The 72,089-nt window shown below is 35.2% G+C and overlaps 2 protein-coding genes across 2 annotated transcripts; one reads left to right on the plus strand and one right to left on the minus strand.

Moving 5' to 3' along the window:
• Window positions 1-11,678: 11,678 nt before the first annotated feature.
• Window positions 11,679-35,917, minus strand: LOC131044968 (protein MHF2 homolog). Its single transcript, XM_057978465.2, has 6 exons — window positions 35,664-35,917; window positions 35,515-35,563; window positions 35,338-35,375; window positions 12,771-12,810; window positions 12,224-12,277; window positions 11,679-12,025 (listed from the first exon to the last, which is right to left on the minus strand). The coding sequence occupies exons 1-6, from the start codon at window positions 35,691-35,693 to the stop codon at window positions 11,922-11,924; spliced, it is 315 nt and encodes a 104-aa protein (XP_057834448.1). The 5' UTR covers window positions 35,694-35,917; the 3' UTR covers window positions 11,679-11,921.
• Window positions 35,918-54,085: 18,168 nt separating this feature from the next.
• LOC131044904 (uncharacterized) lies at window positions 54,086-54,715 on the plus strand. Its single transcript, XM_057978386.1, has 2 exons — window positions 54,086-54,269; window positions 54,351-54,715. The coding sequence occupies exons 1-2, from the start codon at window positions 54,086-54,088 to the stop codon at window positions 54,713-54,715; spliced, it is 549 nt and encodes a 182-aa protein (XP_057834369.1).
• The last annotated feature ends 17,374 nt before the right edge of the window (window positions 54,716-72,089 follow it).

Below are 72,089 nucleotides of genomic sequence, written 5' to 3' on the forward strand. Positions count from 1 at the left end.
CATCAACAAAGACTTCAACAATGAAGATGTTATCATTCTCAACTTTGAAATACAAATTACTATCAGCAATACCTTGACAAAATCCTAACTTCAACAAATACTTATCCAATCTTGCATGCTAGGCTCTAGGGGCTTGCTTCAGTCCATATAGAGTTTTCTTCAATTTGCAAACCATATCTCTGTCATTTGATACAGAAAATCCATCTGGTTGATCAATGTAGACTTTATCTTCAAGGTCACCATTCAAAAAGATTGACTTGACATCCATCTAATACACCTTAAAATTCTTGCAAGAAGCATATGCATGCAACAATCTAACAACTTCAATTCTAGCTACAGGAGAAAAAGATTCTTCATAGTCAATACCTTACATCTGAGAACACCCTTTGCATACCAATCTTGTTTTGTTTCTGATAACTTCACCGGCTCCATTCAGTTTATTCTAGAACACCCATTTAGTATCAATCACATTCTTGTAAACTCCCAAGTGTCGTTCTTCTCAATCTGATTCAGCACTTCTTCCATTGCTTTTAATCAATTTTCATCCTTACATGCTTCTGCAACATCCTTAGGCTCAATCTTTGAAATCAAACATATCTCTTCAATAGCAATCCTTCTCTTAGTCATCACACCTTTATTCTTATCACGAATGATCTGATTTTATGAATGATTCAACCTCACATACCTTGGAGTATTCTGATTATTTTGATTTTTAGGCTCTTGCACTTCTTCACTAGCAGCAGCAATATCCGGATTACCTGTCTCCACCGCATCAATCTACTTCAAGATCTTTCTCTACACAATCTTAGGAACAACTCTTCATCATCAATATCATAACTACATGCTCTAATCTGTTTTTCAAGACATTCATCCACCTTTACATTTGCACTCTCAACTATCTTCTTCACTCTCTTATTGTAGCACCGACAGGCCTTGCTCTTAGTAGAATATGCCAAGAAGATTTCTTCATCACATCTTACATCAAACTTACCTATATCCTCATCTCTCTTGATAAAACATTTACTTCCAAAAAAATTTGAAATATCTAACTGTAGGAACATGACCAAACCATAGCTCATAAGGAGTCTTACCGGAATCACCTTTAATATGCACCCGGTTGAATGTGTAAATAGCAGTGCTAACAGCTTCTCTCCAAAAGGTTTGTGCAACATTTCCTTTAATCAGCACAGTCCTTGCAACATCTAAGATAGTTTTGTTATTCTTTTCAACAACTCTATTATGTTGAAGGGTTCTAGGAGCAGATAATTGTCTTCTAATTCCATTCCTCTCATAGAATGTATCAAACTCTCTTGATGTAAATTCTCCTCCTCTGTCATATCTTAGGCATTTCAATTTCAATCTTGTCTCAGTCTCCACTCTGACTTTGAATATCTTGAATTTCTCCAACGCTTATGATTTCTCCCTTAAGAAGGTAACCCACATCATCCTTGAATAATCATCAATCAACAACATAAATATTTGTCTCCCTCCATGCTTCTCACTCTAGTAGGACCACATAAGTCAGTATGAACAAGATCTAGCAATCCATTTGATGAATACAGCTTACTCTTGAATGAAATTTTTGTTTGTTTTCCCATCTAACATTCCTTACATACTGGATTAGCAGGCTTCAGAATCTTAGGCATATCTCTAGCAGCTTGAGTAGAACATATCCTTACCATGTAGTCAAAATTATCATGACACATCCTCCTATGCCACAACCAACTTTTACCAATCTAAGCAATCAAACAACTTTTCTCACCAACATTCAAGTGGAAGATATTACCTTTAGTTTTAGTACCTGATGCAATCTCTATACCAGAGGCATTTAGGATCTTACATTTACCATTCTTGAATTGCAAATCATATCCCTTGTCAGCCATCTGTCCACCACTCAAAAGATTATGCTTCAATCCTTCAACATACAAGACATCATCAGTGTTATGCTTACCATTGAAAGATATAGAACCTCTACCACAAATCACACAAGCTTTGTCATCACCAAATCTCACTATACCACCATTGTACGTTTCCATATTCACAAATTTACTTTTATCACCTGTCATATGATGTGAACAACCACTGTCAATCACCCATTCATCTTTCTCTTCAATTTTAGCAGCTAAAGCTTTCTCTTCAACAATGCAGCTTGTAAGATTCACTGATACTGGATCATCTTCCTTGATAGCAATGAATATAAATTCATCTTTTGAATTCCCATTCTCTGATTCCTCATCTATTACACCTTCATCAGCAACATAGTAGCATCTCTTCTTATTTTTGTACTTCTGGTAGGGCTTATAGGGCTTATCATACTTATCATGCTTCTCATATCTATCATTCTTATCATATATATCATGTCTTTCAAATGTTTCATGCTTATCATATCTAGACATCCTCTCAGGGCACCTAGAAGCAAAATGCCATATCTTATTGCAAGAGAAACGTTTCAAAGGTAACTTTCCATCATACTTACCGGCTCCTTTAGGCAATCTCCGAGCAATAAGGGCTTCAAACTCATCCAGTTCTCTTTCTTGCTCTTCCATTTCTCTCTTTTCTCTTTCAAATCTGGATACCTAACAAGGAATTTCTCCCGGATTATACTTTTGCTTCCCAGATAAAAAGGCTCTGAATGCAGTCTCTAATTTCCCATGTGATTCTCCAAATTCGCTCAACTCAAATGCGGTAAGCTTCCCAACCAACATGTCTCTAGTCACTGTCTCTAGTCACTGTAATCACACTCTGGATCTCATCAATAGCAGCTACGTTATGTTTATAAGCAGGAGGCAATGATCTCAACACCTTAGGAACAATCTCATCTTCTTCAAGGGTTCCACTGCCACATCTGATATTCATGACAAGATCATTCACCTTAGCCATGAAGGTTGACATATTTTCATCTTCTCCCATCTTCAAGGCTTCATACTTTCCCTTCGGACTCTGCAAATTAGCAACCTTAACTTGCACATCTCCTTCATACAAGGTCTCTAGTTTCTTCCAAATCTCATGTGCAATTTGCAAACCCATCACATTTGTCATCTCCGAATCAATCAAGGCACTCAACAAAGCTTCATTTGCTCTTATATTATCTTGAACATCCTTGATCTCAACAGTAGTAACCGGTCCATTCTGAGGGACATTATAAATATTCTTTCTAATCTTCCAATACTCATCTCCAAGACATTTCAAGTGAACTTCCATCCAGTCCTTCCAAACAGTATAATTGCTTCCATCAAATCTAGGACACTCCTTGAACACATAAGATGCCATCTCGGATCTCCTCAAGTGATCAAGCTTCTTACGGAGGATCTAGCTCTAATACCAATTGTACCAAGAAGGAAAACTAAGAGGGGGCATGAATCAGTTTTCACCGGCTTAAACAATTTAAGCACAATCTCATATCTAAACAACTGCAGCAAGAATAAAGATAAACACAATAGCACCAACACACATGACACCAAGATTTTGACATGGAAAACCTGGTTAAGGGAAAAACAATGGTGGGAACCTACCCGCAATAAGATTATACTCTGCAATAGTATATGTAAATATTACAATGAGAATGCACATGCATTGAGGCACACTGCCTAGAGCTCACTGCTCAAAATAAGATACCTAGAAAGCTACAACCCTCAAGGAAATCTCACTACTTAACAATAAGATTTGAACTACAATTCGGATTACATGAACTACAAATATAGCATCTTCTTATGCCTGATGACAGTTCCGGTTAAGCACATTTGTCTGCCCTACAACAATCTTTGTTCAATACACCACACCGAATGATAAATTTGCTTAAGCACCACATCTACCACTCTCTGATAATGCAGACACAACAAAGATACCCAAATTACATGACTATAACACCTATTTATACAATTCATCAACCTTGACTACATGGTTGGCCAAACCATCAACTCTTAATTACAAAATTACATCACAATACATAAATGAACCATCGAACCAATACAATGATATGCATGGCATAGCATGGACCTAAATCAAATCTCCAAACACACATCACCATTGGAAATCTCACCAAGGTCAACCGCAACACACTACACCACCAAGAATATCGCATAACACGAAGAATATCACCAGATCAGCAAAATCACCAAGAACGTGCACAAGAATCAATGCGGACCACCAAAACAAATAGAACACGATCAAGAAACACCAACAAGCACATTAAAACCATCTGCAATAGCTACACCAACACCACTTAACAGCAACAAATCGGACTAACTCAAATCTTCATTGATCAACACGCTAACTCATAGGAACACTCAACAACAACAATTCGGACTAGAAAGATAACTTGGGGAGCACCAAATCATGAACCATCTGAACTAAAGATACACATGAACATCCAAAACACTCTCCCAAATCCGCAACCAAAGATATGATCATACCAAAGCTCGTCGGATCAAACACCAAACTCTGCCAACCACTGCACAAAAAGATTGAACTACAAACCGGATCAAATAATATGATCAAGCAATCTTTCGGATCACTGAAACCAATAGGGAATGAAGTATTCCAACATTTCAAACAAATAAACCATCTATATCAGCTCAATGCAGTCATCAGAACACCAAACAACTCACAACAACACAGGAATATGTTGACATCAATGATAACAACATATCCTAGCAGCAACAATAGCCAACAAATATGACATATGCAAATGAAGAGATAGATGGAGGATGCATTTGGAGTGATATGGAAGTAGGAGGCATCATACATGATGAATTGTAAGTGTGGTCTTGAGTTTTGGAATTGGCCAACAAGTGGGTCACTTCATACCAAATCAAAATTGTTGAGTAGTCTTGCATGCCTTTCATATGTAGTTGGAGATGTTGCTTCTTCATGGAATGAATTGATTCATAGAGACTTCTACACTTTATATTTTGAAGGGTTTCCAAACATTGTTCTTAAGCTTTTTGGAATTTTCAAAACAACAATAAGGAAAGGTAGTTTCCAGCTTGTTTCTTATGTAGCTTTGGAGAAAGGATATAAATCTGAAATCTATATACTTGACAATTCGTCCCTCGGATTAAGTAATGTTTTAGCATATACTAGTCCTTCTTTGGGATTGGTTTTGAAGTCAACAATTACTCCTTGTACCTTAGTCCTTAATGCTTTCATGGATGACTTATATGAGGTTACACAAGAAGTCACATATTTCATTAATGTGCACATTGATTTGGATGGCATTTAGAGTTCTAGTGTGCACCTTTCTAGGTATGCAAGAGATTATTCTTGGTTGGATATCCTCGCTTGGGATTTTCAACAAGAATTGATATAGATTACAAGGAGTAATAGGAGTGACCTTTGGAGTGATAAGGATCAAGATTTCAGACTTAAAGGTGATATTCCTTTCTTTACCAGTCACTATGTGTTTCCATTGTTCCACCTACAGGTGGATTGGAAAGAGATCTTAAGTAAGGGTTGGAACATTGATCAAATGCATACTCTTGGGCATCTTTTTTGGGAAAGAATGGATCGGATTTTCAAAATTGGGCTTGCTGACTGGTTGCAGATTAGTCACTTCACCTTAAGGTTTTCTCTCATTCAGGGGAGTTGGTGCAATTTCTTTGGTCATGTAAGTAATGGTTATCAATTAGAGATTGCTTGGAGGTGTTTTCCAGCCACTTTTGATTTATTTTTTAGCATTGGAATACTCAACTTCATGATTATACTTGGAAATTTCATTGGTACTACTATTGTCCTCTATGTAGAGCACTTCAATCAGATTGCACTTCATTGATTTCAATCATTTACAGCAGTAGTTATTGTTTATTTCAGACCTTCCAAACTCAAGGAGTTCTCTTTATGAAGGTTTGTGTTGTAAACTTTAACAGTTTACCTCCAAAGTGGGTCCAGGACAATGAACTTCTTTATGTTATGGCTCATATTTCAAAGAGCCTTAAAGTTGTGACAATGAGCGTTAGCACTACTGTCCACAATCTGATCAAGTCAGATTCTGATAAGCAGATGTGTTGGATGGTTCCTTCAGGGCAGCAGATGAGTTGTTCATGGTTGAGGATTGATGGTAAAGATGAATTGATTAGAGGAGTTGTCTTTTCAACTACTCCCACACTCATGTCTCCTATGCATTTAGTGAGATTTCATATTGTTTATAACTATCCGAGTTGTTCCACACTGTTTATGGTGACCTTTGACTTTGGGAAGTTTGATTTTGAGCACTTGCAGACGATTATGCAACTAGTTGCAGGAGATCCTCTAGGTTCCTCTAGGTATGGTTCTGTTATTCTCCACTTCCACATGGGAAAGTTTGGTCACTGCAGTCACTTCATAATGATAGTATGCATACTTCTCAATGATGGTTGGTTGACTACACTGAGTTTGGCTTGTTGGGGTATTCTAGTTTCTTCCCTTGATACATGAAGATTAAGGGTTGGTGATATGATTTTGATTGGTGACAGTAGAGGCATTCCTTGGTTGGTAGATTTTAGAGTTGTCACAATGATTGATCTTCTTCATTTTGAGGACATCATGAGAAGTGATGCTTGGGTTTATGTTTTATGGTAGAGTGGATTATTCTTTCTTTTACCCAAGATCGTGATTGTCAATGAGTTTGTTGTTGTGGATTTTATAGAGTTGCCTTGGCATGATATGTTACATGGCATTGATTCCAGTTGTCTCAAAATTTTTAGTATGGTTGTTGATGTTTGTTGCTTAGTTGGGCAAATGAAGATGGTGAATAAATGGTTGGAGGGCTATTTCACAAAATATGTTTCAGAGCAGCAAAAGGCACTTGGACATAATGTAGTTTTCTCTTCTGATTTGCCTCCTTTGGATGAGGAAGGGCAGTTGGTGTTGGTTCCAGAGGAGATCATCGATTTAAGAGTGCGCTCTTTGACGAGAAGGACAATCAAGGAGTATTTGGTGAAGTGGAAGAATTTACCTATGGAGGATGCTACTTGAGAGAGTGAGGAGACTTTGCAACATCCAGGCTTGCAATTGCTTGAGGACAAGCAATCTTGGGGAGGGCAGACTGTAATGTCTCCTTCTCAGCAGTAATCCTAGCTTAGTTGACCGTTACCCTATTCCGAAGACCCATAGGCTAATCAGAAGCAGAAATTAGGGTTTTGATACAGGAGCATCCTCAGTCTATGAGCAATCTTGCATCAACCAAAAATATTTGTTTTTAGCTTTGTTGCAGTTTCTGTGTTACTTTCAGCATTTTCCGATAGTTGTTTCTTTTTCATTGCAGATCAAATTTTCGGCTTCTGGGCTTGTTCTTGTTCATCATTCCAGATTTCCAATTCATTTGGATTCATTTCCGGCAAGTTATTCCTTCCGAAGTGTCTGTTTCTTGGTTCCGGAGCAATTTTGAGCTTACCGTCTATGTTGGAGATTTCTTCTCGTGCGTAGCGATTCCTTGGATTGCAGAACAATTTGGCACCACACACGATGTTCTTAGTCCCTTATTCGACCCTCCATTGTGGTCCACACTTCATGTTTGTTCTTGGCGAATGAGATGTTCACGTTTTGGGGTTGACCTATTTTACACATTTCATTTTCCTTCCTCGATAAATGTAATTTTTTGTGGCCGACCCGGATGTGTTCCGAATGATATATATATTGTTGCATGTGATCCTTTGAGATATAGCCAAGTACCATGATCTAGATTCATAAATTGTAATTCAGACACTTCTTGGAGATCCGGATGAATTGTATTCTGGGATGTAGTCTGAAACAGACATGTTAGCCTGTGTGTAACCCAGATATTACCGGATGTCCTATGATGAATATATGATGATGCAGATATCTGATTTTCCATTTTCTATGTTTTGTGTTGTTGCTTCTATTGTGTTACTCTTGCTACATGATCTAGACTGTTCTCTTTGAAGATCCTTTGGGTCATGGTTGCATCAAGTTTCCTACCTCTGGGAGGATGTTTTGGCATTTTTGGTGGCTTGAATGTTGAAGTTTGTCATTTTTTGTTCTAGATTCCTTCTGGGTTTTCAGAAAGCTTTGCAATGATGGTACATGCATAGCAAGCAATGGAGTTTGGTAGACTTGCTATTTTTAGTAAATGGAGGTGAAGGCAGCTTATTTGTCTGGGTTTTTCTGGGTTTTCTGAGAGCTTCACGATGGTATAACATGCAAATCAATCTGAAGATTTTTTCGGGCTTACTATTTTTAGTAAGTTGCGATGGCCGCTCAGAATGTGGTTAACATCACTTTGGAAACACTTACTGTTTTTAGCAATATGTTGTTTATAGTAGTACTATTTTTGGGAGTACTATTTTTGGCAGTACTATTTTTGGCAAGTTCCTGTGTTCCATCTCAAAGGGCTATTTTTCACAATGCAGTTTAGTACTTTGGCCTCAGCTCAACATTGTCAGTTGTCAGTAATTGAAGAAGGTATATTTTAATGGTTAAGCCTTATATTTATTCTATTTAGACTTGGACGACTTGGAGAGGAGAAATATTATGTTTATCCTATCTATTTGGCGAAATATTTTACCTTCATAATGGGGTGCCAAAATGTAATTAAATTTTATACCTTATGGTTGGATGCCTTTGGAGAAAATTCTCATTAAAAAGGTTTATACTTAGTATTATTTTAGCATTGGCTAAAGTTGGCGTCCACTTGAGGGAATAATGTATTTGTTGCCAAATAAAATAATATTATTATTCCTTGAGTGATTTGATGAGGGAATGAAATGAAGTGAAATGAAACACAAATTAAAAGAAATTTGAATGTTGTTTAATCCCATATTGGAGGGAAAGGAAGTTCGATTTGTAGAAGAAGTTATAATTAAGTGCCTTGGCCTTCATTTGAGACTATCCATGAATATTATAACGAAGTGCTGCCAAAATGTCATTTGAATGCTTCAAGGAATGCTTACCTCCTAGATTGAATGCTTAGCTTCTCACTTGAAAGATAGCAACTAGTTGAGACTATGGAAGTGTTCTTCACTTAGGAGAATAGATGGAATTCATTGTGAAGTTTGTGTTCGAGGTTTTCTGATTTTGGAGTGTTGGGTGTGAGTTCCAAGTTGTTGGTTTTCAGTGTGTTGTAGGTGTGTTTTGCTCATAAGTCTCTACATGGTCATCTACCGGTTCTAGGTATTGGCTCATTATTTTTCTATGCTCTAGGCGATCATTCCTGTAAGTTTTTAGTGATTATCTTGGAGTCATTAATTTTATAATGCAAATCAAATTTCTGCCCTAGTCGTGCCATGTTGAAGCTATCTTGGGATGTGTGCAAAACAGTTTTGGGTCTGTTTGTTGTGTTTAGTCATTTCTAGCTTAATCGCCTATCTCCTAGCTTTCATTTGCATCTGATTTGGAGTCATTCCGTTGAGCATGGCCAAAGTTGCGAACGTTTTTGTGAGTTTTGCAGTTGATGGTCTGCGTATTTTCAACTTGTTTGCATATCAGATTCTGAAGATTGACAATGAGAAGTGTTTTTTGGAGTGGTTAGTCTTTGGTGGTTTTGGAGTGCATATCTTATCATTTGCAGCGATGGACAGTGATGTTCTTATTCTAAAATCTCATGCTATATATTGTAAAGTTGATTAGTAGTACTAACATCCAATTTATTTTTGGATTGTAACACTTGACCCACTAAATAAGTGGAAGAGGTTGGCTTTGCCACCTATCTTATCTTATTGTAATATTGTCCTCTCGTTGAATAAGCAATTGAGTAGATTGTAATTTTCATTTTCAGTCCTCCCACTGAACAAGTGGTCTAGTGTTGTTGCTTATTTCAGTTTCTTGGATTTTGTAATTGGTTAGTCATATCGCCATACTGTTGTTGAAATCTCTATCACCCACTAGATAAACGAAAGAGGTTGGCTTGCCGCCCAACATTGTAATTTCCAATTGATTATTGAAGCTAACGATCATCTTGTCACCGTATGCTTTCACCTTCCCACACTACAATGAACCAATCTTCCCTCTATGCCTTTCATCATATATATTTTACTTTTAAAGAGTAAAGGCATCTAAAACCATCCAATCCAATCTCCATATTTAGACTTGCCAACCACATCCCACTCACCTAGGATAAATCATTACTAATAAAAGGTAGTGCAAGAACAATTACACTTTGCCAGCCAAATTTCAAAACTAATAGATGATTGTGTTGGCATAACAATCATCTATTCAAGGTCACTAAATATTCTTCAAGTGCCCAATAGTTATGACTGCCCAAAATAGCATTAGAAATGTCCCAATCTTTTAATCATAACGACAACTTTAGATGGTGGAATAACACAAGTTGCACCACCAAAATAGATCCAAAAGAAAGCTAAAAATAAAAGGTAACAACCAAGCATTGAGGTTAAAGGAATTACATGCAACCCAAGACTAGCAATAATAAAAGAAAACAAGAGAAAAAGAAAGCAAACGAGAGGAAATCACCATCAAAACTGAGCAAACAAAACAATCAACGTCTTAGTAAGGAAGGTTTGTATGCTCTTACATCAATTTTCTTCCTGGGATCCTAATTGATATCACAAGGTAGTAAAAAGCAAACTATTGTTGCTCACTCTTCCACAACAAAATTGTGCCATATGTGGAGTTGTTTGCAAAGCAATATGTTTAATGGGTATGCCTAAAAAAACAACCTATCATTCTATTTTGCAACAATCCAAGAGTGTTGAATCATGTTCATTATTTAATTTTATTGAGCACACTAAACAGATTCATAGGCATGTGCAACAGCAAAATATTGAACTTCAATATTGTTCAACTCAAGAGTAAAGTGCTGAAATCTTTATTAAGTCACTTGTTACAGTAAAGTTGTGAGCTTTTTGACGCTTCTTGACTTGTAATCTTGTAAATATTTTATATTGCATCATGTAATAATTAATAATTATTAACAGTAATAATCCTTATTATTATCGTTGGTAACCTTCATTGGAAGTTTTGAGTGGTTAGTCGATTGTGTTTCTTAGCCAACATTCTCATGTATTTATTTCACCTTTCATCAATGATAAATCCCTCAAATTTTGCTTAATTCATTAGAAAAGAGAGTTTCATTACACATCAATAACAACCAATGTCATTTTTGTACTTTCCAACTCCTAGCAACTTTTCTTCTTCTATTCTGAATTCCATAAGCATATATATATATATGTGTGTGTGTGTGTGTGTGTGTGGTAAATGTGGTTTAAACAAGGGATGAATGAAAATTAAAGTGAAGTCCAAGAGAATTCAAGTGTCCAAGTGCACAAGTAGACTATATTTAACATAAAATATTCTTTGTCTTCAACTGGTTTGGTACGTGCAATATTTCTCCATGTTTTTGAGACAGAGACATGGGAAAAGGTTTCAAAGACCGCAAGAAAATTCCCAAATTTTGGCGACAGAACAGCCTGGCTATTAAAATAACTAAAATCAAAAAACAATTGAAATTTTGAAAGTAAATACAATGTGCTACATTTGTAACACCAATCCTCCCCCCTTAAGGTCTTTTGGAGATTTTCTCAAAAAAATTTATGCATCAAATGGAGTAGATTTGTCCAGTCCTAAAAAGGGGACATCCCTCCAAATCCCTAGGACGTCTGAGATGTTGGGGACATCACTCAGCTCCCAAGGGACATGTTACCATAGAACACTAGTCGTTTGCTCTCATTTTCCTTTCAAATTCAGTCTATTTAATTGCCTAAAAGTGCAGACCTTAATTCCTTCAGTTTGAATCCAAATGTTGATGAATATTGTATAGCATAACCATCGTAGCTTACAGATCATTTAAAGTCCCATTAAGGAGAGTATCTCATGGCTTTACTACCATGATTATGCCACTATAGAGGAATAACTACCACCCAGTGTTGATGTTTTCACAGAAAAAAGTGTTTGGAGTGTAATTTAACAAGCATTAAAAATTTGGAACAAATTCAAGTACAAGTCTGAGTGTAAACCATTGAGTGCCCAATTTAGAAATCAAGAAGCAGCTGGGGTAATATTCTCTCAAGGTGTGTACCCTCGATTTGAGTGATCCCTTCTGCTTCAGCAACTATAGCAGTACGTTGAACAGTCTCTAATAAGCAGAAAAGCATCAAGTTATGAAACTAGCAATGTAGAAAACTAAGAATCATTTCCTTAAAAAAATTATTTTGATAGAACTGCAAAGCTTAATAAGAACAGATGCATCTCTCAATACAATGAAAATCAAATATTTCAAAGCCAGTTAATTTTTCTCAGATTACTGGTAGAGAGTTCCTACAACCACATATACCTGTAACAAAAAGCCTCAGAAGTTCACAGCTCAGCTTCAAAGCATTGGCATTCACTGCATCCAAATATTGATTTGATCCTCAATACAATAATCAATATGTTACACTTCATTTGCCAAAACTGTACATTTCTCCTTCAAGCTAAATGGATTCTGCCTTTCTTGTAGATCCTTTTAAAAATGGTAGATGCTTGGACTAAAACTACTTTCCACTAGCATGAGATGCTAAATTTTGCATATTTTGTGTATGCCTGTACTCAAATTTATGCATCAGAAATAAACTATTATGTTTATGCTGACATAAAACAGAAACCATAGGTTAGCCCATTTTGTAATTCCATTTTGGATATCCGTCAAGGGAAAATATGATGATGGGTTAATAATATAATATGAAAGGAAAGAAACTATTTCCCTTCTCTCTAATAAGGATACTATCTACCAAATCTTTGACCTCATTAGAAAAGTTCATTTTCTCTGAATTGAATAATTTATCCTGATATTCTAATCAAAAGTAGGGAATTGTCATGGACAATCATTAAAAAAACAATACCTGTAGTAGTTCGACTCTTTTTCAATGCTACAGCACCAACCTGTTACAGAAAATGATAACTAGACTACATTATTGGCTGCCCATTAATAAACCATTACACCGAATCATTTCTAAATATAGCCAAAGTACATATGATGTTTAAAATTAGATCATAAGCAATCCTGTTTAATTGTGCATGTATACCTATCCAGCATCTGAAATGAAGAACGTAGATTTATAACAATCTACATGTTATCATCATAGGAATGACAAGGGCAGAACATTAGATGTAATGCTCCCTTATATGGTTTTCATGCACCCATATATGGTCCTTGTAAAGTTTCAGCTCATAGCCAAGAACTTGCATACTAACCTAGTAAAGCAATTTCAAATTGTGCCATCCTCTGCTAAATAAGTTATTTCAACAATTACCGTAATGTCCTTTTTACCCTTGCTAAGTTGAATCTCTGATCCAAAAACTTGGTATAAGTTGGTCAGATTTGGAAGGTATCAAGACAGGGCACTAGAGAAACTGTGAAAATTTGCCTGCAGCAGTGTTGCAGGTTCTCCTTCAGCAATGCTGCAGGTGTTCACTAAGCTGCTTCAGGTTTTGGTGAAATGCTGCAGGTGCTCTTTTCCTACTCCAAACAGTACAGGGTCTTCTGTGGAGTGATTCCTGATCTTTTGCAGGTCGTTTGCACATACTTGGGTTGTTAGAATTGCTTCTTTCAGAAAGTTTATATTGCTTTCAGCAATGCTGTGTGGCCCACACAGCCAATGGACAAATCGGTGCCAGAAAGATACAGTGTTTTATTTGGAAAATGGTTCTCTTGACATTTTGATGGTGGTCTGGAATATAATCATTGTGTTTGCAGTCATTTGACCAACATAACAACTTGCTGGAGGTCAGAATTGGCACACAAAAGAAGTTGAAAGTGTGAGCACTAGTCGAGTGTTTTAGGATAGAAAAATGCAAAGGGCCAGATATTTTTTGCCCATGCTGGCAGCTGTTATTATTTGGTAGGTTTTTTTTTGTTTCCCATATGGGCTGCTCTTCCCAAGGCCGTGTTCTAGAGGAGCATCCAAGCTTAGGACCCAATGTATGCTTTTCTCACCTTGCCCTCTCAGGATCTTGGTGATCAAAAAGTGGCTACAAAAGTACTGGCACCAAGAGTCCTTTCTGAAATCTGCCAATTTATTTTCCTTGCAAGTAGCCTTTTTGGTTTCAAGCTAGAAACCTTGTGCCACAGGTTTTCAAATATCCACTAAAGCATTGTCATTCTTGGCTAAGCTAGATTCCCCATAAAGGATCTAGTCGAATGGGGATGGTTTAAACTTCAATACACAAGCCTCAAAAAACCTCTGTACATGGCCTTTAACTTTCACATCCCTCAGAAATTAGATTTTTCCAAAACCTAACCCTAAGCAGCTTTTGACCATATGTAATCTATGATGCACCGATAAGCAATTAGCCTCAAAAAATCATTTACATCATACCTCAGAAATAGGATAGTGAGCTAAGGGAATGGTCTATCCTCCATAAATTGTGCTCTAAAATTACTAGGCTTGCACTATTTACAGATGGGATTTATATATTTCTGAGCTCACAAATTAGACACACCCTTTAAAAACCATCACCATTTTGCCCTAAACGTGCACAAATCTAAGAATTTTGGGTAGAGTCTTGCATATCCAGAAAACTCTGCATTAGATCTGATTTGGCCAAACAAAGCAAAATTCTTCAAAAGCATGCAATGTGGTTCATGGGTTATTGTTTTCAAACAGCCAAAATTGCAAAAGTTGTGTATCAAGTATCGGCTACCATACAATCCACAGATCTGAAATCTCTAGCACCATACTCTCTCAATCCGGGAATTGTTTCACCATTCTGACTAAAAATCTCGCACAGTCTAAAAGTTCAAAAAATAGTTTTTCACCACATCCAACAATTGTCTCATTGCAATCCTCTCTTCAAGCTAATCATATATAAGTTTATAACTATAGTTACCCTTTTTAGTTGCCCTCTTAAATGATGGTGAACACCCGACCAAAATACATATATGCATCCATAGCTGCCAAATTTGAAGACCTTGAACCCTAGCTTACCTCCCTTATGGAAAAGCAAATGTTAAGGACACCCTCAACTGCTTAAATAAACACGGTCTGCATGATCTGTCAAACAACTCTGAAGTCAAAATTAACACAAGCAAAGCTCCACATAACCCCAAACTTGATTTTCCTAAATTTGAGGGTATAGATCCTGCCAGTAAATTTATTGAGCTGAGAAATATTTTACCCTTCACAATACTCCCTAAGAGGACATGGTCTTTATAACCTTATTCAACTTGGAAAAATAACCAATACAATATTACAAATGGTATCGGAATGCCAATCCCGAGCCAAGTTGGACTAAATTTAAAGAACTTGTCTTAGTCTAATCTGGCCCCAATGTTTATGAAGATTTTATAAGATCTTTAACCAAATTGCTACAAATTGGTTATGTTAGTGAATATCAAACTGAATGTGAAAAACTTGTTAGTAAAACAAAACAGTTGTTAGAAGACTTCTTCAAAATTTGCTTCATAAGTGGCCTAAAGGAAGAAATTCGCACCAAAGTCAAAATGTTCAAACCAAAGGATATGATGGCAACAATAGATTTGACTTAGCTAAAAGAAGATAAGCTCATATCCTAGCATTGTTTCTCTAAAACCCTTCTACTCAGAAATCTTGTGTCAATGCATCCCATCACAATTCCCAACCCCCAGTCCGCACTAACCAAATGTCTCGCTAAGGCAAAGATGTAGATCCATCAAGAATAAGGATTTTGTTATAATTGTGATGACAATTTTACTCAGGTTCATTGTTGTGTAATATAGAAATATGTGTTTGATGTGGAATAACCTCCAAAACTTGAAGAATGGGAAGATGCCGAACAAACCCAAGAGGAAGAACAAGTAACACCCAAGGACACAAGTGATGATCACGCAACAAAAACTATCAAAACACATTGGTGGCTGTCACAACTCAAAAATGACAGAGGTCAAAAGGCCCTTTAAGAAACATCCCCTCACTATCTTCACTGATTCTACTAACACGTAATTTTATCAATCCACAATAAGCCAAACAAGTTGATAGTTGTGTACCCACGTTCCAATTTTCAAGTTATGAAAGCAAATGGCAGAAACTTGCCTTTATATCCATATCTGAATAGGAGACTACACTCTCAAATTCGGTATGTATGTCTTACCCCTCAATGGCTATGACATAGTTTAGGGATCCCAATGGTTGTGCAGTCTTAACCCTATAATGTGGGAATGTTATAAACTATGGATGCAATTTACAACTAACGGTCAATACCTTGCCTTTAAAGAACCTACTCCTAAATCAATAAGTATCATTACCTCTCATCAATGAAGAAGTCACTTTAATTGCCCAACTTTGTGATATTCAATCAAGGGCCTATCCACTTCAACACCACTCGTGGAATTACGAAAATCAATGTGCCAACACTCAATTGTCCCCACAAAACCAACTAGGTTACCATCATGTTGCCCCAAAGATCACACAATTTAGCCAGTACATGGGAGCGTACTTTCAAATATCCGACCTTACCAATATCCATTCATTCAAAAGACTTAAATAGAGAAAATGATCGAAAATTGGTGTGCACAAAAGTCACTCGGCCAAGCATAAGTCCAAACAACTCTTCTACAATACTACTAGTTTAGAAAAAAGATGGGTCTTGGTGCCTTTGTATTAATTTTCATAAGCTGAATAAAATCACTATCAAGGACAAATTCCCCACTATAGTAGTCAATAAGTTCATGGATGAGCAACATGATGCATGTTTCTTCTCCAAGCTTGATTTGCAATCAAGTTGTCATGTTCCTGTCTTCACAGTAGATACCCTAACAAAAGAGAATTGTCTTTTCAAAGACTTCACAAATTTCTTTTCTCCTAAATCAAACGCAGACAAGCAAGAAAGAAAATAGCAAACAAATTCAGATATCTGCATGTCTTAGTTGAAGTCAGCAGTTACACAAAGGACCCAGTCATCCCACGATCTGCTTTCCAGCCAAACCAAGGAATTTCTTCATATGTTCGGTGATACGTCAAGGCATTGAATTTCACAAGATTGAGAAATCATGAATCGATTAAACAACAGTTTGAATAAGAATTCAATAGTATAGAAAACATATTAATCACCATCGAATTGTTTATTATTGGGAGACATAATACAATCAAGTCTAAACGGTCAATTATCCTTTGATCTGTTGATACTCTTAAATGAACCTTAACAAGCATTAATTACATTCAGACAACCACGTTTTGTGAAGGGACAACAGTTAGTTTGGCAAAGGCATTTCTTTATGAAGAAAGATGTCCTTAGCCAAATAATGTAACCCTATGCCTCTTCTTGAAGGCTGTATAAGATGGATTTGCATTTGGGTAGAAGGGAGGATCATCGAAGGATTTAGATCTAATAATCATAAGATATTAATATCAGTTTGACCGATTGTTACAGTTTGGTAAGAATTCTGTGCATATATTTCTGCATACTGATTATTAGCACTTCACTGCTGTTATATATATATATATATATATACATAGTTGGACTACTCGCAACTCAGCTCGACTCGCCAAGCCCCTGAGAAAAAAACTCGGAAAAACTCGGCAACGTAAAAACACGCTTAATTTTAATAAAAAATGCATTTTTTTTGCAAAATTTAATGAGAAGATGCATCCAATGAGTCAATAAAAGATAACACAAAAGAAACAAGCTGATTCTAGATATATTTAAATGCAAAGTGTCTACAAAATCACATCCTCATGAGGAATGCTAATGGCTGGAAGCAAAATAGTAAATAGTTTTTGTAAAACCAAAAGTAAATACATCATTACAAATTACAATTACAACTTCCTCTTCCCAGCTCTAGCTAAAACTAGAGGAGAGGTAAAACTAGAGGGTTTAGTCCTAGAAGTCTGCAGTGGGCGTGACTGTGCCTCCTCGCTCAGTATGGCTGGCTCATCCTCCATCCTAGATGAAGCTATGTCTCCACCTGCTTGTGGCACTGGCAATGACTCCTCATCCTCATCCTCTTCCTCCTCAATGTCATCCAGCGTGGAACCAAATCCACCCCCCCTCCTCCTCCATAGCTTGCCTGTCCAAATCAGTGTTGTCATCCTCAGAAAACAATGGAAGCTTCTCCTGTGATGTCCAATCACTGTAAGGATCTATATCATCCAAGTCAAGTGGACCACCTGCTACTTCCTCTACCTTCCTTACGCGCAATCGAAGATTATATTGCACAAAGACAAGGTCATTGAGGTGTTTTTGAGCTAGCTTGCTCCTCTTCTTCATGTCAATGGCTTCAAACAAGCTCTAATTGTGCTCACAACTGGATGAGCTACAAGGTTGACATAAGATTCTGAGGGCAATTTTTTTGAGATTTGGGGTATTTCCACCCCAACTTTGCCACCAAGCATCTGCAAATTAAAATTAGGTTGAAAGTAGCACCCCTTGCCGGGGTCTGAGGGTGAGAAAAAGAGGGGTAGAGAGATAGGTCTAGATCTTGGTGGAGATCTACAAACACGCAGTATTTCAAATTTCATCATTCATACTCATAGTTTCAAACTTTCAACTCTAAAATGTATAATACCAAGATTTCTTCAATGCTAATTATGTTGTTATATGGAGCCTAATCAGACTCGGAGGTTAAATTTTCCCTACTTCCATCAACGCAATTTCCCCCTATATTTTTCGACAGGGGTTTGGGGGCAACGCCCCCAAGTTGGGGTCAAGGGGCAGCGCCCCTTGCGCACTCCCCTTTGACGAGAAAAAAGACATATTGAAATGCCACTTATACTTAAATGTTATATTTCATGTGTATATTCTGATGAAGAGAATGAAACTGACCTAAAAAAACAAAATTTGATAATTTTTTGACATGTTTGGGCCTCTTTTTTTAGTCTAGTCAAGTTTTTTAAAAAAACTCGACGATTACTCAACGAGTTTTTGCTGCGAGTTAAAGTCATAAAAACTCGCAGAGCTCAAAAACTCGGCGAGATTTTGAAACTCACTGAGTACTCTGCGAGTGTTCCATCTATGTATATATATATATATATATCAGCAGTGAGTATATATATGTATATATAATATATATTAGCACTTCACTGCTGATATATATATATATGTATAGAATGTTTGATCAGACAAATAACAATATTAGAATGTAAATCAAAAAGAACTCTTAAGTTAATAACAGTAAAAAGAATATGTTTATATATAATTCTTGCTGCTAATACCAATCTTTAAGAAGATGGGGATGAGATGTTCCAAAGAGGGGCAGTCTAAATCCAAGCAAAAGGTTGAGTCCCAAGATACGGTGGGGATTAGCGACCCATAAGCCTTGAGGGTATATACTATAGACCCAAGATAGGTAAGGGCTTGGATCTGTAAACTTTGGTCTCTAAGTGCTTTGGTAACATACATAGACCCTTCTCCCTTAAAACTGAAGTAGTAGCAGGGTCTGATATCTATATTAAGAACTATGAATAGTGAAATTAATCATCTAACGGCTTCAGCCCTAGCTCAGCCGATCGTGGATTGCAACTTAAGGCGTGGGTATGCTCCCTATGGTCTTGAGTTTGAGTCCCCGGCTGTGTTAACTCTGTGTGTGTTGCTACCTTGTGAGCGGGTCGTACACACTGGGGGATTAGTCTCACTTTGGCGAGGACACCTCCAAATTCCACGATAGTGAATATTAAAAAAAAAAAAAAAAAAAATTAGTCATCTAATAAGCACTTGTTAATAACTAATAAATTGAAGAATATCAATGACTGGCTTCATGATTAGTTTCTCAATCAATTTTAGTATATTGAAATAAATTAATTATGTTAACCAGGTAGGGGACATTACAAATGGTATCATAGCATAATCCTACCATCTTGTAGGACAAAACTACGTAACTGCCATACAATTAGGGTTAATTATAAATAAGCCAACATTGCTCTTATAAATGTGTGCTTCCTACCTTGCGAATATTTGTGATTCCTAAATTTAAACTTTATGTATGTTCCATACCTTGCGTGTATTTGCACCTTACATGTATTTATGCTTCATTGTCTTCCTGCCTTACACACTTTATGTGTATATTTAATGCCTTACGTGCATTTATGATTCATGTCTTGTATCTATTTAGTGAGTATACATTTCAGGCTTTATGTTTTTTCACATGCTTCAAGTGTATTGGTATGCCTTGAATGTACTTAAGTATGTTCATATATTTGTACGTATGCTCTATGCCCTATGTTATACTTTAAGTTTTACATGCAGGCTTCTTGCCTTAAGTGTATACTTTATGCTTTAAGTGTATTCACGTGCCTTATATTTCTCTTAAATGTATATTTCATTTATATATACCTCATAATTTGTGGATATTTATTTCTTTGTTGTGTCTTCAACATGATTGCTCCATTGCATGTTTTATGTGTGTACTTTTCTCATGTATGGTTGTATTGTATGTATGATTATGTAATTGGTCCATGTTTGTCATATTCTCAGCATAATTACATCATGTGTCTCCTAATGTATGCTTTATGTCTTGAATATGCTTTGAATCATTATTGATGTGTTTTCAACATGTGCATTTTATGTATGCCTTTCTCAAAAGTTTCATGATTGATGTGTCTTCAAAGTGTTTACTACATGTGCATTCTTTGAGTGCCTTTCTCATATTGCTTGTACCTTATGTGTATTTGTGTATTACTTCATGTTTTACATATATGATTCATGTTTTGCATGTATTCATATGTATAATTTATTCTTTACATATCCTTATGTGCATCACTTCATGTCTTAAGTGAATTTATGTGTATACTTCATTCTTTATGCGTTACGTGTATTCACATGTACACTTCATCTTTTCATGTATTCATACCTTATGTGTATACTCCATGTTTTACATAGATGCTTCTTGCCTTATTCATGCTTTACACCTTATGCGTATTCAAGTGTATGTTTAATGTCCCCTTTTCCACTCGGGTTCGTTTTGGGGACTATTGGCCAATTCTGAGACCTGTTGGTCAATTAGAGGCAGAAATTAGGGTTTTCTATTTTCTAGGAGGATGCTTTGGCAGTTTTGGTGGCTTGCATGTTGGAGTTTTACAATTTTGATTCTAGATCCCTTCTAGATTTTCAGAGAGCTTCGCAATGGTGTGACATGCAACTGAATCTGAGGACTTTTCCGAACTTACTATTTTTAGTGAGGGCGAGGACAGCTTATTTTTCTGGGTTTTCCGAGAGCATCGCGATGGTGTGACATGCAAACAAATACGAAGACTTTTCCGAACTTACTATTTTTAGTAAGTTGTGATAGCTACTCAAAATGTGGTTAAAATGCATTTGGACACTTACTATTTTTAGCAGTATGCTATTTTTAGTAAGTGCTATTTTTTAGCAGTGCTATTTTTAGCAAGGTTTCAACAGGTCAGTTCAGATGGCTATTTTCGGCAAGTCAGTTTGAGCAGTTGGTCTTCCAGCATTTTTTGGAGCTATTTTGGCAAGTTTGAGCTTATGTTGGGCGACTTCATGATTGAGGAAAAATATTTTATAAGTGAATTATTTTTAAGGCATGATGGACGCCTTAGAAATAAGTTAATTTTATGAAATAATTCACTTTATTACCTTGGACACCATAACGCACTTTATTGATATTTTTATGAAGTATATTTGCTACCTTGAGGGGGTCAATTTGTTGGATTATAACTTAGGGCAATATGGACGATTTATTAAAGGGGTTGCTTAAGTTATATTAAAGTCATTTTCTCAATTATTTGTTGGGCACTCACATTATGTGTTATTTACATTTTAATAAAGTGCCTTGTCTAGGCAAAATGGGACGACTTGGTGAAGGATGAAATGAAATGCAAATTAAAAAGTGAATTTGATTGTCATTGTTTAGTCCCACATTGGAGGGAAAAGGAGGTTTGACTTGGGAAGAAGTTATAAATAAGTGCCTTGGCCTTCATTTGAGACTATCCGTGTTTATTGATATCGTCATGCTGCTGGATTGGTGCCAGTTGAGCTCCGAAGTTGAGAGCTTCCTAGCAACCATCAGTTTCGTGCTTGGGAGATAGCACCTAGCTGGTCTATTGAGACTATCTTTCATCCAGAGAGATAGAGTGAGCTGATAGAATGGATTGTGAGCCTATTTTTCAGTATTTCGAGTGTTTTGGTGTGTCTTAATGTTGCTGGTCTGCGATTTTCAGTCTGCTGGAAAGTATATCAGATTTTGAGTTTTGGAGTTTGGGGTTGTTTTCTGGATAGGTAGTTGCTTGTAGCTTGTGAAGTGTAGTGAGCTTTATTTGTAGTTTGGACAGCGATATCTCTTGATCTGAAAAAGTTCATGCTCTATATTGTAATGCTGATTAGTAGTACTAACAACAATCATATTCTGATTTGTTTCACAGTACCCACTGAAAAAGTGGAAGAGGCTGGCTTTGCCGCCTATCTTATTTCATTGTACTTATGTCCTCCCGCTGAATAAGCGGTTGAGTGGATTGTTATTAATATTTTCAGTCCTCCCACTGCATAAGTGGTTGAGTGATCTATTTCCTTGTTTGTAATAATTGTCCTCCTACTGAAAAGTGGTTGAGTGATTCTTCTTAAGTTGTTCTTGCCTTCTGAACATGCAAAGGGGGCTGGCTTGCCGCCCTACATCGTATTTTAGTTGATTATTGGAGCTAACGATCCCCTATTCACCATATGCTCTCACCTTCCCACATTGAGCTCTTGGTGATCAGAAAGTGGAAGGGTTATCTTTCAGCAGTATTGAGTTTATATTTCCTAACCTTAACAGGTGTTTGTGGTGTTTGTAAATTGGAAAAATTCAAAAAAAATCTAAAGGGGTCATTTCAGTATGACTCATGTCTTATGCATTCATGTGTATGCTTCATACTTGATATATTGGATTCATGCATAAAGAGTTTACTCCCTGTGTGTTTCATATGTGTGCTTTGCGCCTATATGTGACGTGTATGCTTCATACCTTACGTATATTTATGGGTATTGCTTCATGCATTACTTATGTTTACACTTCAAGACTTACATGTATACTACAAGCCTTGCATGTATTCATGCAATCACTTTATGCTTTCCATGTGTTTATGACCATGCTTCATGTGTATGATGTGCTTTGTACCTTATGAGATTGCTTCATGCATTTTTAGCATGAATGCTTTTTGTCTTGAATGGATACTTCATATCTTACATGTTTCAACGTGATTACTTCATGTGTGTGTGTGCCTTCCTTGGATATGCTTAGTATGCCGTATGTGTACTTATAAATGTTTTAAGGACTATACTCTAAACAGGGTGCATGTTTTAAATCACCCTAGGCCCATCTTTTGCAAACATGAGTCTCATACTCATAATAACATGGGAAGGACAACATAGGGACTATTGAAACCTGTAGGAAGGATGAATGTGTGAGAGTAAAATTGCTCAAACCGTGCAGTGATCGTATAAGAACTTGATGAGTATAGGAAGTTTGCCTATAAATTGTTATTAAAGAGGAAAAGAAATATGTTAGCCATCCAATATATTTGTGATACATTTAATCTCAATCTACCACCTAAGTCTATCAATACATCAATATCCAACCATAACAATCTATATGCATACAAACTATATGGCAAAAAGGGAGTGATACCAGGTTGAAATCTTATTCATTACTCACCTCCATTTGGTAACTATGATGTTAGTGATATTCACATTACCCACTGAAATTTCTCATTGACTAATCACTCCAATATTGAGGGTTCAAGATACACACTCTAATTATTGATGTCAAGCATAGTCATTATTATTATCTTTTTATTTAGATCAAACATCTTTCACATTCACCTTATTTCACCATAGAATCAAGTAGACACAAAATGTGAAGCCACAAATCACTGCCGAATCGACCCCCTAATCAATCTCCTTGGCCTACGAGGGTCAAATGATAGGCCAATCCTGCAAATGTCTGCGAACTAAGGAGAAGGGGACATTACACATTCCTTTAGCGAATTGTAACCATCCCACATGTACAAGAAGTGGCAGTTCTCTTCAATACAATCAATTTAGATAGAGCGCCTAGGCAAGAGGAAAGATCATCCACTGAATATTTTGTATTGAGCATTGCTCAAAGAAGATTGCCCCTAGAAGAGACCAGCAATTAAACATATTAATGTTCCACAATCCATGATAGCTGCTGTTGTTGTTTCTGGTTTTGATTGTGTGATTTTTTTGCATCATCGTGTCAGGTGTCAGATCACACTCTATGATCCATCATTGGGATGAAATAATGCTCATGAAGTAGAAAGATCACACTCTGAGACCAGCAGTAATTTGCATTGAGATTCTGTGATTTCAATACGATATTTCTCTTTCTATTTCATTGGCAGTGCATATTTTCTATATTCCTGTTATTTGGCTACCTGCTGCAGGAAGGATTATCTAATATCTTGTAATATAATATAGACCTTTGTTTACCTCGTAAGAGAAAAGCACACATACCCAACAGGCAGTTTATGTGCATTCAGATTTATACAATGTGCACTATGCTCAGTGAACTCATTTATGTGAACTGCCTATAGGAAGAACACCCTACTTCCTAAGCGTGCAAAAGCAATGTTACTTCATGGAGCTCCACTACCAAGCTTAAATAAAAACCTCCAAGACCACTAACCTAAACACACATTATCTCCACAGCATAGAGCTTATGTTGCTGCTTGTAGTCCTGATTCCGGCATTTGTCCAAACCTAATAATATACCCTAACCCTTTTTCAGATCAAAATGACCAAATAGTAATACCAATATTAAAAACAATTCATCATATTAACATTAAAATTCATGTAATCATGTCGAACAAAACTATTTTATACCTGAAGAGTGGACCATTCATGTGATTGGCGGATAAGCCAGACGAATGTCACATGGTTGTTATGATTTATTTTTGGGAAAAACAAACAATAGTACCAATATATTAAGAGAATTTTAGTCCTCTCAGACTTAATAAACTTAAAATTGGTACAAAACATAACCATATTCAAACATTGAGACTAGTTACGCTCCCTTCTGCATCTTTATGTTCTAGGCTCTTATGCACAGTCTTGAATCTCAATAAGCAAATAATCATGAACTTGTTGACAATATCCAATTCACATTGATGTCTATCCAGCACTTGGTTATTATACAAAACTCAGGAAATACTCCCTTGTCTTCATCGATATAATGATGCTTCTACAGAAACAATGTTAGTCAATATTCTAAACCAGCATTCCGTCAGACCTTGCACTACAAAAAGTTGGAATCCCGCATATAGCCAAATAAAAAGTGAAATATACAAACAAGCGTAACATAAGACAAGATATTGCCTCGAGGGGGATGTTATAGTCATGGTCTAATATAAGGATACTTTCATGTGTTCATGGGCTCCCGGTCTGACTGCAATATGCATGGATTCTGGAAAGACCACTGCTTCATCCCCTTGAGCCCACTCCCTACATCAGGAATATAGGCCAAGCTCTAGCATTTGTAGCCTGCTTTAAACTTCTCCTGCACTTGCCTACTGGATGAAACTCTGTACTAATCAAGCATACAAAGGTGCTCTCAGTTGGCAGAGTGTGGCCTTGAATCTTCCTCCATAAGAACACAGCTGTGGTGCTTTCTGTTGCTTTTGGTTTGTTTCAAAGTCAAAGGAGATTCTCTGTTTGTCGTAGAAGGTACTACACCCAGTGTTCTAGAAGATCTATTAAACAGCTCAACTCCAGTTATACCTCACCGAAATAAAAATTTGAAACAGGAGTAAAGTATTTACCCTCTAAAAGAGATATCAAAAATAAGGATCGGTATTACTGTAAATCACACTTTTTCAATTCTTTCATGCACTAAAAAGAAATCTTGATACTTATGTGTAAAAAGTCAATCTACCCTGGATAACAGAAGAGATTAGTCAAATGTGCAAAAATCTATACCCATGCTGACCTAGCAGAGAGAAAAAGAATGTGCAGTACTGACAGTTCACTTCTACATAGGGGATAACAGGAATCAAAGCTGCACATTTTTTCATGTATATATATAGTCTCCAACACTTGGTGCAAAGACGCAAAGCGAAAAGGAGCATTTTTTAACTCAATATAAGCCCTACAAAGAGTGTTCATTGAAGAGATTATTTAGAAGCAGAAGCAAAGAAGCTGCATCTTTAGTTCAGTATATCCACCAACCAGTGAAGCCACCAAAACAACTCTAAATATAAGAAGCAGAAAGAGAGCAAGTTTTCGGAAAATTAACATATCCAATCCCTTGACCAAGGATCATAATAACCAATTGTTAATTTTTATAGAATGGCATCAAGTAACTTGCCATAAACTCTGCACAAAATACTTGTCCGAGTTTATATGATTCTATCTTTGTTTGAGAACTTCCCATGGAGAAACTTGTGCTTTTGGTAATCATTCAAGTTGGTTAACCTGTAAGATTCTCTGCTTGATCTCTTAGCTCCAGACCATCAGCTGTTTCCCAACCAATCCGTTATCATAGTCATTTGCTCACCAAATAGAGAGCTTGTAAGAAAAAAAGCCTCTTTTAGGCGCTGACCTTTTCAGACAAGACAAGAGCCTGCACCAACCCTAAGAAATCCATATTTTTATTTTATTTTAAAACAACTGAAATCCCACCTTTAACTGGAGTAAGGACAACATAAAATTCGTAAAAAATAGATGTTGGGAGAGATTGGCACTATTACATGGCTGTGCTTATAAAACCACAAGCTTAAAAACAATCACGCAGCTGTCCTAGGTAGTGTTGTAATGTCCTAACCTAGAATCTCTGGAAATAAATGATTTTTTTGTATTTTTCTGATATTTGGAAACAAAGCAAAACGAACAGTAGCTGGAAATTGAGAAACAGATTCCCAAACAACCTCCTTGATTGGATCTGAATTGTATTACATCTAAATAAAGGTTTGATTAAAACCCTAGGCGCTCAAACCTAAAAATCTCAGAATTACGTGTTAAATATCAACTCACTGGGTATTAAGCTGCAGATCAGATGTTGACCACTTGTAGAGGGTGCTGTGATGAATGGATCAACCACTGAACTGATGAGTGGCTGATGGTGGCAGTCATATCCGGCTGCAGTCAAGGGTGGCACCCCAGTATATTTCCTTATCTTCAATGTCAAATGCTGGCAGGTCTGCCATCAGCCTTGAATATGCATGGAGTTCCTGATTTTGCAATCCCTGTGATCAGATCTAGGAGTGCACAAACCTGTTATCTTCTGTGAATTATCCTTCAAGGTTCCATGTTATCTTTCCTTGCAAGCAAGTGACTGCAATCTGACATCACCGTGTGCTAGGGTGCTGGAAATACCCTAGACACAGATGATCAGACCTTAATCTAATGCTGTTTGATGGCATGTGAGGATGTTGAACAGCAGCTGGCAGCATATGATAACTTCTGGAAACACCTTTATCAGCTGTGATTAGGCAAAGTGACAATCACCCCTCCTTGATGAGCTGTAAATTCCAAAATATACTCTATAACAGCTGCAGCCACTCGTACTGAATGATGTTGAATGCTGTACACTTATCATGAAGTCTCCAATATCAGCTCTAATGCAACCCTACATGAAGATACCATAAAAGGAATGAGGATTTTCATCCCCAGTTCTGACAATGAAGTTCAAAAGGGCCTTAATCCTCTCAAACCTCCGAACAGCCAAGGGCCTTTGTCCTCAGTTGTGAATTCAAACATGAATACTCCAAAGTGAAGAATACCAAATGAAGCCAAGCACCACCTTTTCAAACATTCCAAAATGGGCCCTTGGATTAAAATTTTCCTCCAAAGTATTATAAAATGCTTTTACGATTAAGTGTTTAAAAACACTTTTTAAATTAATTATAATAATATTATTAAGTTGCCCCTTAATATAAAATTGTCAAGCCCAACTTAAAATAATATTATTAATTATTTAGCTTTGGAGAGGGGACATGACAAGTGTAGTGAAATTTCACTACATGTTCTCCTTTTGGAATTTTGTTTGCGATTGGTTGCAATCCAACCATTGTGTTTTGGATGGTGCAGGCAACCGAATTCCTTTGTGCTAAGTATTAGCGCCTACCTATCATTGATCACTTTGATTTAACAGCTAGTAAGGAGTCAAGAGCAAGGTTACTTTATTTTACAGCTAGAACCCACCATTGGTCCATTTTGCTCGTTAGTGGAGCCCACTATAGTCAAGTCTTGTGAACATAGCACATTGCAATTGGTAGCAAGATCCTACATGGCAATTTGTATGGTCAACAAAGGCAGAAGGGAAAAAGGATAAGAGGTGTGGAGAATTCCCACCAATTGTTCAATAAATAAAGATCAAGGGCCTAGAATCTCAGTGCGATGGAATAAGGTTGGTTACCTAGCAAGACCAACATAATGTTGGCCAATATTCTATGCAACAACTGAGGAAGCTCTTGTGATCCCATGCCAAAGGGAATTTAAAGCAAGGGCTTGCTTACTTCTCTAAAATTAATGTACAAACAAGGAGAAGATTTGGTAATGCAATAGAGGATCCAACCATCCACCTTACAAAATTGGATGTATGACCATCTCCTTCATAACTCCAACCATTTTTCAATCACTTTTCCATGCAAATGCAAGATATTTGGCCTTCCTATTAGCATTTTCAAGCAATGGCGCACATGCAACAAGAAATGTGTAGAGAATTTGTAGGGGGCAACCTTCAATCTTCCTAGGATTTGTGGGGGCAAGTCCAACCTCCTAAAAAAAATTAATTTAGCCACTCTTCTAGTTCCTCCATTTTCCCGCTTTCTTTCTTCTATTTGTTAGGCCTAGCTATTCAAACCTTGTTCTACGTTTCCAAGGCATTAAACACTCTTCGTATGCAGAATTTCTCTCTTCATGAGCATAAATACAAAGAAACGTAACTAACTTCTCTTTGACCAATATTTGTGTTATGTGAATGACTAATCGTGTTGATCTATGTTCATTGTGATGTGATTATACTCTACCTTCTATTGATAATTGGTTCATATGTCTATTCCATTCCAGCAATAGATAGAAGAAGGAAAATACCTCTCCTTGGCACTTCACCTATTAATTATTATAGAGTAGGATTTATCCTTCATACAAGTTTATCTTTCCCCTTTCTCTATTAAGTAATTGGGAAGAATTCATTACACGTGTTACAAGGAGTTGACCCTTTAACCCTAGAGGTCACTCTATAGATCACATTTATAGAATCTCCCATTGTTGCATTCTATGTACAATATAAATATAGGGAGCATCTAGCTATTGCAACAGATAGCTACAATATTTGAGTGCTGACAATTAGCTTTATAGAATTCATAAGCCAAACCATCTATGCCAAGCATTTTACAATCAGCAATAACATCTAAAGCTGACATGATCCAATCAAAGGAAAGATTTAGCTCATGTCCATCTCTATCTTCCTTAGAAGCTTGGAGGAATAACTTGTAAGCAGCCTATAAAAGTAGCTTCTAAGCCACAAACTCATAACCAACTAAATTAGGTAGAGTAAAAATTATCTCAAGTTGAGAGACTATAAAAAGGTTTCCTTTGTTGTCTACTCTAACCCAAAACCAACAACAAGGTGGTCTATAAACCCTCAGAGCAAATGAATCTACCAAATTAAAAGTTATGGCAAGAATTCCAACCACGCATATGCATCTTGCAGAACTCGACACAACTAAGATGTTCAAAAGACATTGTATGGTGAACAACAACAATGGGCTCATGATTGATGCAAAAGCATCATAAGGGTTAAGGAATCTTGCATCACCCAAAAATATTTCTTTATTTGTTTCTTGGTTATTGTTTTTCGTGCACAAAATAGCTTGTGTGTCTTGTGTGTTTTGATATATTTATGTTGGTGTGGTGTGTTCAGGGCAATTATTGTGAATATACTTTCAAAATTCTTGCACTTTTGCATGGATTTTTCTTTTCTAAAAACCCAATTGGACCAAGTTGTTCCATTTCCCTTGCGTGAGCACAATTCAGCATGTGCAGCCCACGCAATCTTTTACACAATCTCTACAATCTTCAACTACCCAGGGCTGCACAAACATATACAAATTTTGATGGCTCTAGATGGTTAATTATGTTCACACACAATCTTTCTTTGCTAGCACTATTACTATCAGTTCCCACACACTTCTAGTAAGTTTTCAATTCAATGCAAGTCTTTGAGTAGAAACTTGCTAACTCCACACAAATTTTTTGAGTGGATGTTTCAAGCAGACCCACTTGCAAAAGTTCAAGCCTCACAAGCAGGTTTTCAATTAGATCCACCAGTAGGTATTTCAAAAAACTTGCCAACCATCAATCAATATCATCAAGTGGCTACAAACTAGTACGAAGTTCACTTGTTGACAAAAGACTTGTTTCTTTTGAAATTTAAATTGGTGCAATCTACATATCCTTTGAATGTCAATTACACTCAATTCTTGATGTGGGAATTACACCAACTTGACAAGAAGTAGCATAACCATTTTAACTATTTAGCTCCTTGATGAACGCCAAGAGTCATGCATGATCTATTATTTAAGCATGTACTTTCAAGAAGAACAAGTTCAAGTTTTGGAGTTGGAATCGAGAAATAAAGAAGGCTTCTACTAAAGAGCTAGAGAGGACATATCCGAGTTTTGAATTTTGGGTAGACTATAACACAAAATATATACTAGGGTTGGGTGTTACCCATTGGCATGGTAGCTAAGATTGGTTGATTCGAGGTCCAAGTAGAATCACAATGCACAACTCTCTAGATGAGGATCTAAGATGAAGTTAAGGCATATGTCGAAGCTTTATTAAACAAATGTATACAAACAAAAAAAAAGTAGAGAGATATAGAACAAAAACAATATATGTGTTTTATTTATGTATTTGTCTTGTACATGGCATACTCTTGAGAAAGATTTATGACTCCTATCTTATACTTCCTATTTTATTTATTCTTCTAGGTTTCTATTATGCTAATGTTACAAATGTATATAGATTACATGCCATTAAATCCAAGAGCCGCTATGGAAGTTGGATCATTCCTCTGGAAGTGGAACCATTTCCATGCCTGAGTCATCTTAAAATGGTTGCACAATGTTGAACTGTTTGTTGGTAGTTGCCCAATGAGATGGCAAATGACCTACAATAGAGCAAGCCTCGAGAGTAGCACCTAGATTACAACATAAATTATTCTATTTGAAGTTTGCAATGTGATGCTCAAAGCAATGCAATGACGAACTGTGTGAATTAGCATTTGCAGTTTGTCGTAGAGGTGTGTTAAAAGCCTATTGAACTTGTGGTAGAAACTACCAAAGGTTAGGTAGAGGTATGGTTAATGTAGAAATGTCTTACCCTATGCAAATGCCCTATGCGCATATTCAACAGTTGCTAGAGATGAATTAATAATCCTTGTGCTAAGTTACCGGTTCGGGTTCAGGCTCGGGTTCAGGCACACAAACCTGATTCATGGGTTCGGGCAAATTTTTTTTGCCCTTTGGGTTCGTGGGTTTGGGCAAATTTTTTTTTGCCCTTTGGGTTCATGGGTCGGGTTCGTATATATATATATATATATATATATATATATATATATATATATATATATATATATATATATATATATATATATATATATATATATATATATACAAAAATTTAAAGAAATATATAAAATAATAAAACTAAATACATTTGATAGTATGATACTTCATTATTGATCAATGCCAAATGCCAATTGACAGTTCAGAATTGAATTGGAAGATGGAACAATGCAAAATGGCAGAAGAAAAACATTTAATAGTACGCTACTTCATCATTGATCAATGCATGAGGAAAACCCAACAATAGAAGGGGTGCTTTTAGGAAATTTTTAGAGTTTTTGGATGCAAAAAAAGATCAAAAATGTCTGTTTTTGTTATGTTTTGGTGCTCAGAGCCTTTGGATATGCTCGGGTTCGTACCTAGGTTCATACTCGGCAAACCCCAACAAACCGCCGGGCGAACCCAGTTCAGGTGCATGGACCAAAACAAACGAACCCAGTAACTGAGCCCTTGTGTTATTGCAAGCATCAAGGAGGTCCTCTAGTGTACCATAGACCACTAAAGTGTCACCACAGGTACTACAAGCCATGAGAATGGTCTTAGAATTACCAAAAGTACCTTTGTTAAAAAATTATCCTAGATTAACCACCCCTCCTTGTAAATAAATAGTTCTGATTGCATTGAGTCTAGGATGCAACTATGGAGCCTTGACTTCTAGCTACTACCCGGTGAATCATTTGCCTTGTTGTGGAAGTTGACTTGACCTAACAACTCTATAAACAGACATAGAACAATTCTATGTAAACATAGTTTCAAAAATTCCATCCATTTTTGCCACTATGAGTCATGCACCAATTGGATGAGAGGTGTGGAATACTAAGTATGCATAGTTGTATTGCAAAATCTTCTTTGGAGTTGGCACAACATGTGTTGAGCATGGCTTCACTTCAATAATCCAGTATCTCTTACTACCCATTGATACATCTATGCTACAAGGATTTGCATTGTACACACACTTGTCACTATAAATGTATGGGTGCCCAAGGAGCACATTGCAAACCTCAATTGGCACATCACAAACTATCTCCTCCTTGAAGATGAATAGCATATGAAAAGTGGTACTAGAGAGTAATGCATATATCTTTGGAACTGTAAGGAAAAAGCCATCCTCATTTGTAAGGTTGTGGATGAAGCACGGTTTGCAAATTCAACCACTTGACAATTATTACAAAAATCAAGTTCTTCATGCTACAGTGATCAATCAAAAATCCAATGGCTACCCTCGCAGCCACATCTATGAACAAAATAGTCATTCTACTTTAGGTTTTTATGTTGTGGGAGTTGCTTGTGTTTTGTTAACAAGAAAACTAAGATCTATGTCAATGATTCCATCTAAGGGTTGATTTCATCATCCTCTATTTCTATCCACATAAGCAATGTCTTATAAGCATGGCACCCGATGTTCAAGTGGCTCCTAGTCTTGTGTTTGTGCACCATTTGCTAGTCTTGGATGGTTTGCTTAATTTGAAGGGAATGTTTTCTTTGGTGCAATAGTTGTTTCTCACTTGCTCTTCTAATTAAACTCCTCCTCAATGGTTGCACATAGCAATAAGCTTCTCCCATTATCTTGACTTTTAACGAACTTCATCCTAGATTGAATGGATGATCGTAGGCCCTGCGATACTTAAGGACCCAATGCTGGCCTAAATCAAATGAGATTAATCTTATAGAGGTTACGGAAGGTATTAGTTGTTGAAGATATAGCTTCGATAGAGATTATCGGCTCCTTATTTATCTTGTCTAGCATCAGCTCCTTAGCTTTCGTTCCTTCCTTGCCTTGTTTACTGTCAGTGACTCTTCATGTTGCAACGGCTGTCGGTGAAGGTGATGTGGCTGTCGGTGGAGGTGATGAGACTGTCGGTGAAGGTGAAGAGGCTATCCGTGCAGAAGTAATTGTCCATGCCTCTACCTCTCCCTTCGTGTGACTCTTCATTGATATTCCGATATGTTATATTTGTCATTCTTCCTTGTCACGTCTTCTTCTCCTGCAGCTTTCTTGATCGGCTTCTTCTTCCTTATGATTGTGTCTGTCAGATCAGAAATACTGTGTATTTCTTTCTGCATACTGAGTTTCAGATATAGGAAGGTTTTGGTTTGTATTCAAGCTGTATCAGCTGAGTTCATTTTTGATTGATTCATAGAGAATCGAACTCACATTATTATGATTGATAGTATTCTGAGACTATCATCAATTGTATTCTTTTCTGAGATATAATAAAGTTAACTTTGAGTGGGCTGGGTTTTTCACACTCAAGTGGAGGGTTTTCCCAGGATAAGAGGGCTAGTTCATTTGTGTTTCTTTCTCTATTTTCTGTTCTCAGATTTTCTATATTTTGGTTCAAGTTTTAACATTAGTGTAGGCATGGACCAACTATTCACGTCCTTGCCTCCATTGTTGTAATGAAACTTTTTCCCCAAAGTCAAAATAAAGTTATGAAAGCATTAAAAGGAGATAGAAAAATAAAGGATAACACCATCCTTTGGTTGAAATGGAGATTAATGAAGAATATTTATGAAAACCCTTTTAAAAGAGAGGGATAATTATATTTATTAAATAATAAGTAAAGGCAACCTTTGTGAAAGAGAGTGATGGTTTGAAAATCAGCCCTTAAGGCTTATATAAAGCATTTATAGGAAACTTAGAAAGGGGCATGGAGAGCACTCAAGGAAGAAGAAGGTGGTTTGGTAGGCTATGGGCATTGGAGAGGGGCACATGGGAGTGTCCAACTCGAGGCACAAGGTACACTTGAAATTGTCCTAGCTAGGACTTTGTGCGAGTAGGCACATGTTGTGTTTTTATAAAGATCCTCCAAGTGTGTCGTAGTTAAGGCCAATGCTACTAAATTCTGCCTAAGGTGAGAGAGGTAGTTCCAAGTGTTATAATCCAATTAATTATTAAAACCACTGATATTAAAAGACATTAAAAATGTTATGATTGTGTAGTTTAATCTAATTGAAACATGTGGATGCTTTATTCAATTATCACATGTATGGTGTATATCGCTATTTATATCTATTTTATAAAATTACATATTGCAAATTATATCAATTCTAATATTAAGCATATTTAAATCCATTTCAAATGCTTAATTAACTTTGGAAGAACAGTGGCATTACAATTGTGACCATTGTATGACATCTTCAAGATAGAATTCATCCTTGCTGGTTGCAACAATTGATCCCAAGTTAGTTTAAAATTTCCTCCAATCTTGTTTTACTCCTGAAGTGCATGGACTTGCCAACACTTCTTCACGAGTGCAAAGACTTCCAAGAGTACAATTTTGATCATCCCCACATCTATAAAATTATTAATGGTAAAATACGGCTCTAACTGATCGAAACAATTATCTACAGAATTTGCATCAATGTTACCCTAAAATACAAGAATGTCTAGGTTTTTGCTTCAAATTTGGAGGGGCCCTGACCACCAAAAGCTTTCCCTGGTGATGAGGTTGATGGAAACACAGATTCAAAGACTTCTTGTAATGTCCCCTTCTCACACCTAGTTAACATGGCAACCATCAGCATATATCTTGAGTTCTTGTAAGCTGATTGGTAGTGGTAAGGGGACTCCACAGATCTTAGAGTGCACAGGTTCAATCATTTTTTGTTTTCGTTGATGGCAATGAGCTCACTTGGTGATTTGGATTGAAGTGGTGCTTTCAAAAGCATTTTCAAACCCCTGGGATGTTCTCCAAACTTCTTAGAGAACATGCCTATTTTTAGTAAGTACCCGAATTTCCACAACCCTCTAGAAAACCCATCCAATTTTTCCACAACTGCTACTATGTAGAACAGAATGTCCAAATTCATGCACATGTAAATTAGGTTGTAGGTTTTATTTTATTTAAGTTTTTTACATTGATCTATTCGACAATTTTATGTTGCCCAGTAAGAGATGATAAAAATATACCTCTGTTTCAGCTTCTCCCTCCTCCTTTTGAGCGCGTTCTGACAAGGGTGATAACAATATGAACTCGTGAGAGAGATATTCATTTCATGTATGCCTGATTACCAGTTTGATTACCAACCCTATGAAAATAAGTTAGAGAGAGACCAAAAAAAAATTGAAAATAAAAAGCAACGTTACCCTTGCTTGTTTGGGTCCAAACCAGCTTGAAAAGCTCATTGATGGTATCCTGCACCGAAAGAATTGAAACCAATAAGCATTTTAAGGGCCACTTTCGGAATGGGATAATTCAGAATAAAACATAGTGATTGATATTAAGAGATGCAAACCGGGTTGAAGGCACTTGGGCGGTTCTCCATACTTGCAGATTCAATGGTTTTTATTGCTTTTCAAAAGCTACAGATTTTTAATTGGCTAAGCTACAAATTTATGCCGAAACATTCTTCCGCCCGCGCAATTCATGTAAGCATATTTTGTGAAAATAAATTTTGAAATATAGACGTCTGAGCGAAATTATGAAACTACTCTTCCACGTTGTAAGGGTTTAAAATCTTTTACATAAATCTAGCTCATAAAGTAAATGCAGGCAAGAGAATATCGATTAATCTCGATTGAGTATTTGTTTTCTAATATTTATAAGATAATTTTTTAATTAATGAGTCATTATAGATCACTTCTTTGTGGCCTTCTTGGCCTTCTTGTGTACCCAACCTTTAATGACTAATTTTAAAGAAGTCAAAAAATGATAATGAAAACTTTATCAATAAGTTTTACATATATCAATAACGGATCACTTTTTAGCTTTTTTGATTCATAACTAGTCTATTTGTGTACCACTACTAAGACATTTGGGTACAACTATTGGGATATTTGTTCACAAGTACTAGCAATTTTGAGTGGACTTTGAAATGTGTACTTTTTGACCTTTTTGTGCATAATTGATCCCATGGTGTGCATTGTTACTACCCAGAAGCCAAAACCTTAGCTATAAATATTAAGTTGAATACAAAGACAACGAAAAAAAATTGTCGAGATCCAATTGTACCATTAGGATCTGTAGGTGGGCGAAGTTAGCTATGACCACTACTTGTACACTTCCCCTAGTGAATGAAATTTTGTGTTGTAGATTAAAAAAAAATGATGGTTATAAATGATTGTTATGTTAATTAAATTTGATGGTTATTAATTATGTGAAGGTATTTCTTATATGAAATTGACAATCTACTTTTTGAAATGAATGATTCAAAATTGAGAAGAAGAGAGTAGAATTAATCTCAACCATCATATTAATTTTTAAAATATATAAATATTATATATTTTAATATTATTAATTAGAAAAAAGGTGCATAAAAAGAAAAATCTAATCTATCTTTTATTATTTTATTTTCATGAAAATATCTTTTAAAATTATTTTTTAATTAGGATATTTTATCTTGTTTTTAAGTTTCAAAAAGTAAAAAGAAAAAATATTTTTAAAAAAAATTAACTTTATTTTAATTATTCTTTTCTTTAGGATCAAATTTTCATTAAGTTTGAAATTCATGTTAATTATTTTTGTTAATTATTTTTGTCATTTTTTTTCTGAAATTACAAATAATATGAATTAGTTAAATTAATTTTTTTTGTCCTATTAAAATTTTACTTATTTTAGAACAAATTATATTTTAATTTTTATAATAAAATAGATTTCAACTTAAAACCTAAATTAAAAGTTTAGAGTGAGGAGCAACTTTTGATTACTCATTTCATACCAATAATTTAAGGATCTCTCTCTCTCTCTCTCTCTCTCTCTCTCTCTCTCTCTCTCTCTCTCTCTCTCTCTCTCTCTCTCTCTCTCTCTCTCTCTCTCTCTCTCTCTCTCTATATATATATATATATATATATATATATATATTTGTGTGTGTGTGTGTGTGTGTAGAGACACACACATTCCCTATTTCTATCTCTATAGCTCTCTCACTCACACATCTCTACCTCTATATATCACTTCTTTTATCTTTACATTTCTATATATCTCCCCCTTTCTATTTCTCCCTCTTTCTCTCTCCTTCCATATGTCCTCTCTCAATCTCTCTCTCCTTTTATCTTCCTATATATCTATTATCTATCTTTCTCTTCCAGTATATGTCAATCTCTCCCTCAATATCCCCATATTTCTCTCACCCTCTCTCCATCTCTCTTTTCCTATCTCTAATTCTCTCTCTTTTCCTATCTCCAATTCTCTCTCTTTGTCTATCTCTTTATCTCCCTCCCTCTCTATATTATATCCTTATATATTTCTCTATATTTATCACTCTATCACACTGTCTATATATCTATCTATCTCTTCTTCTCTATCCCCCCTTTTTTAATCTTTATACATCCCTCTATCTCATAGTCTATATATCTATCTATCTCTTCCTCTCTATCTCTTCTTCTTTATCCCCCTATTTTTTTTATCTTTATCCCTCCATCTACCTCTATCTATCTATCTATTTATTTTATCCTCTTCCTCTCTCACTTTATCTTCATCTCTACCTCTATCTTCCTCTCTCTCCTCTATCTCTATATATATCTCCCTATATTTGTCCTTCTCTTTCTCTCCCTCTCCCTCTTTTTGACCTTTATATCTGTATCTCTTCTTTTCTCTCCATATTTATTCTTTCATATATATACCTCTATTTGTATCTAGTTATCTCTTTATCTATCTCTACCACTACATCTCTCACTCTCTCTATATATTACTTCATATTCCTATCTTTATTAAGTTATATCTCTCCCTCTCTCTCCCTCTATATATTTTCTCTTACATCTCAATCTATTCCTTTGTCATCTCTCTCTTCTCCATCTCCATTTCTCTATCTCTCCCTATCCCCCTATTACAAACATAACATGAGCATATTCACAATGGAACTTTATTATCTTTTGGATTCAAAGGTTTTGTTTTAGTTATGATTGGATCCTTGCAAGTGAATGCATAGTTGATTTGAAGCTATCACTTCTCCATTGAGACCTTTGTTGCACAAACAACATCATTTTGTAAATGGCCTACCAATTGACCTCATGTACCACACAATTTTATGCAAAAAATTAGGTCAGTTTTTCCTAATTGACCTTCCACGCCTCTTCAACATACCCATTGCACACCAAGGTGCAATTGCTAGTGATTAGTATTTTCATCAATTTAAATGTTAATATTATGCAAGCATGTTGTCATTTCTTAACGTCCCTTATCAAGGGCATAAAGATGCACTTATTTGGTTATTCAATTTTAAACAGTGAAACTTAAAATTTAACAATTATAATTTTTTAATAAAGAAATAATAATGTGTCAAACACCACATTTGCCTTGAGAATACCCAAGTCATTAGAGAAGACAACTATTTTAAGTGCACATACCTTGAGGCCTTCACCATTAAAAACCATATGTCCAATCTTAATCAAGATGAGGGATAACAAATTAACCATGCTTAGCAACCCCTTTTGAACACACTCTTCTCTAACCCTACTACTTGATGTCCTCTCATTTTTTTCCTTTGCTCTTTTCTACCTTGAACTCTCCTTCTTTCTTCTCTTTTTATGTGTTTCTTTCTTTGTTTCAAATATTTTCCTCCTCAACCGGTTCTCTTTCTTAGCTTCTTTATTAATTTTTTATTTATTTTCTATTCTCGTTGATCTTCTTAGATGTTCTTTGTGTTTCCTTGTTACTCCTCCTCGATTGATTCTCTTTTCATAGTTTGTTTATTAATTTTTTATTTATTTTCTATTCTCGTTTAGCTTCTTAGATGTTCTTTGCGTTTCCTTGTTACTCTTTCATTTTTGTTTATTTATTTTTCTTCTAGATTTTGTGCTATTATTTATTTTATTTTTTTAAGTTATTTACTTTTTTTTGTCTCTTTGTATTTTTTTTAATATTTTTTCCATTTGTTTGTTATATGGTTATGGATGTTCTTGTTCTTAGTTTTTTTTATAATATTATAATATTTTTTTATTTTTTTTGTTTGGTAATGGGCCGAAGCCAAATTGGTTTTTAATAAAGCTATGAACTAGTGAGACCACATTTTGAGGGACCTCATCCTCATATTTGTTCGGCATTAGCACCCTTATATCTCCTTGTGTTGTCCTGTCTTCCATGCCCAGACATCACCTTATCTCTCCATTGCTTATGTGTAAGACACATGGGCTCAAGCATACTCAAACCCAAGACCTCCCATGTAGGAGGTTCACAGCTAACCGATGCGTTGTTAGGTCATCCCCAATATTATAATATTACTTTTATGTCTTTTACTCTTTGTCTCCTTGTCTTTTTTCAATTTGTTTTATAGTTTGGTAATTTTTATTTATTGTCATTACTTCTTATTAGTTCCTGCAAATAGGCAGGAATACCAATGCATTCATTTGGTGCATTTTATTTTCTAAGGAAGCCAATCATTTGAGAGTATTTTTAAAACTTTGTTCATATTTTTATAGTTCTAATTTTTGCCTATTTTTGTACAAGTCAAATAATACTATTTATTTGCTTTCTTATTGGTGAATTCTGCAAACAGTCATTGCCAAAAATCTATTTTCTTCAATTATTTAGTCAATATTTTTATGAACCATCCAAAGTGTCAATAAATTTGTGGTCTTGTTGATTATGATAGATGGTCTTTGAAATCCATAAAGATGTACCAAATTCTTATCGCATTCAATGAGATCCAAGAAAATCTAAATAAAAAATTATTTCTTCAGATGTATCTTCCGACAAATGTCATATAATTCAATGCATATTTATTATAATTTTTGACAATTGTATATATATTCAATACATAGAACTATTAGTATTGTACATTTTACTGTGTATATAGTTGAGACATTAAATTTTAGAATATTTATACTATACTAAGTGTGTAGAAACATCCTCCATAAGTTAATGCATGCACACGAATTTCTATGGAGTCGTTTGAGTATTAATTATCTTTTGTTGACTGGAGAATGTTCCTCTCCATTCTTTTGCCTTTATCAGTTTCTGTCAGTTGTGTGTACTGCAAATAGTTATTTCTGTCTGGTCACCTCAGGAACGATTGAGTAGCAACTGCTAGAGAAGTGGAACAGTATTTTATCAGTGTTTTCTTTGTGCTTATAGATTTAGGTACAACAAGTTTCTTCTTAATGTGTTTCCACAGTCAGGATGAATATTTCATTATGAATTTTGTATAACTTGCTAAGTTGAGAGAAATTTGCCCTTAATTTACAGGCTGTGGAGTTGGGAGGAGCAGTTAGGCTTCAAGGCCGCAAACATAAGACATACATAATATAAGTTTGTGCTCTGTTGATAAATAGGTATGTGCCCAAGACTTTGTTAGCCAAGCAGTTTTGAATCAGATTACATATTTTGTAAAGCTCCAGTGACATATCTTTATCTTTCTGAGTATATTTACTTGCCTTCACCAATCTTCAAACCCTGTTGCCAACTATTTGCAATTTATCAGTTGAATTATTTAATGAAATCTTGGTAGCTGCCCAATGATCTTCATCTTGATGTGGATTTCTATGGACTGAATATTGAATTGGCTATTTTATATTGAAATTGCATAGGATTTGCGAACAATTTTTTGTAGGCACTGTATTGATTTTAAAAGTTGGCTGGAACTGTGTTAATTGGTTTATTTTATTAATGCTTTTGCTTGATAATATTGGGCGGATCTGGGTTAATAGCTGTTTTTTTTTTTTAAATCATTTTTCTTAATAAGCGTTGGCTAAGGGTGAGGTTATAACAGAGTCTCGAATGCTTGAATTTTCACCACTGCCATCACACACAACCCATTGGATATCAGTGGCTATAATTGATTATATGAAGCATTGTTTATTTATGGTTTCTTGTCTTTGCTGAAGCACACACTTCTAAGCATTTTCACCATCCACAATGAGACTGTCAATGTCTAGATGTGAGTTTTTGATACCCACAATCCAATTCACTTTATATCTTTCTTCTAAACAAGTTATATCGTGTTCTTTCAACTTGTAAAGCTTCGATCAAGTAATAGGGTGTCTTTAATCTAAAAAGGAGAAATAAGTAATATATTTGGGAGATTTTGTAGATATTTTGTAGTTATGGGGCAGTCTCAAATGTAATTTTTGGGTTCATATTTGAGGGATTTTGTAGATATAGTTCATTGTCGAATGAAACTTATGGGTTCATTAGTCGCGGAATTTCTTATTTGCCTTTACAATTATGGGCTCCCCAATATTATGAGGAGTTGATTCCGAACTGGATCAAAGGTGGAATTCCTCCGGTATCCTTACACCACAATCAGTTGGGTTTATTTTATGAGTATGAATAGAATGGAATCTGCTTATTCATCTTTGAAAAGTATGGACCACTCACTAACAAGTCCTTCAAATGTTTTGTTTGTCCTCAAATGTGCATCGCCTTTCTAATAATATTCTTGGTTGTGTGAAGCAATTGCTATATCTTAATGGTTGTGTGAAGCAATTGCTATATCTTAATCTCACCATACATCTCGTACTTACTGTAAGGAGATTTGAACCTGTATCTTGTTAAGTGCCTCGTTATCTTGATTGTTTGCCCAGCAATCCTTCCATACTTACCAGATAGAATGTTTGTGGAATGCATTTATAGAGGTTTTTTTTTGGGGGGGGAATAGGGAACACTCAATCGCGGCACAATTTCACTGAGTTAGGGGCTCCCTTTTTTAAATCAGGTTATTTAAACCTGGATCTTGCTGGATGGCCTCACTGGTTTCAACAGTAGAAAGCCTTGGACAAGTCTATGGAATGTTTATTGAATCCATTTATCTAGGTTTTTCTTCTGGGTGTAAAAGGGTACATGCATTCCCAGGACATATTCACTAGATAGATTGTCTTATTGCAACCAGGATATTTGAAACTGGATCGTGCTGAATCGCCCCATTGCATTTACAGCGGAAAAGTTTATCATAATAATATATTATTGTCTCTTATATTCATATTGTTTACTATTTTTATTATTTATTAATTAGATGTAATCTGCACTAAATGCTTTTTAAGCTTGCCATCTATATTTTTTTTTCTATTCACCATATTAACTTTATAGATAACTTTCCCCTAGGGTAAATTTTTCCTACTTTCCATTACTTATTAGATTTTTCATATTTTTTTCTTGATTCTACAAGTTTTTATCTCGAACCTTCCAAATGAATGTTGTTATTAAGAATTTTATATGAAATGTTAAAGTGAAACAATTTATATGTATTTTGAACAAATTAATATTTATATTTAAAAAAAAATGTTAATAAATTAATAATATAAATTCATTTGTTAACATTTTTAGACTAGTGTGAATGAAAATAAGATTTTTCAATTTTTTCCTGGATTCTTCAAGTTTTTATCTCCAACCTTCCCAATGAATGTTGTTATTAAGAATTTTATATGAAATGTTAAAGTGAAACAATTTATATGTATTTTGAACAAATTAATATTTATATTTTAAAAAATATGTTAATAAATGAATAATATAAATTAAAATTTTAAATTTTTACTGTATGAAAAACTATTACAGAGATTTCTTTAATTTCTTTTCTCTTTGAAAAGTTTAGCATAGTGACATTCACTTTGAGCGAATTAGCTGCTTGAGTGAAAGAATTTTACAAGGCTGCCCACCTTTTACTCGTGTATGGAATTTTACTAATATTATATATTCTAGAAAAATATGTTATTAAGAATTTTATATGAAATGTTAAAGTGAAACAATTTATATGTATTTTGAACAAATTAATATTAATATTTAAAAAAATAGGTTAATAAATTAATAATATAAATTAAAATTTTAAATTTTTACTGTATGAAAAACTATTACAAAGATTTCTTTAATTTCTTTTCTCTTTGAAAAGTTTAACATAGTGACATTCACTTTGAGCGATTTAGTTGCTTGAGTGAAAGAATTTTACAACGCTGCCCACCTTTTACTAGTGTATGGAATTTTAGTAATATTATGTATTCTAAAAAAATATGTTATTAAGAATTTTATATGAAATATTAAAGTGAAACAATTTATATGTATTTTGAACAAATTAATATTTATATTTAAAAACATTAGCTATAGACAAATTGATTGTTTTGAATTTAACTTATTCAATTATAATTCTTTCCAATCAATAAAGTAATATATATTGTTTGAACTTCTCATTAATATTTCTTACATACCAAATCAAAATTTAAAGACACATTTGTTTAACTAAGATAAAGATTTCTAAAGAATTTAATTTATTTTGAAAATGATGGTACTTCAATTATGCTTATGGTACTTCAAATTACATATTATCACAGAATGTACACTGTGAGAAGCAATAAGAGAATATATATTCCGGCACCAAAATGGGATTGTCCAATTATTGGGCCAATTGATACGACTACAATGGGACACATATTTCGTTTTCATTCTCCCTCCATTGAAGAGTCTCTGAGGACGATATTAGGTGAAGAATTCCTGCAGAATGCTTCTAGTTCAGTCTACTACAGTGATGTGGTGTCCTATTTCTGGTCAAATTGCATGGATTTTGTCCAGGACCCAGAGTTTGTGGAAAAGTTTGCAAATTCATATATTCAAGACTATTTCACTCCACCGATTGGTTACAATGTAGCTATCAATGCTTATGATGCAAGTAACCATAATGGTCTTCTGGGGGGTATATTTTCGCCCGACACAATAGCACTATGTGATGCAGCTTCTTGTGTTTACAATGCTGTAAAAGTTGCTATGAACAATAATTGTGAGCTGGTTTTTACACATGCCCTGAAAGAACACAACGAGCACTTGGGCCATGATCTGACAATAAAGCTTTCAAATGTCTTCAAGGCACTGATGTTCTTATACACACATCTTCCTCCTCATCCACCTATTACAACTGCACTTTCCACACTTGCTTCACAAGTGTATTCTTAACTTGCATGCCCATCTTTGTCATGCACTTATGTTTATGCTTTACTATTCTACTATAAAAGTTATATGTGTTCCAATGTTTACTACTATCAATATATTTCAGCCATAAACATACAACATTTTCACAAGGAATTCTACATTTAAAGGTGTCATTGTTGTTGCTATTTGAGATGCATGTGTGTGAAAATATGAGTTCGGTAACTGCAATCATGAATTGTGCATGTTGTAAACTTAATATGTCAGATTTGCAATCAGTAAACAAAGGAAAAACAACAACAATGCACAAAAATATCACTACCCAATCACTTGAAACAACACAATATTCAATAAGAAACTAATACTTAAATACAACACATTAATTTTTGGTTGAAATAAATGAAATTAATGTGACTATCTATTTTTACATATAACTAACATGTAAGAAATAATTTATTTGTCTATGTAAAAAGTAACAAATTTATGAGTTACCAAAAAATTCTTTACTGTTCTTTTCTATTATATTGAGCTGAAAATACCTCATGTATAATTCGAATATCATATTCAACTGAAGTGAAATAATATTTGCAGGAGTTACTTAGCCCTTATGTGTACAAATTTTTAATTGATTTAATAGTTCTTTTATATAGTAATAAATTGAACGATGACTTACAAATATTCTTTTAATTGCAAATTTTAAGCAAATCAAAATAGTTGACATCACAATGAAGTAGGTTCTGACACATTATGTTGACTAGTTTTGTAGCAGGGTTCAAATTAGCCCAATATTGCAAAATTCAAAGGAAATCGGCTAAAATACTACCTTGAGATTTGAGCAATACAGGTACAATTCACTTCTTTATTTTTTATGTACAAATTTCATATTACTATGAACTCAACCTAGCATTGTAGAGATAATGTAGTTCCATTGAGAGGGAAAAAATCTTGACAATAATAAATGATCTTGGCATATTCTCACTGTTGTTTACATAAATGTACTTACTATTGTAGATAAAATGTAGCTACAATAACAAATTAATTAAAACACTGTTGATTTAAATTTTGTACATGAAAATTTGTTTCTCATTCATATTCAATACAATATTGTTATAGAAGACACATTCAAATTACTAAACTCCTATACATTTTGTACAAGTCATGAAATTACATTGTGCACATAGTAGTAGAGAACTGTAAAATTTTAAACAATGGTTCCCTCTGTCTACAACAGTAACTTGCCATTAGAACTAGGCGCTCTCTTTGTAGAGATGTGCATCGTATTTGTCATGCTTATGACAATACAGGACACTCCTCTATTCATTACTTTATTGACATGCAATGTCATAATATTCTACTACTTCTTTGCATTGTTCATTGTTTAATGGTTTTCTACCAAGGGGTTGCAGAAAGCTAATAAAAATACGGAGAGACTGCTAAAAAACACAAGACCTTTGTCATCTCTGCCAAAAAAAAGTAGTTAGATAGAGCAAGGAAAGTATAATACTTGTACATCTCGATGCTTATTCTCATATTTTGATTGTCCTCCTCATATTAACCATCTCAGTAGCCCAATGTCTAGAGCAATTATTTACAGTAAACCAATCCTGTATGGTAATTCCATTGTAAATAGTACCATAGACATTGACAATCTTAGTCAAATCATTCAAGAAGATGATTGCATGTTGTCAACTACTTTAAAACTATTTCCATCAAATCCAATTACCCCAACATTGGAAAACGCAAGCACAATAACTGCTTCCCCAGGTAGTGGATTGTTGAATGATATTGTCCACAAATACATTTTCCAGCCAAATGTTTGTGACATTATTAAAGGCAAAGGAGACAATTATGCAGGTCTAATTACCTGTAATTGTTTCAAAAATTATAATGCTACACCTCATTTGTCAACTCTAGCCTTGGAAAAAAGAAGGACGCACAACTTCAAAGTGTGCATACCTACATCAAATAACTGGTATAAACCTTATTTGTAAATGATTTTTCTAATTTTTAGCTTTGCTATTCAGTAATTGAATTCACTGACAATTTCTTCTGCTGACCTTGTAGAAAAATATGAAGAAAAGATAGTGCCAAATTCTGCAATTTGCATTTCAAGATTTGATATTGCCCCAAAGATAGACTACGATCATGGTGACAACGACTGTATTCTAATCCTCAAAGATTCAACAACAATTGAAACAATGCCACACATGTGTCAAGAATACAATTTCATACCAAGCACCACAATAAAACAACTACGCTTCAGTACGAATGAGTACCCCATTAGAACAATTGGTGCATTGGTAACAAGGACAGGCAAACAAGGTTCACAATACACACTTGACATCAAAGATGGTGACAATGAAACAGACAAAGTACAGGTAAAAAACTTTTAAATTGTTTCCAAATAATCTGTTCCAAACTTCTGTTCACTAGAACAAAATACTTTGCATTCTAAAAGTTTTTACACAAGATAACTAACCATGTTACTCTCCATAGTTGTATCTACACCAAAGTTTTGGCAAGCAATGCCTCGCAATAGAAGACCATCTACAAAGGAATGAAATCCCTGCAATGTTGTTCAGAAATGTTGTAAAAAAAGTGGACCAAAGAATAACATTCCGCACAAGCCTTTCTACATTCATATGCAAACTCAACGACAAAAGAACATTGGAAAGGCTCAATGGCTTACTGAATACAACTTATGAGGTAACTATTTTCACAACATGCATGTCTTTATTTTTCAAATGCACTATTTTCACACCACAGTAACATTTACCCATCTCTTACAGGTTGATGGTATCTTAAAAGTGGCAAATCCATTCACAGTTCCATTCCATGCATTTTGCCCACAATGCAATTACAAATTTGAGAACTATGGCATGCTTGAAGACAACACTGCTAACTGCACCAGATGTCACAAAAAAGTCAACTCTGTATACTCACTTCAGCTGAACACAATACTTACAACCGAAAATAAAGAAACTATACAATGTTCTCTTGATAAGTCCACAGTTGAACAATTGTTGCCAACACTTCGAAATACTACATATGAAGATTACAAAGAAGACAAATCAAGAGTTATCTTCATTCTACGTGAATTTACAACAAAAGGCCACTTCACTCTCAACCAAAACAACCTCATTACTCATGCCTTTGTTCTTCACAAATGATTTCTACAAAAAGGTAAACATGATACATTACATTAACCTTTATACATTTCAAACATTTTTATTAACTCTATATTATAACAAATACTAATTTACAAACAATAAAACCAATTTATGTTTTGCAAGAAGGACACAATCTCTAAGGCATAAATCACGAATACTTGTCATATGGAAGAACTGTTGTCAAATAAACTACTACTGGTTAACAAATTAAAGCAAATTAGATACAAATTTGCTTTCTCTGTTTAAAACTTTATATTTATCTTGCACTCTAGAAATTGTTGCCTACATAAATGTTGCACTATAACAGTCAACAACTCTTTTTTAAAAGTACCTATTGTTCAAAAGACAAATTAATTATAATATGCACTGTCTGATAAGATAAATTATTATACTAAGTTGTCCATTTCTTCTCTGTGTTTAACCTCTCAAACAAAACTAATTTCCGTAGTTACAATATATGCCTATTCTATTCAGTATTTCATAGACAATTTCATCATGTCAAAGATTGTCTTCTTTTCCAACTAATTTTCGCACTTACAATATATGTTTGTTCTACTTGAAATATACCAATGTTCATTGTTTGCTACCTGGTTTCCAACTTTCCCAATTTTTTATTTCTATGCATACAAGTAAATCTTGTCTTGGTATAAGATCTCATATACTAGTTTATGAACCAAAACAACATGAAAATCAAAAGATCCTGTGCATAATTGAACATAAAATTGAACTTATTATGAGCTCCTTGGACAAAAAGTTAAAGATATGCCCACGTTATCAAATGCTTTTTCCTGAGTTCTTAGTTCGAGAGGTGGCTCCTATCTTATAATTAACAGAATCTCTTGTTCAATTTATTTGTTTAATTGTCTTTTTTTGAGAATTGTGGTCGTACATAATAATTGCAAATGAATTGAACATAAAACTCTATACCAATTTGAATATTTATTACATTAAAATATCAACTCCTTGTACAAGAACTTAAATACAATGCCTATATTGTAGTCAATCATTTGTTTCCTGCTCATCTAACTCAATTAATTACCTTGTTCAATTCTTCGATTGTTTGTCAACAAACTAAAACATCTCGGCAGGAACTTGACGCTTTGCGTCTCTTGTTTGTACTTGTCATAGGCAATACTATTGTATTTAGTGAAGTCCAATTAATTATATTTTTAAACTTAATATACTATAAAAAAGTATTTAGATCTACACTATGATTTGTTTAACAAATTTGGTGTTATAAGAACAATTTATACACAAAGGCATACCCTATTTGAAGTGGAGTGGAGCCCACCTACAAACCTATTTAGCCAACGCGTTTTCTGCAGCTCCAAGGAAAGCTCGACACGTCCAATCTGGTAACCACTAAGAGAAAACACTATGACTTAGTATGGATGTGAATGAGATTGTAAAGCTTCCAGTGAAATGATCAATTAAGATCACACCGTTGTGTAAATAACCATTGTGTAACTATTGCATAACATTTCTTTCCCCATTTGCGCAATTAAGTATGAAGTTTTCTTCTTAAGTTTTGCCTGAAGAAATACTGGACCAATATTTATTGTTTTCTTGCATGTCATCAAACTCATTTCTTGTATTTTATGATAGATGCAATGTAAAATCACCAACCAAAACAAGATAGGTTCAATTTAGCAACACGAGTAATCAGGAGGATAAAATGAAGCAGATATTCAGAAAACTTAACATCAAAAAATTGGTCCAATGAGATAGTACTTGCCACACATTTGAATGAAGTTTTGAATTTATGGCTTGGCTCAAAATGTTACAATCCAATTTTGAGGCCTTTGAGAGAAATATATGACTAGCTTCACGACTGGGCTGGAGATGCACACCTCCAATAGTTGTGATAGAATCTAAAAGCCTCACGGACAACCTTATTCAATGCATCACCTCTAAGAGCATCTGTCTCACCTCTATAATGAAAAAATCTGACGTATAACTCCTCAATGCCATTGCATTTATCTTCGAAATTCTACTCCATCCTTCGCTACTGAATATTTGATAAGCCTCAAAGCCTACAAACAGAAACAGTTAACATGGACGACAACAATTAAAGTTTCTGATAGAAAGATAATGATGATGTAATGAATTATAAATCTTTATCCACTCTTTAATTTTAAATATAAGTTTGTTGCCAAATATATCCACTGTTATTAATGCAAAAAACTCCTCCAGTCAATGGTCTAATGATCAACAACTGCGAGAAAACAAAAAAGTTAACATGTGCACGGAGCCAAAGTTTTGTTTTCAGATGGAGAAATTGTCATGAAGATGCCAACCCAAGTTCAAATCCCACTGGATATATGCTTCTCATGTCAACACAATTGTAATAATACAGAACTTGTATAATTTGAGTTAGAAATGTAAACCCACACCAAAAGAAAACTGGATCTTTGTAAAAGCACTTATTTCAAATTTCAAGGAAAGATGAATAGGAATCTGATAAACACTGAAGTTGTTGTCACATTTCTCTCTGAATGTTAAAAATTACATTGCGCAACAATTAATGGAAACAATAATGTGGATTGAGGAATGGTACATAAAAATGAAGCAATATCCCATCATTGAGTCATAGACTTCCCATGCCATGTCTTTCCAAATATAGGCTCCCAACAATAATACATAGAAAAGGTTGATGATAGAGGCACTACTTCTTGCCATGTTCAAGTATGAAGATCTCTAAATCTCCTCTACAAGCCTAACAACACCAACAGAGCAAGTTGTAATTATAGCTTACCCACTAGAAGTTCTCATCACCAATTCCAAATGAGAAGAATGCAAGCGTTAAACGTTTTAATAAAACTCTTCTTTTGCATTACAGTGTCCTTACAATTTGGACTTGCATAAGAAATCTACATACATCATTCTAGTCACCTACTTGTTTTCTTTGATCAATCCTCTCTTGTACTTATCTCCTTATATCTCTCTATCTCTTTATATATCTTTATATCTCCCTCTATCTATATTACTCACTCTCTCCCTCTCTATCTATTGGTCTCTCTCAAGTATTCAATCCATCTCTCCTACTCTATTCTCTCCCTATCTCCCTCTCACTCCTCTCTCTATCTATTTCTATCTATCTTTCTCTACCTCTATTTCCCCCTCTCTCTACCTATCTCTCTCCCTCTTTCCCCCTTTCTTCTCTTTCCCTTTCTTCCCCATTTTCTCTCTCCCTCCTCTACCTATCTCTCTCCATTCCTCTCTATCTCTCCCCATATCTCCCTCCATAACCCCTATCTATCTCTCTATTTATACCTCTCTCTCCCTTTCTCTTCTCATATCTCTCTATCTATCTCTCCCTCCTCTCTCTCTATACATTCATCTCTTTCTCTCTCTTAATTCATATACCTATATATCTATATTTAATTCTCTATATCTCCATCTCTCTATATTTTATTTCATCTTTCCATCTATCTCTATCTTATTATATCTATATCTCTCTATATCCCTATATCAATATCTTTAGCCACCTCTCTCTATATATCAATTCCTATCTCTATCTTTCTTTTTCTATCTCTCCTCTCTCATTATAACCCTTTCCCTCTCTCTATATGTATTTATCTCTTTCATCTCTATCTATACTTGTCTGCATTTCTTTATTAGTCTTTCTCCTTTCCATATCCCTATCCTTCTTTCTCCAACTTTTTGTATTCATATCTCTCTACCTCTATCACCCTATCTCTCTCCCTATTCCTCTTCGTCTCTCTATATCTCCCTTTAATCTATATCAATCCATCACTCCCTCTCCCTCTCCATTTCCTTCCATCTCTCCTACACTATATCCACGTCTCTATTTCTCCATCTTTTTATCTTCCTCTCACTCCTCTCTATATCTCTATCTCCATTTCTCTCCAACTCTCTACCTCTTTCCCTATCTCTTTGTCCATCCCTTTCTATCTCTCTCTATATCATCATCTCTCTATATCTCTCCAGGTCTGCATCTCTCCCCGAGCTATCTCTCTCCCTTTCTCTCCTTCCCTCTCTTTATCTCCCTCCCTCCCTATCCCCTTATCTATCTATGTATCGCTAGCACTCTCTCCCTTTCTCTTCTCATATATCTCTTTCTCAAAGCTCCCTTTATCTATCTCGCCTCTATATCTCTATCTCGTTGTCTCTCTCCTCTATAATCTATATATCTCCTTATATACCTATCTCTCTATCACTCTATCTCAACATTTATATTTCTCACCAACTCTCCCCTCCATATTACTCTATATATCTCTACCATTTTCTCTCCACCTCTACCCCTCCCTCTCTATTTCAATATCTCTCTATCTCCCTCTCTCTATCTCTTTATCCATTTGTCTCCCTCTTCCTATCTTACTCTATCTTAAATTCAACCTCCACATCCCTCTCTCCCCCTCTATCTTTATAAATGTTTTCATCTCTCTATCCATTGATCTCCCTCCCTCCCTTTGTCTTCCTAGACCTCTGTATTTGTATCTCTTTCACTCTCTATATGTATCTCCTCAAATTTATTCTTCAAACTCTCCTTCCATCATTATCTCATTATCAGTCCATCTCTCTACCCTTATGTATCTCTCCAATTGACCTCATGTACAACACAAATGTATGCAAAATGTAGACCGAAAAATTCCCTACTTGACATTCCACACCTCTTCGGCATACCCATTGCACACCAAGGTGTGATTGCTAGTTTAGGAATGATAAATTTTTTAGGTTTTTTTTATTTCTTTATCCTAATATTACAGTTGAAGTTGAGTTTGCTAAATATTAATGAGAAAATGATTAAAGTTAGTAAAGATCCTTCCTAGATTGATTGGTTAAGTTTTAGAGATATCAAGACCTTCATCATATTGTTGGAGTTGAGTTTATTTAATATTAAACTACATAAATGTTCTCCCTAGTGGTGAGTACCTCCCTTCATCATGTTGTAATTAAATTATTTGTTGTTTAGTTGATAGATGATTCATGGCTTTATAATTAAAGTATTTGATATCTAAATGATAGATGAGTCATGATAGTGATTCAAAGCTAGGCTAGATAATACTAGTTTAAGGTCAAAAAAATCTTGCAAACTAAATGTAGCATGATTTTACTAGGTTCATGAATATTATAGTTAATAGGGTTGATCTTGTCCATTTAGTTGGTCTCTAATCTATCATCAATATCCCATCTTATGCAAGACAGGGAATGATGCCTTATGATATCTTAACATGGATTTATTTTGTACACTAAAAAGCTACTTCTGGAGTTTTCATTATTCCATTGAATTCAATGCATTATGCAAGGAAAAGACCAAGTCATTTCTATGAACCCATGGTTCCCATGGATTCTAATGTGCTTAGTTGTTTAAGATGATTTATATGTTTTGATGTCTTAAGTTAACCATTTTGTAGGTTAGAAAAATAAAATTTTAGAGTGGATAGTAATAATTGTTTTGGGTACATGAGTTTTTAAATCTATCGTGTTCCAAAATGGCGATATCGGCTCTACAAAAATGGTTGGAGGTTAATGACGGAGTAGGACGTAACACAAGCAAAACGAATGGGTGGCGAGGCCCGGAGGAAGATGAAATGGTGGTGGACCTTAGGGAAGAACTCGAAGAATATAGCCAGCTATGGGTTAACCACGCAGTGATCGCAAGGATCATTGGCCTTAATTGGTCAAGGAAAAACATTAAACTCTGGGTGGCAGAAAGTTGGGGAGATCGCATTGTTATCAAATTTATCCTGAGGGGATTTTTTGTGGTGCTCTTTGAAAACCAATTGGACAGAGATCGCATCCTCAATCAAGAGAACTGATATGCAGATAAGCACGTGGTGTACTTGCAACCATGGATACCTACCTTTAACTCAATCCCATTGGTAGTGTATTCAAGCCCGATATGGGTCAATATGTATAATCTACCAATAGAATATTGGGGAGAGTCTTACCTGGAAAAGATAGGTAGGATGTTGGGAATGGTATTAGAAATCGATTTTGATGATGAGCAAGACTTATGTAAGTTGGTTAAAATAAAAGTTGTTGCAGTTAAAAAAATTCCAGAGTATATCCGTTTACAAACTGCAAACGGATTATGGAGACAACGGTTAGAAATCAAAAAAGAGAGGAAACATTGCTCCAGATGTGGCAACAAGTCGCACGCTATTGAGAATTGCAGATTGTTTGTTACGAAGGCCAGGAATCCCCTCAGAAATCCAGAACAATAGTGGAGGAGAAAACAAGAAAAAATGGTTACGGATTCGATGGTAGAGAGAGATGAAGTAAAAACCCCTAGAAGAAAAGAAAGGGATGGAGACTCTCTCGTGGAGAATAGAGAAGAAGCCAAGGTAATGGAGAATAGGCCTATTGACGTGAATTCTTCTTTAGTTGTAGGTGAGGGATCCGATAAAGAAGTAGTGACAGGATCCAAGGAAGGAGGGGTAACTCCATCATCACCTAGAACCTTAAACATTAGTAAAGGCTTATCAGACGCTGAATTCAAACTGGATAAGGATTTGGATGAGGATTTTTACCAAGAGGACGCATTGGAAAATGTTGACTCGAGATGCATTAGCCAATCGACGAACATCCTTTTGGGAAAGGCCAAAGGATCCAAAGGTAGGAGAAGTAACCGTCAAAAGAGAGAAGAAAGTGCCAAGGAGAAAGAAATTGTCAGCGTCTTTGAATTCATGAGGAAAGACAAGGGAGAAGGCATCTCCCCTGGAAAAAGATGAAGATCACCATGTGGAATGTCAGGGGTCTTTCAGCTCCTGACAAAAGACGCTTGGTAAAAAGAGCATTGGCTAGAAGTAGCAGTGATATAGTTGCCTTTCAGGAAATGAAGTTGAATAAAGAGAAGGCGAATAGCTTCATCAATTCTTGCAAAGTTTGGGAAGGCATCTTCCAAGAAGCCACAGGGGCCGCTGGTGGGCTAGGAGTTATCTGGAATCCTTCTTAGGTCAGAGTAACTCTACTGGAGAAAGCAGATCATTGGATGTTATGCACAGTTAACAGTTTTAAGGAAAATTTGAACTTCCCTCTAATTAATGTCTACGGTCCAACAAAAACAACAGAAAAATCTAAGGTATGGCAGGCTCTCACAAAAAAAAATTTAGAAATAAGGAATGATAAGATAGTAGTGGTTGGCGATTTCAACGCCCTGCTTGATTTGGATGAGAAAAAAGGAGGTTTGAGAATGTCAAATAAGATTATGGAAGATTTCAGAGATTTTGTAATGCAAAATCAATTGATGGATGTAGTTCCAAAGAATGGAACCTTCACCTGGATGAACAGAAGAGGAAATTTTGCACATATTTCAGAAAGACTAGATAGACATCTCATTGGTGAATCTTGGTTGGAGTCGTCTTTCTAGGTAGAAGCACTCATTCTTCCTATATCCCTTTCAGATCACTTCCCAGTTGAACTCAAATTGAGCAAGATTCCAACCAAAGGAAGTAGTATTTTTAAATTCTTAAGTAATTGGTGGAGAGATCCAGAGTTCATTTAGCATCTTCAGCAATGGTGGGTAGATAGTAACACTTTTAGGGGTTCGTCGAGCTTTTGTTTCGTAAAAATATTAAAGTTTATTAAAGAGAAGATCAAAAAATGCAATAGAGAATCATTCAAGAACATCTTCACAGAAAGAAACAGAATTGAGGAGGAACTAAATCAAATCAACTTGTCCACCATCATCTCTGGGATGACAAATGATACGTACCTTAAAGAAGTTTTCCTCAAGTAGGAATTGGCAGAAATTCTTCTGAGAGAGGAAGTTTTTTGGCGTGATAAGTCTAGGAGCTTTGGATTAAAGAGGGAGATGCAAACACAAAATTCTTCCACGCATCAGTAAAATCTCACAAGATCAAGAACAAAATCGCCAGGATCACTGATCTGGAAGGTAAGTTGCACTCTTCCCTAGAAGCCATTGAGGAGGCAGCGATGAATTTCTTCAAAAATCTTCTTGGGGATGTAGTGGAACAAATTTCATGGTCCCACTTGCTAGTAGACATAATCCCAAACATGATTTCGGAGGATGATAACCGAACATTATGTTGGCCCTTCTCGCTCGATGAAGTTAGAAAGGCGGTCTTTGATCAACACTCGAATAAAGCTCCGGGCCCAACGGGTTCACAATGGAATTTTATCAGAAATGCTGGGGTTTCATGGGGAACGACATACTCCAAATCATGGAAGACTTTAGAAAATAGGGCAAGTTTGTCAAAGAGATCAATCATATGAACATTGCACTAATTCTGAACAAACAAGATTGCTCTTCAATCATGGAATTCATGCCAATTTCTCTATTTAATTCCCTCTACAAAATCATCTCCAAGGCAATGGTCAACAGACTTAAACCAATCTCGAAGAACATAATTTCGTCAGAGTAGCATGGCTTCACCCCGGGGCGTGAAATCAAGGACAACATCTTTATGGCAGCCGAAACCATCCACTCAATGCATTCTTCCAAATTTCAAGGCATGATTGTTAAACTAGATGTATCTAAGGCTTACGATGGGGTAAAGTGGAATTTCTTAATAGAGGTACTCAAAAAATTTGGCTTTGATGAAAAATGGTTGAGATGCATAGTCCACTGTATTTCAACTGTATCTTTCTCAATTATTGTTAATGGCTCTGTGTACGGTTTTTTCCAAGCTTCTAACGGGCTACGACAAGGAGATCCTTTGTCGCCCTTCCTGTTTGTTCTTATGGCAGAAGTGCTTGGTAGGCAGATCAAAAGTAAGGTCGAGCAAGGTCTTTGGAAAGGGTTCTCAATCCACGAAAGCTTGAATCCGATGTCCCACTCCCAATTTGCAGATGATACCATCCTCTTTGGTGTTGCTTCGGAAAGAGAAGCTCAGGTCATTTGCAGTGTTCTTGAAGAATACAAAAAGGAATCAGGGCAAAGTATGAACAAGCAGAAGTCCCAAATTTACTTCCTCAACTCCAGTAAGAAAATTCAAGAGAAAATAGTAAGAGTGTTGCAATTCGGCCAAGGTGACTTCCCGATTCAATACCTTGGGGTTCCCCTTTATGCAGGCAAAGTGGACAACCGACTTTGGGAAGAAGTCATCAACAAATGAAAAGCCAAATCAGCCTTATGGAAGAACAAGTGGCTATCGCAAGCGGGGCAAATCCAAATGATCAAATCGGTTTTATCTGCCATCCCAATTTATTACATGTCATGTTACAGGGCTCCATATAAGGCATTGTTAGCAATGGATGGCCTACTAAAAAGGTTCATTTGGGAAGGATTAAAGGAAGGAAAAAAGATCTCGTTGATCAACTGGGAAACAGTTTGCATGCTCAAAGCGGAAGGCGGAGCGGGTCTCAGAAAGATGAATTTGCAGAACTTGGTGCTGGGAGCAAAGTTGGCATGGAAGATGTACAATTTTCCTAACAAAGGATGGTGCAAGGTAATGTCGCACAAATATTTGGATTCGAATGAGCCACAAAGAATTTTCACCATGGTGAATTCGATAGGAGGGTCTCCGCTCTGGAAATTCATATGGGAGAGTAGGAGGATCATTACCGAACATCTGTCATGGAGAATAGGCGATGGTTGCAAGGCTAAATTTTGGAGGGATTCATGGAACGGTAACAAAGCATTAGTTGATGAAATCAAGGACCAAGACTAGATAAATGAGATGGAAGCAACTATGGGTGTGATGGTAGCAGATTATGTTCAAGAAGAGTGTCGCCCAAACTCTTTAATAAGATAGAAAATATTCAAAAATGCTCAGAATGCAAATAGTGCGAAGGTGAACAACATTCTCCAAAGCAGAAACATTTATCTGTCAACTGAAAAAGACACTCTTATCTAGAACACATCTAAATCAGGGAATTATAAGGTTAACTTGGGATATGAATTACAAAGAAAGAGGCAAAAAGATGGCAACTGGCCAGTTGCCTTATGTTGGGACAAATGGGTGTTACCTAAAGCGGGGGCTTTTCTTTGGATTGCTCTACACGGAAAAATCCTTACAAGCGATAGATTGAAGACAATAGGTATTCAGGGGCCCAACAGATGTTGTCTTTGCAAAAATGAGGAAGAAACAACAAACCATTTATTGTACAATTGTCCTTTCTCTAGGAAGTGTTGGGATTGGTTGCAACTGTAGCTTCAGAACTATATGGTTTATAACGGTTCTTTCAAAGATTTCATTCTTGCTTGGCCGACAAGGGGCAAATATTCAAAATGGGGAAGCTTGTGGATTTCAAGTCCTTCATTGGTGGTCTAGCACGTGTGGAAGGAGAGAAATAGAAGGATTTTTCAGGGAAGAAGAGCTGGAGGTCAATATCCTGATCAATAAAATTCAAGGGGCCATAGAAGAAACAATCAATGGCAAGATCTTCCACAGTAAATATAAATACTACTCAAAGTGGGATATGGAAATGGAGTAGGTTTGGAACCTTAAACAAAGTAGCAACCACACCCAAGGAGTCAAATCATTAGAGTGAAAAAAGGTCAAATGGAAGCCTCCCCCTAGCGGATGGAAAAAAATGAACTTCGATGGTGCAGACAAAGGAAATCCAAGATTATCGGGCTATGAAGCGGTTGTTAGAGATGAGGAGGGCAACCTTATAGAGGTTGGCATGTGGCCAAGCAAGCTTTGTTTGCAACAACATTGCAGAAATCACCGCTTTAGAGGAAGGACTTAAATGGGCGACTGCTAACGGAATAACAAAGGTGGTGATTGAAGGAGACTCAAAAGTGATTCTCAATGGCATTACCAATAAGCACTTTATGAACTGGCGGTTGGACACTTGGATCCCAAGAATTTATGGTTATCTTAAAAAATTTAAGGATTACCATGTTCAGCATACCTTCCGTGAAGGCAACCAAGTTGCGGACCTTCTTGCTAATCACGGGATTACTAAATCTCTGCCAGTCGTCTTGTTGCCTGCGAACTCAGTTAACAGAGATCTTCAACAAAGATTACTAGAGGATAGCTCCCACATCCCAAAGTCAGGAATTGGATGATCGAAAGGTTGTCTTGTTCCAAGGATAAGAGAAGGTACGCTCTTATCCGGTTGTTCACGCGGGATGGTAGAAGAATCCTCGGCATTACTTCCAACCTTTGATAGCCCATGAGAAAGACAAGAAGGAAATAGAAAGGACCGAGAGGGTTCTAGAATCAGTCGACCATTTATAAATAAGAGAAGATAGACCAGAGCCATGCATTCAACATAAACAAGATGGTTCATAGGTTTGGTCTGAGCTGCCTCTGTCACGAGGAAACGCTGGAAGCCCAATGCAAGCGTCTATTTGATATAGACATCAAAGGCCAGAATGCTATACAAGGATTACTCAATGATGCATTCAGTGAGGAACGACACTGGTGTGACGATTTTATATATGAGATCATCTTGTGCCTTTTGGTGGACGTTTTATCGTCAAAGGAAGCCTGTGTGGAGAAACTGGTGGGCTTCGTAAGGGAAGAAGATACTGAAGCCATAGGAGGAGTGGTGTTGGAAGTGGAAGAGGAATGGGCCAGCATACTTGGCTCGTATTTCAATCCCCTGGCCTTTCTTTCTAATAAGGAATGTTCGGACCTCGGGGATGAAATTCGGCTTGCTGCCGAAGCAACTAGAATGAGGAAGGAGGAATTTATGGCAGAGGCATGGGAGGTTTTCAGAGTGGGAGTCAAGAATGCAAATATAGGACCTTTCAGAAGGATGATGATGAAGGAAGACGGTTGGCTGTCGGAAGGGAATGTCGACAAGGTGGCAACCATAGGCATGCGTGTGGCCACCATTCTTAGGTTTATGTAACAAGCCATTGTAAATTTTTTAAGCTTGCGGTGGTTTTTAGAAAATCTCATTATGTAAGACTCTTTTGGATTAATATAGGGCGTTATCCCTATCTTGATAGCACTTGCTGATAAAAATAAATAAATAAACCATTTTGTAGGTTAAAAAATATAGTGTGTTTTGAACACTACAATTTATGATAGTATCCAGCATGTGTAGTGTCAAGTATGTAGTGTGAAGAACCATATGAAGTTCAAGTTAAAAAAGACACCATGTATAGAAACCTACTATTTGTAAAAATAAAATGATATCTATACATATGTACATATTATTTTCGTGACAATGTTTGGGTATAAGAAATTGCAAGTTTCGAAACACACTTGTAAGTTACCTTTTTCTTGCTTGCTTACAACAAGGAATACAATATATTTTGGAACTCAAAATATTAGTAAGATGTCTAAGTAACCTTTCTTGTTAGACCAGAAAGGTTGTGTTAGTTTTTTTTTTAATTGTCGATATTGTTACACATTTTGTATAGGGGCACGAAACAATCAAATGCACATATATCAGTCGTAGTCTTTGGGTATAGTCATGTGTGAAACATGACAATAAGACCTAGTGATTGAAACATGCATTCAAATATTTAATTTTGTTGGCTTACACAAATAATTATGATGTTTATTAGAAAGTGGGAATATTCAATTTATGAGGTAGTAGAGGGTGGCAAGAGGACTTTGCTTCTATTGAAGAGTACTATGAACATTGAGGCGACAACTTGTTTGATAACCAGATGTCAAATTTGTGATATTCTCTTCTTTGAGTGTGCCAATAGTGAAATTTTAGAAATTGAATTGGAGATATTAGGTGTGTAATGGGGAAAATTGTTTTGTCATTGTCTATTTTATTCACTTTGGGAGGATAATTGGTCTATGGATGGGGATGAGGAGATAGTTAATGAGGTAGAGGAAGATGAAGACAATATTGATGGAGATGATGAAGCTGATAAGAGGATGGTGGTACTAATTACAAGGATGTAGAGGGAGAGACTAATACTGATGGGGTGACATTGTGGATTGCTATGTGTTTTATGTGTGTGATTCCTTTTCATCTTGACATTGTGTATTAATAGGATCCTAAGTTCAAAGGCTATCACATCTCTTAGCTTGGAGTCATCCAGTCTCATCAATGTTTAGATGGAAACACTTTGGCTTCTTCTTGTACTTTACCATGTGTATGGGTGTAACCTCGTACCCCCACTAAAGTGGGAGCTAAGTAGTGTCATAAATTGTCACCACTTACAATTTCACACCAAGTTCATCACCTATTTTGGTAGTTGTGCTTGATCCTATGTGAATGTGCCCTTATTGGGTCCAAATTGACATGTGTATGGGTGTAACCTCATACCCCCACTAAAGTGGGAGCTAAATGTAGTGTCGTAAATTGTCAGCACTTACAATTTCACACCAGGTTCATCACCTATTTTGGTAGTTGTGCTTGATCCTATGTGAATGTGTCATTATTGGGTCCAAATTGACAATTGTGGTCATATCCCCTAGTACCTAGCCCTTTGAAAAATCAAACATGGTAAGGCACTAGTGCCCAATGCTAGTGTCTCACCAATTTGGATCTAAATTTGAAAGTTCAAATGTTGGCTTCAAGTCCTTAATGATCATGACCTTGATGTTCATATTTCCCAGATATTTATTTATGAAAAGGTGCAAGACATATGTAAATGTGGCTCCCTTCCTCATTTAAAAGGTCTAAGCACTCTGTTGATCAATATAGAAATTCAAGCAAGAATTCTCTCAAGCAATCCAAATCTACCAAACTAAGAAATCTAAAGCTATCATCAAGCATGCATAGATATGTTATCAAATATTTTTTATTGGTTATTTTTTGTTGTTATGAACATGTGCTAACACCTTTCATGACTTCAAGAGAGCAAGTTGTCATCACCTTACATGAGATCTAAGCAAGGTTTTATGCATAGCATAATTATTATTATTTATGTTAAATTTGATTGCCTCCGCTCCCATGAGAGCACACGATTGTTATCATCATCATCATTGTTGTTGTGAAAGTGGAAACACCAACATGGGGTTTGACCAAGGCAAACTTCTATACAACACAACTATTTTCCCTCTTCATGTATGCAAGTGTAGATATGAAGCTTTTAGATTACGACAATGACACTGAAGGACAAAGTAGACAATGGCAAAGAGTTCCAATTTTGGAACAGCTCAAAACCCTTGGAATATAAGACCCAATAACAATTTCCTCCTATTTTGACAATATTTTTTTATGATACCTGGCCAAATTCATGTTCAGATCATCCTCAACATCAATTCCCATCTACATATTCCTTGGATAATAGTGCCCAACATTAGAGTCCTGCTTGGTTAGCATTAAATTTCAATCACGGGTTACTTTTTGTACCTCATTTCTAGATCTACTACTCCTACACTTTTGTTCTATTTTTATGTATTTTATTAAACTTGTTCAAATTAGCCTTCTTTAGCTTAGTTCATTGCAACATTTAATAAACCCAATCATATGCAACACTCAAACAAAAAAAGGTGTGGATACAAGACAATTTGCCTCTCCCTTGACGACTGTAGTCAAACCCATTCACAAAAAGGATTGATTCTAGGTTAATGGACATGTTAGTCTAAGATCCCTTTTCACACACGTCACTTCTATGGTTAATGCATATGGATATGAGCTTTTTCCTAAGTGCAATTAGTCCATTGTGTGTTTTTAGAGATTCTAGCAACATTAGAATGTGTTCTTGATTTCTTAGGTTACTAGGTTCCATAAGATGGACAATGTATTGTAATTTATAAAGTTTTAAGTTCTAAATTTTGGACAAAAGTCACTATATTTTTGTGGTTGAGATTATTCACTTTAAATTTTTTTGAGGTGTAAGAAAAATTGTTTATATGTTGTGGGTCTAGTGGACCCAACATATTCCTCATGGGTCCATAGATTATTAGGCGTTTCATGCACATTTTCACTTTTCCATTAGTTTCTACATCCCCCAAAGTCTTAAACCCTAACTCTTTATCCCAAACCCAAATTTTACCCATCCCTCAAAACCTTTACTTATTATCCTAGTCCTAAAGTTCCCCCATTACCCTAAACCTTATCCATTTATCCTTATGTTCATGTTCCCTTTAGACTTTAGAGTCTTGGACTTGAAAATCCTAGTTCTTATGTCCCATTTTCTTTGAGACATCAAAACCTTGAAGAGCCCATTCCTAGTCCCTTAATCCTAATTCCTCTTAAATTCCTAGACCTTAAGGTTCTGCTATCTCAAGTTCCTTCATCCCCTTGATTCCTTAGATCTCTTGATTCAAAATTCCAAATTTCCCCAATTCATTGACCTTCTTTATAGGTCCCCATTTTTCTCAATTCCCTAGTTCCTATGAGTCCACCCTCTCATCTTTTTGATGGACTTGTAAAGTACTAGTGCACATAAACAATTATCCTCAATTTCCCCAAAACAACAAATTATTACCTAGTTTCAATTCATGTAGCACTTGATGGATCCTTCCTAGATTTTGTGAGCTTGTCCATGCCTTACATGTCACCTTTTAGGAATGCTACTAATTTTGAGTAAAACTAGAGGTTAAATGAAGAATGTTCCCCATCCCCTGTATATATGGATGGATTCAATTAAACCAATATACTTATGTTAGGTCAAGGAAAGATGATACATGGAAGTATAGATATCTCCTAGAAAGGTTGAGGTTGATGAATCTCTTCCTTAGGTTAAACAAATGTGACAAGAACTATAAAGGGTATTGTGTGCATTTATGGATGTATTTATAATTAGTTAGCCAACTAGAAGACTATATCATCCTTGCGAGAATTTTATATGGTATATTTTTAAGTTAATATAAGACATGTACATGTTTATAAATGGATTACTAAGTAAACTCATTTAATGTTTTAAAATTCATTGTATCTTTTCGTATGTGTGGAGAGCCTACCCTATGTATATACTGGAAGGTCTTCGATGATATATTTCTTAAGGTATCACAAAATTATTTCAATCATTACATCTTTTTATATGAATCGATGAATCTATTTCCTAGTAGGATATATGCACATTTTTACCTCAAGCTCAATCTCCCATCATCACAAATCACCCAAAACAATCTCATTTAAATACCTCGTTTTACTTTATTTTGAATTTATGTTCTTTTTAGCTTTCATTTCTAGGCGTGAATGAAAAAATGGGGTTATTAAATCCATATTGAAGATACTTTGCATGGTAATATTTTTTTCCAATATAAAGGTTTAAGGCCTTGTGTGTTCACACCAACATATTGTAAGGATTTGATGTTGTACACCATTGCTAAAATTTAATTTATTATAATATTTTATTAAAATAATTATTTAGTTGTGGTACATCTAGGAGATGTATTTAGCCACACTAGGTAATTGTTTGGAGTCCACTTGTAAGTTGTATTATATCATTGAATTAAATATTTTATGTGTGGGAGACATAGGATAATTATTTGATATTTGAGGAAAGATATTTAATAACATAATTTAAATTTAACACCCAATATTAAATGAGGGTTCAATGATTTTGTAAACTCATGGTTTTGAGTCACATGGTTCTACTTTACCACTTGGTGTGATCTTATCTCTATAAAAGCAAGCACATGACTAGTGGTTAAGGTTGGCTAGGTGAGTGGGTTGTCATATCATTGACTCTTACTAAGGAGTGCATATATGAAGCATGACATGTGATGTGTGGATTTATTCTTGGACACATGGAGGATGCATCAAAGAGCCTTTGTGTTTCATAAGTATTCATTGTAACTCTATAAGTCCATGCATTGCTTTATTGTTGATTAATAGATGCCATATGGATGCTTTTGGAGGTTGGGTAATTCCCTCTTGATGATTTTCATAGGCTATATGTTGTGCTATCTCATGGCTTGTTTAATAATATTTATTCATTGTGGTTATTTTGTAAGCATGTATGCACACTTTTCTCTAATGGGTCATGTAGGAAATGGATTAAATGAGCTAGGTTTTGAATGCAATATTTCCTAACACTTATATATATACAAAGTGATAATTATACTATGTATTGGGTATGATTTGTGGAAAGGTATGCATTATGATTTGCAATTGTATCTAGAAGTAACACCACAGAGAAGCCTCCCATTGTTTAGGCAAGCCAAAAGTCAAAGGTCTTACCCAACTTAGTAAATTGGTCCATTATTGTTCAGCTTGATCATACATTTGAGGTATTTGTTGTAAGTTTGACACCTTTTGAACTTGGGATGAGATCCAAATTAATGGATTTGGGACCTACAACTTTGTGCACCATGTAAGACATTAGAAAGTGATTGATTAATTGAATGTAGTATCTTGATTTATTCAATTAATGCTAGAAGAAAATAATTAAAATTGATATTGGTAGACAAAATTATGGGATATTCAGATGAATAAAATTAATTTTTTTAATTAATTTAGGGTTGATGATCTAAAGTTCATTGGGGATACTAGAATTGTCAAGAGATGATTGAGGTGTCTACAACTCTAATCCACTCTCACACTCAAATCCATCTCTCTTTCTTACTCCACTAATTTCAAAGTATTGTTGACAATAGTTATATAACATCTTCAAGCCTTAGGATTGATCATAATTAACCAAAAGGTGGCATAAAAATCAATGCTTCATGAAATGTATAATCAACTAGTTATATAGTTGAAACTCCCAAATGAAATGCATTGATAATGGATCTTGATTTGATACACACCATAAGAAATCTTTAATCTAATGCACCTTTCTACGTGTTTCTTAACTAGTGCAAACTTTAGAGAGTTTTTGTAAGTCATGGACATAGAATTGAGTATAAGCATGCTAAGCTCGTTAAAGTTTAGAGACTAATTGATGTCATTCTATTGAATATATTTTTTTGGAAATTGAATATATCTTTAAGGGATCATAGAGGAACATTTCCCTTTGTGTGAGGTTAGATATGCAAGTGTAGTGAAATGTAGTAGGATCTTTTATAACAAACTTGTGACTACAATGTAAAAACTTGCAAACAAAATAAATAAATAAATAAAAGAAAATAATTTGTTTGATTTAAGATTGATCTTACACGTCGAGATGATATTTCATGAAACACTTGGGGTTGATTTTACAGTGAGACCCTCAATTTTTTATGATTAGAGAGAGAAGAAAATGGTCTACCTCACCCTTTAGAATCCAAGATGAATCTTGTTTTGGATTGCCCGTTCATTTACCAAATACTCATATTGTCAATTCTTAAAGATTATCCATATTTTTTGGTCTAAAATTACCTCAATGTCATTCTTTTATGGTTATGGTACATATTTATTCCATTTTAATTCTATTCTACATCCTCATAACTCCTTTTCATGGTATTGGTACTTATTTACAACTACAAACTCATTATGTTTATTTACCTCAACAATCTTCTTCTTACATTTTCTATTTATATTCTTTAATTGGATATTTACTACCACACACACTTACTCCATATGTTATATAAATTATTTTCTCTCGACATTGATTCATTCACTATCTTTAATAAATTCCATCCTTTACACTATTTTACCCAAAACACTTATTTGTAATCTTTATGGTAACCAATGCCCTCATTTTTGTCTAGAATACTCCTTTTTAATATATTTTTTGTATATATGGTGGTGTCTAGTAAACTTGTGGTGCTACAGGTTCATTGTATAACTATAAAAAGTTCATCTTCTACATAAATTCAAACACTACTACAAAATTTCTCTAATGTATACTTTAATGGAATCATTTTTTTTCTCTCATCATTCTTCACTATGGTATATGTATTATCCCTTCCATCAAGTACGATATTACTATCAAACTACCATGGCATTCCTAACAACAGGTGACATACATCCATCAACACAATATCACACAAGACCTCATCATGATATGACCCTATATTGAATCTTACTAGACATTAAACTTTTATCAACATATTGTACCCTTTCATAGCCAACTAATTTAGTACATGGTCTAATCTCCTCATCCTTAACTTAAGCCATTTACTTTGATACTAAATTATCAATACTACCACTACCAACCATAACTTTACAATATTAACCCCCTTATTTACATAATATATTGAATAAGTTCTTTCTTTGCATTGTATTTTCCTCATCCTCATACCTTAATAAGGCTTTTCTTATAAAAAGTGACTCTCCTTTATCTAATTCTTGTACAAAATTGTGTGCTCCATCAATTGCTTCATTAGTATGCACTACCTTTTCTCATTACTTTGTCCCCTTTCCTAGACTTCCTCAACTTTGGTGAAAATCAAATGTTTATTGTTCTTCAACAGAAACCTAAATTTTTCCTACTAACCTTGTCCAAAATTAGCTAAATGATTGTGTTATTTATTCAATTCATTCACCTAATGTAATCCACTAATTAAATAATTTTATTATTTAGTTAGTCAATCTTCCTCTCATATATATTAAATAAGTTTATTATCTAATATTCTATTTTTCACCTCACATAGATTAAATTATTTAATAATTTTATTATTTGATTGGGGGTATATTCCCTCCACCAAATTCAGAATAAACGAACTCCTAGATGCACTTTTCCCTCAAATTCCTATGGTTTCAAAAACTCACTATTTTTTTAGTGAATGCAATCCTATCCCTTTATTTCAAATTAAACCCATCATGAACCTTCACCCTCTCCCTCTCCCCAATCTTAGGGTGGTCTTATCATTCATTCTCCAATGCCTCTACCATCCATCTTCCATCACAAAAATACATAAATAGACACATTTAATATGAATTTGATCCATCCATTTTATGACAACCATATACTATCAAGATATGTAACTTTTGTGCAAAAGAGCATTCACATCCCAAATCACTTGGAGCAAACCCTACTTTGCAATAGACTTTCATGGCAATTTTGATTTTCTTTAATGCTTTTATTTGAATTCTATTTGCATGATCTATCTAAGGTTGCAATATTTTAGAATTGGGAGCTATTATTTTTCACTTATTTCCTAGTTGATTTCTAAGCTATTATAATAGTTACATTTTGACTTGATTTCATTTACACCACTTTTCCAATCCTAGGCACTAGGTTAAGGAGTGGAGACCTTTTCATGTCAAGTGGGCTCCACAATGATGAGGGAGAGAATAATGAAGCACTACTTTTGGGGATTTGTGTCAACTCTTAACATGGGTTAAAGATGATTGAGGAGTTACATTTTTCTACTCATGGATGTATTGACAAGTCATACCATAGTTTTAATGCTCAGAGGCATCTACAATGACAACACAATTTCTATAAACATTTTTTGAATTTTGAAAAAAGTTGACATTCCTTCTCTTGTCAATAGCTAAGTTGGCAATAATAATTCCCATGACATGGAAATGGAAGTTGAAGTACATATCTACATGGAATATTTAATTATTATGTTGAGAGGTGTTTTTAGTCACAAAAGGGGTCTCAAAGGTCCATGTCAATAAAAACCAAAAAATAGTAAAAGAACCCATTACATTTTGTATGAAGATAAAGGTTTGTATGATTGGTAGTTGAATAGTGGTCATAAATTCACCACTTTTGGTGTATTTAAAAAGGAAGAAGATTATGTTCATATAAATTCCATGAATGGGAATCGAACTTTAATCTTGTCATTTTCTTTTGCATGAAAGCTTATGTATTTATAGAAAAAGCCTTGTTTTGGATAGGGCTAACTTCTACCAGATCATCAAGGGCCTCACCATGGGGATATTTCATTTGTATGAGGAATGCAAGCAATCGTTGTGCATAAGAGAATCACATGGATTACCACTTCTAAATCACTCACAACGAACACAAGACCAAGCTCAAGGAGAAGTTCAAGTAGATGCATATGTTTTACCTTATCATTAATTAATGTGATGTGTTTTAGTTATAATAATTGTGCAATGTAATGATATAGTGACAACCTCATGATAATGAAAATGCACACTTATCTCACAAAGGAGATATTGAATGCGAACCCCAATATATGCTCATGTTTAATTCAAAGTGTAGATAAAATGATAATAAAAAACTAAACTAAAATAGAGACAAATAGAATTGAATGCATAATATAGAAAATTATGTGGTTCACCGTAAAAGGCTACATCCACAACTGGACAATATCTTTATTCATTGTTACATTGATACACCTCACATTCTTTGCACTCATTCTTATATACAAATGTTTAACTCTTTGAATATGAAGAGACGGGGAGAAGAGGAAATGAATTGTTAGATGACCGTTGGAATTCACATTCTCAACAATATCCCACTTCAATTCCAACCTATACAACCACACACAATGATATCATCTACGTTTTTGACATTTACATAACCAGGCCCAAAGAATCTTGACAAGACTTTAGCTTCACCAAATTTTGTTCCAAGTGTAATGTTAGGAAATAGGGTCCATGAGTTTATGCATGCAAACTAGGAATTAAACCTACTTCCTCAATGTTTACATTTGAAAAGAGAATGGATCCACTTGGCTTAATCTCAAATCTGATTGAAAAGGATTAGGCGCAAGGTGAATTTAGTACTCCTTAGATTAAAGTTGAAAATGAATATATAAATTTAATGCAAGATTTAGTGCTAAAGATGCAAAATTAATAGTAACCAACATACACAGAGAGTCTCAAATAATATGTGCAGACATAAAGATTTGGAAAGAGGAAGCAGAGAGGAACTTGTGTTTGAAATATGAACTAAAAAATGCTAGATAATTTCTGATGCTCTGCAAAAAGGATTAGAAAATCTGCTTGATGGCAACACACACAAGAGCACAAGAAACAAACGTTAGTGTTAGCAACAAAATATTATCCTAAACAAGCATATCAAGAGAGATATTAAGCATGAAATAGAAAGCATACAAACATAGAATAGATAAACTATACTCCTCCAAATGCTAATCAAGATTCTCATAGTTGCTCCTCCCTTGTTCCTCTCCTCTCCAAGTTCCACATGAGTGTAGCTCTCAACTTTTAGCACTAGCCATGGGTGCCATATGGAGATTCAAGATGGTTGAAAATGATAAACAAATACTATGCAAGTGTAGATAGTGATGCTAAAAAAAATCTCTGTGCTAATACCAGTATAACAACAATACTCTAATGCTTCCTTCTTTGCTTGAGGAGAAGGGTTCTATTTATAGAAGAAATGGGGAAATGAAGGGTTAAGATTGAGCAATCTTAACAAGGGTTAGGATTGAAAGATATTCAATCCATGTGAGACTTTCAACCCAATCCCATGTTGACAAGTGTTACCATGAGGAGGCTTGAGAGGAGAGATAAGGAGCATTAAATGCTTGAGGGGACATGATGGTTACCCTAGGGGGTTGGGTTAGGGTTAGGTTAATGGATATCCCTTTTATCCAAGAGATAAATGAATGTGCAAGGGTTAAATGGTTACCTTAGTCAAAGAAATAAATGCTTTGAAGAGACCCATGAGTCAAAAGGATGGTTAAGTTAGAGGAAAGTCTCTAACCAAAGGTAAAAGGTGAGTTAACCATAAATGGTTATGTAAGAGCCTTTAATGGTTTGGAAGACTTTAGAGGTTAACCATTTGAAGACTTAAAGCCTTAAATACCTTTCAAAGACTTTGAGGGCTTTGAGAAGTGACTCCAAGTTGCTTAGGAATGTGACAATATTTAGGGGATGGATTAGGCTAATTAGGAAGGGGTTAGAAGAATCTAGAAGGGGGTTTAGGCATGCAAGTGGATTTTGTAGGAGAATGCAAGTGGGAGGAATTTTGGGATTTTCAATTAAAATAAAATCAATATTTCAGTTAAATGGTGTAATTTGCATTTGGATAGATATTTAAATAAATATTAATTTATTTAAATGTGAATGTGAATTTTGGATTTAAATAAATCTTAATTTATTTACATGAGAAAAAAGAAGATAAAGCATTTAAATGCTTGAAGACTTTGAGGGAAACCATTAAAGGCTTAAGAAGACTCTAGAAATAAGCCATTAAGTTTGAAGACTTTAAGGGAAACCATTAAAGTCTTAAGAAGACTTTAAGGGAAGCCATTGAGTTTGAAGACTTTAAGGGAAACCATTAAAGGCTTAAGAAGACTATAGAAGGAAGCCATTGAGTTTGAAGACTTTAAGGGAAACCATTAAAGGTTTCAAGTGGGTGAGGATAAATAGGATTTTAAATAAATAATTTATTTATTTAAAATAGTTGTGCAACTTGTATTTGTAGGAAAATACAAGTGGGTGGAGGATAAAGGTGATTTAAATAAATGTTAATTTATTTAAATGCGAGAGGTGGGATTTTGGGGGAATTTAAATAAATATTAATTTATTTAAATGTGAGAGAAGATTTAATTAAATAAATATGATTTATTTATTTAATTAATGTTCTAAATTTGTTAAGTGAATTAAATCAAATAACTTGAATAATTTATTTAATTAATAGGAGAAGAGGGTTAAGATGAGTTAATTAAATATATTCATTTAATTAATTATTGATTGATGGTTAAATAATCAAATAAATACTAAATATTCATTTAATTAAGTGGACAGATTTATGTGACTACAATTTCACTTGGGGCACCCTTGTCCAAAAGCTTGGATGTGGACAATAAATGTCTTTTTGGAATTAGGATGTTGTTCTAAGTGTTTCCCTAAAGTTTCATTGAAAAAGTGTTGGACAAATGTGCATGGGGCGACCTTGTCCTCCAACTTCTACCTTTGCAAAAATTGATTCTATGTGTCTAAGTCTGGTCTTTCAGAATCTATAATTGTTGTCTTATGAATCTATCACTTGCACACAATAAAAGGAAAATTTTGTTGTTGATAGGGGTTTGCCTAGGTCAAACCTTTGGTTTAGAATTAACCCTATAATTGAATTGAAATTGAAATGGAAAGCATGCTTTAAAAGGTCAGAGGCTAGGTCTAAATTTGAAATGCTAAAATTAGAATGTTATACCTTCACAAATCTCCTTTATGTTGAAGTCTTCATAAAGATGTTGTCATGTAGGAATGTCTACATGGTATTTTGATCATAAATGCCATCTTGAATGCTTGAAATCTATTTACTTGACCTCTCCTTCACTACCTTGATAATGCTTGATCACTTGCTCACTTGAATTTGAATTTGAACTTGAGAAATGTAATTGAGAGGTGATGGAATTATCTCAAATGAGGGGCTAATGATTTATTTTATACCCCGCCTCATGAAATGTATTTGAATTTTTTAAGCAGGCCAACACAAGAAAGGAATTCCCGCCTAAATTTTCTAGCAGTTGAAGGGTTCAAAATTAGGCCCTTTTAGGTTGGAACAAGGCACACTTGTCTATCCTACCAGGTATGAACAATGAACCAATCACCAAGGTTAAAATGAGGATTGTAATTTGAAGTTTGTGTGAGCAAAATCATGCATAATCAAAGCATGAAAGTCCAAAACACTAGAGTGAGGCCTAAGTAAGTATGAAATTGTATAGGGATCCAATTTACGACACTACATATAGCCCCCACCTTAATGAGAGTACAAAATTACACTCATACTCTCATTTAGGGATGGTGGAAAATATGCAAGCTCAGAGCTAGACCAAGCATAATAGATGGAGCTATGACAAGTTCCAAACAAGGACCATGCTCTAATGATGAGTCGGTTTGTTTCTCACTAGGAGCTAGGATTAATGCTTTTGAAAATCTTGAAGATAGATTATGATTAATCTCAATGATCTCTTACATATCATTAGAATCATTATTATCCACATTGATAACATTGAAATCATCATCCAAATTAATCATAATAGGATTTAATGTGCACAAAAAATTAATCATTTTGCATAAAAAATTTTAAATTTTGATATGGTTGATTAAGATGAACTTCCTCCCTTGGGTCAAGTGAAGGTTGGAAAAATGGGACTAGGTCAATATTTGGCATCTTAGGGGAGGAAATGGTTTGGGAAGCAAGCTCA

This window comes from Cryptomeria japonica, chromosome 1 (genome assembly GCF_030272615.1).
Source record: "Cryptomeria japonica chromosome 1, Sugi_1.0, whole genome shotgun sequence".
Classification (NCBI taxonomy): Eukaryota; Viridiplantae; Streptophyta; class Pinopsida; order Cupressales; family Cupressaceae; genus Cryptomeria; species Cryptomeria japonica.

What these genes read in the sequence shown, in the direction of transcription:
- LOC131044968 (XM_057978465.2), bottom strand. Translation starts at nt 35,693, where the DNA reads ATGGAGAACCGCCCAAGTGCCTTCAACCCG. An exon ending in GCCCAAGTGCCTTCAACCCG is followed by an intron (nt 35,564 to 35,663) that starts GTTTGCATCTCT and finishes CTTTCGGTGCAG; the next exon opens with GATACCATCAATGAGCTTTT. An exon ending in TTGGACCCAAACAAGCAAGG is followed by an intron (nt 35,376 to 35,514) that starts GTAACGTTGCTT and finishes CACCCTTGTCAG; the next exon opens with AACGCGCTCAAAAGGAGGAG.
- LOC131044904 (XM_057978386.1), top strand. Translation starts at nt 54,086, where the DNA reads ATGTGGAATGTCAGGGGTCTTTCAGCTCCTGACAAAAGACGCTTGGTA. An exon ending in AGAAGCCACAGGGGCCGCTG is followed by an intron (nt 54,270 to 54,350) that starts GTGGGCTAGGAG and finishes TGTTATGCACAG; the next exon opens with TTAACAGTTTTAAGGAAAAT.